Source organism: Heterodontus francisci, chromosome 23 (genome assembly GCF_036365525.1).
Source record: "Heterodontus francisci isolate sHetFra1 chromosome 23, sHetFra1.hap1, whole genome shotgun sequence".
In the NCBI taxonomy this organism is placed as follows: domain Eukaryota; kingdom Metazoa; phylum Chordata; class Chondrichthyes; order Heterodontiformes; family Heterodontidae; genus Heterodontus; species Heterodontus francisci.
In genome coordinates this window covers 26,903,228-26,975,316 of record NC_090393.1, presented here as the reverse complement: position 1 = coordinate 26,975,316, position 72,089 = coordinate 26,903,228, and the positions used below count along the sequence as shown (strand labels likewise).

The window sequence follows — 72,089 nt, the reverse complement described above, 5'->3', positions numbered from 1 at the left end:
AAACAGGGCCGTGTTCTCACACCTACAGTGTTTGGGATCTTCTTCTCACTGCTGCTCTCACATGCGTTCAAGTCTTCAGAAGAAGTAATTTTCCTCCACACAAGATCAGATGGCAGGTTGTTCAACCTTGCCCGTCTTAGGGTGAAGACCAAAGTACGGAAAGTCCTCATCAGGGAACTCCTCTTTGCTGACGATGCTGCATAAACATCCCACACAGAGTGTCTGCAGAGACTCATCGACAGGATTGTGGCTGTCTGCAATGAATTTGGCCTAACTATCAGCCTCAAGAAAACGAACATCATGGGACAGGACATCAGAAATGCTCCATCCATCAATATCGGTGACCACGCTCTGGAAGTGGTTCAAGAGTTCACCTACCTAGGCTCAACTATCACCAGTAACCTGTCTCGCGATGCAGAAATCAACAAGCGCATGGGAAAGGCGTCCACTGCTATGTCCAGACTGGCCAAGAGTGTGTGGGAAAATGGCACACTGACATGGTACACAAAAGTCCGAGTGTATCAAGCCTATGTCCTCAGTACCGTGCTCTACAGCAGCGTGGTCTGGACAACGTATGTCAGCCAAGAGCGACGTCTCAACTCATTCCATCTTCGCTGCCTCCGGAGAATCCTTGGCATTAGGTGGCAGGACTGTATCTCCAACGCAGAAGTCCTTGAGGAGGCTAACATCCCCAGCATATACACCCTACTGAACCAGCAGTGCTTGAGATGGCTTGGCCATGTCAGCCACATGAAAAATGGCAGTATCCCCTAGGACGCATTGTACAGCGAGCTCGTCACTGGTATCAGGCCCACCGGCCGTCCATGTCTCCGCTTTAAAGACGTCTGCAAATGCGACATGAAGTCCTGTGACATAGACCACAAGTCATGAGAGTCAGTTGCCAGTGATCGCCAGAGCTGGCAGACAGCCATAAAGGCAGGGCTAAAGAGTGGCGAGTCGAAGAGACTTAGCAGTTGGCAGGAAAAAAGACAGAAGCGCAAGGAGAGAGCCAACTGTGCAACAGCCCTGACAACCAATTTTATCTGCAGCACCTGTGGAAGAGTCTGTCACTCTAGAATTAGCCTTTATAATCACTCCAGCCACTGCTTCACAAATAAATGACCACCTCTAGGCGCTTACCCATTGTCTCTTGAGACAAGGAGGCCAAAGAAGATAACAATGTGGTATGACCAGGTGAGAAAGGGGGCTAGGGGTTCCCGTTCAGTCTTTGCCTGGTTTGGCCATAACAGGCTTTACCTTTTAAAACACCGTGTTTTAAGCTTCCCCTCATTGAATCCTGGTTCACTGTTCTCTAATTGTAATGGCAAAGTAATCAACCAGACAGGTTTTCTTAGATTTAAACAAGAAAGATGTAAGTTTATTTACCTTAAAACTCAAATTCACTTAAAACTATTAGAAATACGCGATGCAACCACGCTAGCATGCATACGCGATAAACACACATGCAAATAGAAACAGAGGAGGAGAAAGAAGGAGAGAGGGTTAAAGTAATAGTTGGAGTTCAGTTACTAGCTTTTGGGTTTGATGTAAAGTCTTGGATTGCAGTTGGCTTGCAATTCTCGTTGGGGCCCAGTGCACACTTTCAAACTTGTTTCATTGCAGGAGTCTTCTCTCTTGAGGCTTGAGTGGCTTCAGTGGATCCCCCTAGAACTTTGAGAGAGAGAGAGAGAGAGAGAGGGAGAGACATTCCTTCTTTGTTGTCTTCAAATTGCAGTCTGTCTTCAAACTGTTCTGTGAGCACATTTCAAAACTCCAAGTTGGCCAGCAGGTTAATCATGTGACCAACTCCTTATTTGGAACAACCGCTCCTGTGGTTACTGGATTTCAAAGCTCTCAGTGTTGTCTCTTACACAGACAAGATGTGGATCACTGTTGCCCAGACCAATCTCTGTTAATTGAATCAGTGAGCAGTTCCCATTGTCTTTTTTTTTGACTGTCTTTTAGAATGCAAAACAAGCAGTCACGTTTCAGTGGTCTTTTGAAGAAAGCTATTTTTCCAGTCCAGTAACAGTTTAAAATTAATGTAAATTAAAACTAATATGTCTCATTTTGGCAGGTGTGGTTTTCATGACAAAGCTTGCAAATATTTCCAAAACAGAATTAATAATCACAGTGTGAAAACAGTATTGCTCAAGATTACACGCAATACAAACAACAAACGTGGCATTATATGGTATGAGTTTGATGGATTGTGTTCACCAATTTGAGATGCAGGCTACAAATAGAAGCAAATTCAGATTAATACTGCAGAGTTTTTGTAATAATGACAGGATCTGAAATGGCCCAGAAAATCGATGAGCATCCACTGAATCAGATTGCACACAGGGCCTTTTATGACCTAGTTACTCACCATATTTTTTCATTCATTTATGGGATGTGGGCATTGCTGGCAAGGCCAACATTTATTGCCATCCCTAATTGCCCTTGAGAAGTTAGTGGTCAGCAGCCTTATTGAACCATTGCAGTTTGCATGATTAAAGTACTTCCGAATTAGGTAGGGAGTGCCAGGATTTTGACCCGGCAACGATGAAGGAACAGCGAAATATTTTCAAGTCAGGTGTGTGACTTGGGGCGGGGCGGGGTGGTGGTGGTGGTGGGGCGCAATTTGGAGATGGTAGTGTTCTCGTGCATCTGCTGCTCTTGTCATTTTGGGTGGTACAGGTTACAGGTTTGAGAGGTGCTGTGGAAAATGCCTTGGTCATTTGTAGATGCTACACACTGCAGCCACAGTGCACCAGTGGTGGAAGAAGTGAATTTTTAAGGTGGTGGATGGCATGTCAATCAAGGGGGTTGCTTTGTCCTGAATAATGTTGAGCTGTTTGAGTGTTGTTGGAGCTGTACTCATTCAGGCAAGTGGAGAATATTCCATCACACTTCTGATTTGTGCCTTGCAGCTGGTGAACAGCCTTTGGGGAGTCAGGAGGTGAGTTACTCACTGTAGAATTTCCAGCCTCTGACCTGCTCTTGTAGTCACAGTAATTATGTGGCTGGTCCAGTTAAGTTTCTGGTCAATGGTGAGCCCAGGATGTTGATGGTGAGGGATTCAGCAATAGTAATGCTGTTGCATGTCAAGGGGAGTTGGTTAGATTCTCTCTTGTTGGAGATGGGCATTACCTGACACTTATCCAAGGAGTTGTGAATGGAACTGAACACTGTGCAATCATCAGTGAAGATCCGCATTTTGACCTTATGATGGAGGGAAGGCCATTGATGAAATGCTGGAAATGGTTGGGCTAGGACACTGCTCTGAGGAACTCCTGCAGAGACATCCTAGGGCTGAGATGCTTGGCCTCCAACAACCACAACCATCTTCCTCTTTTTTTCCACAACTGAGGATTCTCACCCACTCACCTCCACCATAGTTGAACCATGTCCATTCCATTTACCCACTACTTCTCTCACCCTTTCCACTCCCTCCCAGAACCATGGTAGTTTTCCCCTTGTCTTCACCTTACATCTCAACAACCTGCAAACTCAATGGATCATTCTCCACCTCTTCCACCACCTCCAGTGTGATGCCAGAACTCAGCTTTTAGTATTTCGAAGGGACTGTTCCCTCTGTGACACCCTGATCCACTCCTCAATCATCCCCATCACCCCTTTCCCTATCCCACGTCACGTTTCCTTGCAAGCGCGACTGGTGTAGCACTTGCCCTTTCAAGTCTTCCCTTCCCACCATCCAGGGATCCAGGTGAAACAACAACTTACTTGTACCTCTTTCAATTTAGTGTACTGCATTCACTGCTCATGGAGCAGTCTTCTCTTTATTGGGGACACCAAACACAGAATGGGTGACCACTTTGCGGAACACCTCCATTCAGTTCGCAAGCATGCCCTCGAGCTACCAGTTGCCTGTTATTTTAATTCTCCATCCCGATCCCACATTGACCTGTTTGTCCTCAACCTCCTACAGTGTTCCAATGAAACTCGACATAAGCTTGAGGAACTGTACTTCATCTTTTGATTAGGAACTTTACAGCCTTCTGGATTCAACACTGAGTTCAACAAATTAAGATGATATCCTTGGCTCCCACGTTTTCAGATAGCAGCTGTTGGTAATGATTCTGCTATTCCCATTTACACCTCTCCTAGACCCATGTGTTGTTTCTTGTTCCATTACCATCGAATTTTGCCTTGCACCATTACTCCTTTTGCCATTTAATCTCTCCTGTTTCCCACACTATCACAGATCTTTAGCTGTTGTTCTTACCCTCCTCTTCCCTTTTTTTGCCTCTGTACTGTTTAAAACCTGTTACATCTCTAATTTTTTCCAGTTCTGATGAAAGGTCATCGACCTGAAATGTTCACTTTGTTTCTCTCTCCACGGATGCTGCCAGACCTGCTGAGTATTTCCAGCATTTTCTGTTTTCATTCCATCTTCCTTTGTGTGAGGTATGACTATAGCCAGGAGAGACCTTTCCCAATTTCCATTGATTCCAATTTTACTGGTCTCCTTGATGCCACACTTGGGCAAATGCTGCCTTGATGTCAAGGGCAATCACTCTCACCTCACTGCTTGAGTTCAGCTCTTTTGTCCATGGTTGAACCAAGGCTGTAATGAGGTCAGAAGCCGAGTGATCCGGGCAGAATCCAAACTGAGTGGCAGTGAGTAAATGCCACTTGATAGCAGACTGATGGGGTGGCAATTGGCTGGACTGGATTTGTGCTGCTTTTTGTGAAGAGGACATACCTGGGTAATTTTCCACATTGTCGGGTATATGTCAGTGTTGTAGCTGTACTGGAACAGCTTGGCTAGGGGTGCGGCTTGTCCTGGAGCACAAGTCTTCAGTACTACACCGAGATGTAATTGGGGCCCCTATACTTTGCTGTATCCAATGTGCTCAGCCACTTCTTGATATCACATGGAGTGAATCAAATTGGCTGAAGACTGGCTTCTGTGATGATGGGAACCACTAGAGGAGGCCAAGAGGGATCATCCATGCAACACTTCTGGCTGAAGATGGTTAGAAACGCTTCAGCCTCGTCTTTTGTGGTAACGTTCTGGACTTCACCATTATTGCGTTCGGGGATGTTTATGAAGCTTCCTCCTCCCATTAGTTGTTCAAATGTCCACCACCATTTACGACTGGATGAGTAGGACTGCAGAAATTTGATTTGATCCGTTGGAGTGGAACCCCTTAGAACATGTCTGTAACATGTAGCTACTGCTGTTTAGCTGGCATATAGTCCTATGTTGAAGCTTCAACAGGTTGGCACTGCATCCTTAGGTATGCTGGTGCTGCTCCTGGCATGTTCTTCTACACTCATTAAATCAGTGTTTGTGCCCTGGCATGATGGTAATGGTAGAATGAAGGATATCCCAGGCTGTGAAGTTACAGATTGTGGTTGAATACAATTATGCTGCTGCTGATAGTCCATAGCCCCTCTTGGATGTCCAGTTTTGAGCTGCTGGATCTTTCCCGAATCTATCCCATTTAGCACAGTGATAGTGCTAAACAATCTGAAAGAGGGTGCCTTCAGTGTGAAGACATGACTTTGTCTTCAAAAGAACTGTGTGGTAGTCATCCCTCGGGCTGGCCTTATGGATGGGTGAAATGGGCAACAGTCCAGGGTGATGGTGGTGGTGGTGGGGTTTGTGGGAGGTGGTGCGAAAGATGACATGGCAGGAAACCTTCAAATGATGGTTAAGAAGAATGTTGATTCAGTAATTACTCTTTTTTACACAGATCATTAGCAGCAGTGTGAGTAGTGAATTGCTCTGCATTCAGGTTGGACAGAACATCCCTCGCTCACCACCCCCAAACCCTTCAATAGGGAGTGCCAAGAGTAGGCTATCAGTTTATTTGATGGACAGCCATGGGCGGAACAATCAGCATTGCCATGGGAATCGAACGAGTAAGCGAATGAGTGGCAGCCAGGGGCAGACTTGATGTAAGCCAGAAGGTGGGAGTGGAGTGCGGCCACCACATGTGCAGTGCAGAGGGCTGGCTGTCTTATGTAGGGGAACATGCAAGGAGGAGCGCTAAGAGCAGCATGAAGGTCACCAGATAGACCCGCAGTTGCTGAGGCTGGTGGTGGGCATCAGGCGAGTTCAGACAGATTCCTCAATCAATCGATCCATAAAATATACAAAAGAACCTCTGTGCTTAATGCATAGACTTTTGCTGAGCCTTGTTCAATAGAGGGGAGTACTTTTTAAAACATTTAATTATGTAGTAGTTGGTAAAGAATCATTCTGTTAGTCACAGGTGAAATTTTCTTAGAGATTGCAAACCTGTTGGCAGATTGACTTTGTTTCTAATGAAGGCAAGAGGGTTTAGATATTTAAAAGCATGGTTTCTTTTTGCTAATATTACATCAGTAAACTCAAAGAAATGGTACCAAAGTACAAGTTCACCCAGACTGACCCTGGTTGCTCCTACCAATATTGTCATGGACAGATGCATCAGCAACAGGTAGGTTGGTGAGGACTAGGTCAAGTAGGTTTCCCCCTCATGTTGCTTCTCTCACCACCTGTTGCAGGCCCAGTCTGGCAGCTATGTCCTTTAGGACTCAACAAGTGGTGGCTCTACTGAGCCACTTTTGGTGATTCACATTGAAGTTCCCCATCCAGAATATGTTCTGTGCCCTGGCTGCACTCAATGCTTCTTCCAAGTGATGTTCAATATGGAGCAGTACAGATTCAGCAGCTGAGGGAAGGCAGTAAGTGATAATCAACAGGAGATTTCCTTCCCTATGTTTGACCTGATGCCATGAGACTGCAACATTGGCTGAAATGTATGATTCTGAGAGTATGACTATGTCAGGCTGTTGCTTCACTAGTCTGTGGGACAGCTCTCCTAATTTTGGCACAGGTACCCAGATGTTAGTGAGGAGGACTTTGCAGGGTTGACAGGGTTGGTGGATCTGTATCATGTCAGAATCCAGTGCCTAGGTTGATGTCAGGTGCTCTGTCTACTTTTATTCATATAATTTTTCACAGCGGTTTGGTACAACTGTATGGCTTGCTAGGCCATTTCAAAGGGCAGTTAAGAATCAACCACATTGTTGTGCGTCTGGAGTCATAAATAGGCCAGACCGGGTGAGGATGGCAGATTGCCTTTCCACACACGAGTTGGCATAGAGTCAAGCAGATTACAGAATTAAATGGGAAGAAGGGGTTTTGATTCATGGGACACTGGCAGCAGTACGTGTTCAAGAGGGAGCTGTTCCATTGTCTTCTCTTTTGGGCCTCCTTATCTCGAGAGACAATGGATACGCGCCTGGAGGTGGTCAGTGGTTTGTGAAGCAGCGCCTGGAGTGGCTATAAAGGCCAATTCTGGAGTAACAGGCTCTTCCACAGGTGCTGCAGAGAAATTTGTTTGTTGGGGCTGTTGCACAGTTGGCTCTCCCCTTGCGCCTCTGTCTTTTTTCCTGCCAACTACTAAGTCTCTTCGACTCGCCACAATTTAGCCCTGTCTTTATGGCTGCCCGCCAGCTCTGGCGAATGCTGGCAACTGACTCCCACGACTTGTGATCAATGTCACACGATTTCATGTCGCGTTTGCAGACGTCTTTATAACGGAGACATGGACGGCCGGTGGGTCTGATACCAGTGGCGAGCTCGCTGTACAATGTGTCTTTGGGGATCCTGCCATCTTCCATGCGGCTCACATGGCCAAGCCATCTCAAGCGCCGCTGACTCAGTAGTGTGTATAAGCTGGGGATGTTGGCCGCTTCAAGGACTTCTGTGTTGGAGATATAGTCCTGCCACCTGATGCCAAGTATTCTCCGAAGGCAGCGAAGATGGAATGAATTGAGACGTCGCTCTTGGCTGGCATACGTTGTCCAGGCCTCGCTGCCGTAGAGCAAGGTACTGAGGACACAGGCCTGATACACTCGGACTTTTGTGTTCCGTGTCAGTGCGCCATTTTCCCACACTCTCTTGGCCAGTCTGAACATAGCAGTGGAAGCCTTACCCATGCGCTTGTTGATTTCTGCATCTAGAGACAGGTTACTGGTGATAGTTGAGCCTAGGTAGGTGAACTCTTGAACCACTTCCAGAGCGTGGTCGCCAATATTGATGGATGGAGCATTTCTGACATCCTGCCCCATGATGTTTGTTTTCTTGAGGCTGATGGTTAGGCCAAATTCATTGCAGGCAGACGCAAACCTGTCGATGAGACTCTGCAGGCATTCTTCAGTGTGAGATGTTAAAGCAGCATCGTCAGCAAAGAGGAGTTCTCTGATGAGGACTTTCCGTACTTTGGACTTCGCTCTTAGACGGGCAAGGTTGAACAACCTGCCCCCTGATCTTGTGTGGAGGAAAATTCCTTCTTCAGAGGATTTGAACGCATGTGAAAGCAGCAGGGAGAAGAAAATCCCAAAAAGTGTGGGTGCGAGAACACAGCCCTGTTTCACACCACTCAGGATAGGAAAGGGCTCTGATGAGGAGCCACCATGTTGAATTGTGCCTTTCATATTGTCATGGAATGAGGTGATGATACTTAGTAGCTTTGGTGGACATCCGATCTTTTCTAGTAGTCTGAAGAGACCACGTCTGCTGACGAGGTCAAAGGCTTTGGTGAGATCAATGAAAGCAATGTAGAGGGGCATCTGCTGTTCACGGCATTTCTCCTGTATCTGACGAAGGGAGAACAGCATGTCAATAGTCGATCTCTCTGCACGAAAGCCACACTGTGCCTCAGGGTAGACGCGCTCGGCCAGCTTCTGGAGCCTGTTCAGAGCGACTCGAGCAAAGACTTTCCCCACTATGCTGAGCAGGGAGATTCCACGGTAGTTGTTGCAGTCACCGCGGTCACCTTTGTTTTTATAGAGGGTGATGATGTGAGTACGTGTTCAAGAGGGAGCTGTTCCATTGTGATGGGCTGAATTTAAGCTGGGCTGGGACCAGTGTCCTGGCGAATCATATAACTAGGGCTGTGGATAGGGCTTTAAGCTAAAAGTGGAGGGGAGGGGGTGTTGATGGGTCAGGTGAAGGGAAATTTAGAAATCTAAAGAGAAAGGTCAGGCGATGGAGCGGTGTAGCGATTTGAGTAAACTCAAGCTGAGTGGGACAGGAAGGGACAGAGAGTTTAATAATAATAGTGCATCAGCAAATAAGGTCCATGCAATAGTGGTAAAAAATAAAATTAAAGGATCTTTATCAGAATGCGCAAAGCATTTGTAACCAGATGGATGAACGAGTGGCACAAATTAAGATAAATGGGTCTGATCTAATTGCCATTACAGAGACATGGTTGCAAGTTGGGAAATAAATATTCCAGGGTACTTAGCATTTATAAAAGACAGACAGAATGGAAAAGGAGGGGGAGTATCTCTGATAATAAAGGATGACATAAGGACAGTACTCAGAAAGGATCTTGCCTCAGAACATCAGGAAGTAGAATCAGCATAGATGGAGATTAGGAATAACAAGGATCAGAAAATGCTAGTGGGAGTAATTTATAGGCCTGTCATTTTAATTCTCCACCTTGATCTCACCTCTGTGGCCTTGGCCTAATGCAGTTTTCCAATGTAGCTCAACGCAAGCTTGAGGAACAGCATCTCAACTTTTGGCACTTAACAGCCTTCCAAACTCAACATTGAGTTCAACAATTTCAGACTGTAACTTCTGCCCCCATTTGTTTCCTTTATCTTTGCAGGTTTTGGTTTTACTGTCTTGTTTTGCCTCTTTCTTTGCTTTCAGGCAGCAGCTGTTCATCCTTCTGCCATTCACACCTCCTCTAGTTGTTTTTGTTTCCTTTGACCTTGCACCACCAACCCTTTTGTCATTTAATCTCTCCTGTCTTCCACCTTATCAAAGACCTTCCCTTTGGTTCTTTTCCAACTCTCCCTCTCCCTCCACCGCTCTGCATTACTAGTCTGCTAACAAAACCATGAGGTTGGCAAAGTTTACTTGGTAAAGGGGGGGCACTAAATTTTCATACTTGTTGACATTCTTCAATAGTCAAAAACAGCAAAGAAACAAATTAAGGAGATCCAAAACAAGGGGTACAATTTCTTGCAGCAGTATATTTTTGAACTTTTCTACATTTGTATGCCGATTTTCTTGGTCAATTTATGCCAAAATTAAATGTGCACCTAATTAGATTATGTCGCAAAGTAAACAAAAATTATTACATTGTGATGTAAAACTGTCCTCTGCTTCCATGATTTACCAGATGGTTCCAGCGTTATTCTGTAAAATCTTTCTACATCAAATTAACCACTCATCTAATTCTACCAAAACTCTTGCTAACCGGGTTGTTGTGAGAACACAATGTTTTGCATGCTCTTCTTAATCTATTTGTAAGAATGATATTTTCTTGACTTTGACACAAAGTATCACAGTAGTGTCTACCAAATAGGACACCCAGCTTACTCTCATCATTTTAAGAAACAATTTTAATTTCAACATCACTGAAAGTTCACAAAATTTCTTTTAATCTAAAGTTATGTATTTAGGGGCCTTATAAAGCAATATAATGCCACTACATTCTATCCCCTCTGTATTCTATGATTTGTGTCTTGCATGGGTCAAATGAGGCCTGGACAACGTATGTCAGCCAAGAGCGACGTCTCAATTCATTCCATCTTCGCTGCTTCTGGAAAATCCTTGGCATCAGGTGGCAGGACCGTATCTCCAACACAGAAGTCCTCGAGGCGGCCAACATCCCCAGCTTATACACACTACTGAGTCAGCAGCGCTTGAGATGGCTTGGCCATGTGAGCCGCATGGAAGATGGCAGGATCCCCAAGGACACATTGTACAGCGAGCTCATCACTGGTATCATGGCCATCCATGTCTCTGCTTTAAAGACGTCTGCAAACGCGACATGAAGTCCTGTGACATTGATCACAAGTCGTGGGAGTCAGTTGCCAGTGATCGCCAGAGCTGGCGGGCAGCCGTAAAGGCGGGGCTAAAGTGTGGCGAATCGAAGAGACTTAGCAGTTGGCAGGAAAAAAGACAGAAGCGCAAGGGGAGAGCCAACTGTGTAACAGCCCCGACAACCAATTTTATCTGCAGCGCCTGTGGAAGAGTCTGTCACTCTAGTATTGGCCTTTATAGCCACTCCAGGCACTGCTCCACAAACCACTGACCACCTCCAGGCGCTTACCCATTGTCTCTTGAGACAAGGAGGCCAAAGAAGAAGAAGGGTCAAATGGATTAAATTTGAAGACACTAATTAAAAGACCTTTTTACCTGTTTGTTGCACAATGTACTGGTTGCACTCCAGGAGTAGTTAAAGGTGGCTTCCAGTCTTTCATTGTGAAAAGATACTCACTGATTTATTCATCCACATTTTACAGCTTGATGAATTAAATTATACCAAACACATGGTCTGAAAAGGATTGATTGTCCTCAGCTGGTACATTGATAATGCTAGTCTACTAATCAGTCAATTCTTAATTATGGCATAAACCATTGGGCAATAGAACATATTCACATCTGTTTAACTGTCAGGTTACATCACAAAGTCTCAAAAAAGATGTTAAGTGTTATGGAGTTGATGTAAACATTTTACTGTATCAAGTTTTTGTTTTGCTTGATTTCAAAGAATAACATTTAGTGATAGACTGCTTGGATGTACATCAGTGCTGTTATTAATGCTGACACTAGCAGAAAGAAATTGGCTATAGCTCGTGTTATGACCAGGTGAGAAAGAGGTCTAGGGTTCCCTCTCAGCCTTCACCTGGTCTTACTGTAACGGTTTAATTTTAAACACAGTGTTTTCAGCTCCCCCTTGGTGAATCCTTGTTTACCGCTTTCCAATTATAAGGAAAAGAAACCAGCACATAGAGGGTTTCTTAGGTTTAAAGAAAAGTTGAAATTTATTTAAACTTAAAACTCTAATTTGGTTAACGCCTATGGATACATGACACGCTCATGCTAGCATGCACACACGATACACACATGCAGATAGAGACAGAAAGAGAACAGAAGAAATAAAGTGGAAAAGGTTTGAGGCAATATCTGAAGTTATTGTTACCGTTCTTTGAGCTCACTGTAGAGTTCTTGATTGTTAGTAGATCTCGCTTTTCGTTGGGGCCCAGTATTCTTCTTAAACCTTGGTCGCTGTAGGAGTCTTTTCTCTCTTGGGGTTCATGTGTCTTCATGAAGTTTGTGAGAAAGAGATGGGAGCGGACAGGAGAGAGATCTTCTCAGTCCAGGAGCAAACAGACTTTCTGCCCACACTGTTTGTACAAATTCAAAAAACTCAGATTGTCCAGCAGGTTAGTCATGTGACTAGCTGGTTTGACCATGTCCATTTGTGTATTTGGCCATCTTAGCAGTCAACCTGGAATATGAGCTCCCCCACTTTCAACGCCTGGTGATCAAGGTCCATTGTGGGTTGAATGTGTCAGGGAATGGCTGCTTTGTCCTTCCAAACACTGTCTGTTAATATGCAAATGTCTTTTCCAGCCATGGCTGATCTACTTAACAAGCCCTTTCTTCACTCCAGTAACAGTTTAAAATTAATGTTCATGACAAAATTAATGTGCCTCATTCTTGGCAGGTGGAGGCCTAGCATGACTCCCTGCTCATTGTAGCTCCATCCCTGAAAATTGCATATAGACTGATCTAACATGACAGACTAACAGAAACATTCACTGAGATAAAAGCAAAATACTGCAGATGCTGGAAATCTGAAACAAAAACAAGAAATGCTGGAAATACTCAACAGGTCTGGCAGCAGCTGTGGAGAGAGAAGCAGAGTTAATGTTTCAAGTCAGTGATCCTTCATTAGAACTGGTAGAAATGATAGAAATGTAGTAGGTTTTAAGTAAATAAAGTGGGCAGGGTGGTGGGGAAGAGATAACAAAAGGCAAGGTGTTGATAGGACAGAGTCACTGAGAATAACTGTGCTCTATGACCTTCTGGTCAGTTATTCTCTGTGACCCTGTGTACTATCAACACCTTGCCTTTTGTTATCTCTTGCCCCACCCCCACTCTATTTACTTAAAACCTATTACATTTCTAACATTTGCCAGTTCTGATGAAGGGTCACTGACCTGAAACGTTAACTCTGCTTCTCTCTCCACAGATGCTGCCAGACCTGCTGAGTATTTCCAACATTTCTTGTTTTTATTATTAAACATTCATTGAGCCTTGTTTTGGTGGATTATAAAGTTTACACCAAACCTGTTATTACCCTTTTTATGTATGCGTGCCTGACACAGTATGGCTAATAGCACTGCATTAATTAGAATGCATGTCAGAGAGGAAACTTTAATATTGATATGATTGATAAATAAAAGCTCTGTTTAATGTTATACCACGTTTGTAGTTATTGCTGTCCATGAAAAACTTTTAACTTAGCTTGAAGGCGCTGTATGTCATATTTTGTCATGACTGATTAAAAACAATTCAACCACAAATGTTGATCATGTCCACATTTGTACAAACCTATCTTTAAAAAAAGCCACCAGAGGATCCCAGCAAAAAGAATCATTTCAGTGGGTAAATATAGCACAGGGTGTAGCATTAAGTTATATGGACCAAGGTTTGAGTGCCAGGTTTGTGTTAAATTAGCCGTCCTTACCTGGGGTAGTGAGAATACACTTGAACTCGGTGTTCCTAGACAAAGGAAGAAAAAAAATCAGTTGAATACCCTTTCTTGACTATGCATACAGGACTTTATTGCATCTCCCACTGCTGCTATGGGACTGGACTATTTTGCAGGTCCATGGGCTAAAAACACAAAAGCAACATAGAGTCATAGAGTTATACAGCACAGAAACAGGCCTTCGGCCCATCGTGTCCATGCTGACTATCAAGCACCTATCTATTCTAATCCCATTTTCCAGCACTTGGCCAGTAGCCTTGTATGCTATGGCATTTCAAGTGCTCATTTAGATACTTCTGAAATGTTGTGAGGGTTCCTGCCTCTACCACCCCTTCAGGCAGTTCCAGATTCCAACCACCCTCTGGGTGAATTTTTTTCCCTCAAATCCCCTCTAAACCTCCTGCCCTTTACCGTAAATCTATGCCTCCTGGTTATTGAGCCCTCCGCTAAGGGAAAAAGTTTCTTCCTATTTATGCCCTTCATAATTTTTCAGAAACTGAATTGGAGTAGCCATATAAATACCGTGGCTACAAGAGCAGGTCAGAGGTTAGGAATTCTGTGGCGAGTAGCTCACCTCCTGACTCCCCAAAGCCTGTCCACCATCTACAAGGCACAAGTCAGGAGTGTGATGGAATACTCTCCACTTGCCTGCATGGATGCAGCTCCAACAACACTCAAGAAACACGACACCATCCAGGACAAAGCAGCCTGCTTGATTGGCACCCCATCTACAAATATTCACTTCCTCCACCACCGACACACAGTGGCAGCAGTGTGTACCATCTACAAGATGCACTACAGCAACGCACCAAGGCTCCTTAGACAGCACCTTCCAAACCCGCGACCTCTACCAACTAGAAGGACAAGGGCAGCAAATGCATGGGAACACCATCACCTGAAAGTTCCCCTCCAAGTTACACACCATCCTGACTTGGAACCATATCGCCGTTCCTTCACTGTCGCTGAGTCAAAATCCTGGAACTCCCTTCCTAACAGCACTGTGGGTGTACCTACCCCACATGGACTGCAGCGGTTCAAGAAGGCAGCTCACCACCACCTTCTCAAGGGCAATTACGGATGGGCAATAAATGCTGGCCTGGCCAGCCATGCCCACATCCCATGAAGGAATAAAAAAAAAATCAGGTCCCCCCTGAGCCTTCACTGCTCTAAGTAAAACAACCCTAGCCTTTTCAGTCTCTCTTCATAGCTGAAATGCTCCAGCCCAGGCAACATCCTGGTGAATCGCCTCTGCACTTCCTCCAATACAATCACATCCTTCATATAGTGTGGCGACCAGAACTGTACACAGTACTCCAGCTGTGGCCTAACTAGCATTTTGTACAGCTCCATCATAACCTCCCTGCTCTTATATTCTAAGCCTCGGTTAATAAAGGCAAGTATCTCATATGCCTCCACATATTATTGCTTATTTGCAGCAGGACCCTATTTCTTGTTCTGATGAAGGGTCACTGGCCTGAAACGTTAACTCTGCTTTTCTCTCCACAGATGCTGCCAGACCTAAGTATTTCCAGCATTTATTGTTTTTATCCCTATTTCTTGCAGTGGGTTAGCTGATTTTAGAAATTTATTATTCCAATATTAACAGTTGAAAAGTTAGCAAAAGAAAATTAAGATGCCATGATGATGCAAACAGGGTTGAAACTGAGGATGGATTAAAAATAGTTAACATATCAAAGTACTTCCAAAAGTGTTCAGCGGCGATACTAAACTTACAACTTTGGCATCACTTGCAAAGGAGGCCTTTACCAGGTCAAGTACAACTGAATGATTGATGAAAGCAGACTGTATTAAAAAAAAAGTGACAGAAGTAAAAAAAAAAGTTTGTACAAATCTGGACATGATCAACGTTTGTGGTTGAATTGTTTTGAAACAGTCATGACAGAATATGACTTCAAGCTAAGTTACAAGTTTTTCATGGGCAGGAACAACTACAAACTTGGTATAACATTATACAGAATTTTTAAAGTAACTACATTACTCTTATATCAGTTAATGAGCAAAATATTGGAACTAATTAGGAACAAACTTGAGGGTTACCTACATAAAAATGATTCCAGGGATGAGGGGTTTGCCTTATGAAGAGAGATTGAGCAGTTTAGGCCTTTACTCTCTAGAGTTTAGAAGAATGAGAGATCTAATCGAGGTACATAAGATGATTAAGGGGTTTGACAAAGTAGACGTAGAGAGGATGTTTCCTCTTGTGGGGCAATCTAGGTCATAGTTTTAGGATAAGGGGTAGCAGATTTAAAACAGAGATGAGGAGAAATTACTTCTCTCAAAGGGTCGTGAGTCTGTGGAATTCACTATCCCAGAGTGCGGTGGATGCTGGGACATTGAGTAAATTTGAGGACTCAGACAGATTTTTAATTAGTAAAGGGTTATGGAGAACAGGAAGGAAAGTAGAGTTGAGGCCGAAATGAGATCAGCCATGATCGCATTGAATGGCGGAGCAGGCTCAAGGGGCTGAATTGCCTACTCTTGCTCCTAGTTCTTATGACCCTATGAACCTAGTAAGCGGCAGCTTTTAGTTTTACACAATGCAGCTGCTACTTCACCAACTACCTTTCTGCCCCCCTCCGTGCCCCCCCCCACCCCCCCGAGTAGCATCTCAAAGACACTGTAAAGTTCTACAATGCAGTGCAGCTAGAAAGCCTTTGAGAAAGTTCTACAAGGCATTGAATTTTCTACCTAAGACTTGGAGGTGGTTAAAGAATTAACAGAGGTGAAGCAGAGGTACGAGTTAAGGCAATGATGTTGGACTGTGGAGATATATTGAGTGGAATTGCATAGGGACTAATACTGTTTCTAATCTAAATAAATTATCAGGATTCAGAAACACAACGAAAGTTGGTCAAATTTGTAAATAATACCAAATTTGGATGGGCAATAAGAGCATTGACGTGGGGCTTATAAACAAATCTGCAAGTGGACAGAACTATAGTAGATGTATTTCAATAAAGTGCAAGGTGCTACAAAGTGGACTAGTCAAGAAAGGGGTTGAAAGATAAACAACACTTATATCTGCCTAAGCTAGAGCTAAATTCCCATTGCCATTATTTGGAAACTTACAGATTTAGAGAAGTTGCCAGATGTAATGAAACAATCTTTCAGTCAGAGGACTAAGAATGAAGACATCGCAAGACTTAGAGATCTGGGAGAATCGAGCTGTTGCAGCTTATACTGATGAAATTATTTGTGAGAAGACAACACAAGGGATGGAACTTCAACAAAATCAAAAAGCATAAATGTATGAAATGATTACACCAAGCCTATGGCCAACCATGCTTCTTAAACAATACAATTCTGAGCAGTTTTAGCTTTAACGCCAGTTAAAACACTGTTAAGTCAATATTTACCTTGTCCATGCAACAACAGCCATGGCAGACCACACACCATACAAACTTATTAGAAACAGTAACACAGATTTCTGGTGTTTGTCTCATCGAATACGCCAGAATAAAATGATATCGCAAAATCCTTGGAAAAGACTAAAAGGTAGGTTATACAAAGACATTCATTGAACCAAGTTTGCAGATAACAGGTGACTAATTATAGAAACCTGATAATATTCTGTGCTGAGGAGTCAATGACAGTGGCAGATGTGAAAGTTCAAAGATGTACCTTTACAGAGATGACTAAAACAATGAGAGTTGGGCGAGAAAGGGAAAAGTGATCACAACCACCTATGGCTGTTTCAGTTTTGATTTTTGCAACTTTGGGAGTTAGCTACTTCCCCCATTTTTGTCCTTTTCTCCCTTTCCCCTCCATTTTGGCGCTATTTTCTTTTACATCATCTCCCTGTCTTTTCACCTCACTTAGCTCTTTTATTGGGAAATGTATGTATTATGATGCAAAAGGCATCATAGCTATATAGAAGAGCCTGATGGACCAGTAGGCCTTTTCCATCCATCATTTTCATATGTTGTTAACACATTTCATTGCCTCACTGCCGTCTTTGTACGTCATTCCAGGTTTAAAAAAAAAAATCATGTTTGCCGTTTCCCTGTGACAGAAGTCAACAGTCTTGAGTCTTGTCCCTTTGCTTTTTTCATTTTGTGTACCCCTACAAAGCACTTGTCTATCTTGCCCCATTCCAGAGACTTCAGCACATATCCTGGGCTGACACTACACTGGAGTACGGAGGGAGTGCTGCACTGCCAGAGATGTTATCTTTTAGATGACAGATTAACCAAGTCCCCGTCTGCCCTCTCAGATGAATATAAAATATCAAATGACACGATTTGAAGACCAGAGTTTTCTCAGCGTGCTAGTAAATAATTACCAGCATCACTAAAGATGATTATTGGTTCTTGTATTTCATTGCTATTTGTAGGACCGTGCTGCTGCTTTGTCCTACAACAGTGACTGCACTTTTAAGAGTATTTCATTGGCTGTGAAGTGCTTTGGGATGTTCTGAGGATGTGAAAGGGGATATACAAGGGCAAGTTGTTTCTTTTGGCCATTCCTACAGGGTCTACACCCACAATGTTAACTTGTCTTTTCTTCTCAGATGCCCATGGGCCTATTGTGTACTTCCTGTATTTGTTTATATTTCAGGCTTTCAGTATTTCCATTTTCTTTCTTATTTGTGATCAGTTCTTTGGAGCAGGGGAAGTGCAAAGTTGATTGGTAGTGTCAGAGAGTGTTCAAGAAAAGTTAGAAAAACTTTGTCTCTTTCCAGAAGTGAAAAGTATTATATGATTTGACCTACAAAATACCAAGTGGGATAGAAAAGAGCAACCTGAACAAATGAAAATTAACCTACATCCACATTGGAAATAAAGTTACTGCATTAATGATTCCTGAAGACAATTTTTGTCTTTTCTTAAATAAATTGGTTTTCAGTCTGCAAATGAAGATTTTAAATCCATGGAGTGTGTGATTTTAGTTCATAACATTGCAGTTCTATAATATACACAGCATATGAGCTTTAATTCTGAGCAGAGTTTAACTGTCATTTTGAAACAAATGAGACTGCTTTAAATCCAAGTACACTATTAAAATAATTTTCTCACTGCACTCAATAGTGGGGAATATAATCATTTTACTAAAACTCTTCAGCTCTAAATTACAATACAAATACTAACTGGTTTGTTGCTAGTCATGTGACCAAGCTATACAGACCTTTACTCTTCAATGATAAAAGTCCACATTAAAAAATCAGTTCAAACAGTTATTTGCAATTTAGACTCAAACATGTTGACTTGAATTCAGTTTCAATGACAATTGAAACAGATATTGTATAACAAATACCAACATATCCTCAAAAATAGCACATACCAAAATTAAGTTGCAAATATATTCAATCTTGGGAGACAAAAAACAGATCCCGCAACAAAATATGGTATACTTAATTTTATTCACCAATGAACAAACCCCAGAGCTGCAATACTGATGCTTGTAGTTTTCTTTCTTCCACATCTAAATTCTAACCCAAATTGCTGTGAAAGATCCATCAAACAGTTAACAGGTGCACCAGACTACCACATGCAGAGGCTTTATTCAATTACTGCTGCTGATTCACCGGTGTGTGAAGAATCCCTGTGGATGATTATATCTGAAAGGCTTGATTCGATTAGGACCTCTAAAAGGGGGAAAAGAAGGAAAGAGTCAAAACATGAGGGTTTCAGAGCACTTGGGATTACAGCAACTGACAAAAATAGATTCAGTTTGAAGTAAAATGGATAAATTAAACATAATCGCTTCCACATTACAGCGCTTCTCCATCCTTCACGAACGATTAAATGCTTTTGGTATTCCTAAAGGCTTTTCTTTCTTCCCGCCTCTTCAATCTTTCCCCCTTTTTTCTGAAGATCCAAGGTTTGCGACAGTCATCTGTTTCCTCATTCAAGTGGCCACATTATTTCTTATGTGATCTTAGAACATGCGCCGGAAGATTATTTAATAGTGGAGAACATCACAGCAAAGCCTGTCCCCCATGTACCTTGCAGCAGTCGTCAATACTTACTCATGAGGAGTGGAAACACATGTTTACCTCACGAGCCCAGGGGGCTGAGGTCAACTGAGTCCTAAATATTTCTTCAGCTGAGATTAGCAAAACTTGACTGCAAGTCAAATCTAGGTCTTTCAAGGGTTACGGTAACATAGTGGCTATGTCACTGGACTAATGATCCAGGAGACAAGAGTTCAAATCCCACCACAGCAGCTGGGGAACTTAAGTTCAATTTATTAAAAATAAATCTGGAATTAAAAAACCAGTATCAGTAACGGTGACCACAAAATTACTGGAATGCCATAAAAACCCATCTGGTTCACTAATGTCATTTAGGGAAGGAAATCTATTATTCTTATCCGGTCTGGCCTACATGTGACTCCTGACCCACAGCAATGTGGTTGACTCTTAACTGCCCTCAGAAACTGCCTAGCAAGCCACTCAATTGTATTCACCACCACCTTCTCTAAGACAATTAAGGATGGACAATAAATCCCATGAATTAATAAATGTCTATATTGTTTAGTATCACCTGTGAAGCATTTATCCAATAAGCAAACACTTTAGTTTTTCCTGAAGGCTCAGGTTTGATACTGCAAATTTTGCATAAATACACTGCAACACATTAATTTTAACAAGCTATGACACATGAGGAAAACAAATATGCTACAGCAAAACAAACAGTATTCTACACCAAGTGCAACAAAAAAGTGCAAAATACAATGAAAAATTCTGTCACGTTATTTAAATGTTGCTTTGCAAGCTACTGCAATACTGACTTGTTCTTGTAACACCATTAATTTATGTTTATTGAGTTCACACAGTGATTTGATCAGCCATACAGACGAGGAAGGGTGCAGATTGAAACTTCAGTCTGTGCTGAGTGAGTTAACCTCAGCTGCGGCAACAGTCAGAGGCTAGAACTGCCCTCAGCGACTCTGGGTTAAGGAGGCAAGAATCAGCTAAGTTTTCTGCTCCTGACTGTTATCCAATGACCGTACTGGAAGCGTGTACAGGTGGTGCAGGAGAGGACAAAAAATAAACTTGGCTGTGGTGCACCCAGTGGTTAAGCAGACTGTCGACAGCGATGATTTGGGCTCGCACATATTGGCCACTTGGGTGTGGTAACAGAGGCTGACAAGCACTCGTAATATTGTGCTCTAAGTGGAAGTCATGACTGTATAAGAGATGGGGAGAAAATTGGTAGTTTTTTTGAATGACGTTCTAAACTGATGTGCTAGCTGAATATCTGTCAGAGGATATTCTTTCACATAGGATACTTCAAAAAAAATTACCTAACAAGGCGCAGACACATCTTCTCTCGTGGGAATTCCTTAGGCCCCTCCACACTGTTATCATGAGTCTCTGTTTCCAGATACACATCTAGACACATGCATAAACGCTGGATTTGATTTGTCAGCAACTGATGGCCTGGTTTGGGACCCAGCAATTCCTTGAAACATACATTAACCTCACCTTCTATAGCCTGAAAGAAATAATCCACATAGAAATGGTCAAAGTATATATAATCAAAGTCACCCTGAACAAGTTTTAGATAGTGATCACAAACACAAATATGAACATTTTTCACTGGGCAAGGCACAATGCTTTAATTCATCCCATTTAGTAAATCTTCTTAAATAGGGTGATCTCATAAGAGGCAGTTTCTTGTTCTAATAAACATCAACACCCAGAGTATTTTCTTCTCTTCAGATGCTGACAGAAATACCATGTATTTGCATCCCTTGCTGTTTTCACTACTGTGACTGGCTGGCCTCATCATCACCCCTACCCACTGCCTACTACATCTGCTGCCAGCAGTGTACCTTGCACTGTATTAATGGGTCAGTAAAAATAGGCACACCTCAACTATGGTGCAATCTTTCCCCTCTCCTCCATCTCACAGAAATACAGTGAAGACTAAAAGTATGATTTTTTTCCTGAGTTATTCGTCAACAGCGGAGCACACTTTCAGAAATGTGCAGTTGCCACAAATTTTAAGGTTGATGGTGAATTTTAGTTCTAGGAAACTGTCCAGTCTGCAGAGTCCACTCAAAGCAGCAGTAACACTTCGCTATCAAAATTATATTTTTTTCCTTCATAATATTTGCCAAAAGAGACTTCAAAAATTTTCAGTTTTGAACAGAAAGGCCTATGCTTTTTGAAAACAGCAAGAAGGATAAATAGAACAAAATATCAGATTTCCTGTGGTGCTGCTCAAGGTAGCTTGGAAGGATATGCTGTTTTATAATAATGTGAACAATTCATCATGAATTGTACAATGCATTCATATGTATAAAACATAATTGTAAATCCTTTGTGCTGCTCATTAACAATTGGAAGAATATCATGTCTTTTGGAAACAGATTCTCTACTTACTCCCATATTCTAATTCTTTCAGTTGCCCTCACCGTCTTTACTTCACTCCGAACTTCTCTCCCTCCTCCTTTTCTGTACACTGTTTTTGCTTTGTCTTTCTCCATGTTTTGATTTGGGGCATTCTACGTGTCTCGCATGGTTTTGCAATTATATAGCATCTTTTACATAGAAAAATGTCTCCAGGTACTTTACATTGGAGCAATCAGACAAAAAATGGACACCTAACCAAAGAGTGACATTAGCAGAGGTTGGTCAAAAAGATGTGTTCAAGGAGGAGGGGGAGGTGGAGAGGCGAAGGAATTTAAGGGAGGGAACTGCAGTGCATGGGAACTAGATCGCTGAAGTCATGAACGCCAATAGTAGGACAAGGGGGTGGGGTGTATAGGTGGTCAGAGTTGGACGAATGGAGAGTGACGGGGGGGTGGGGGGGGGGGGAAGAGAGCGGGGGGGTGTTGTAGGGCTGGAGGACATTACAGAGATAGGGAGGAGGGGGGCCATGGAAAATTTGAACTCAAGGATGCGAGCTTTAAAATTGAGGTGCTGGTGGACAGGGAGCTAATTAAGTTTGGCGAGCACAGGGGTGATGAGTGAGTGGGTTAGGATATGAGTACTAGAGTTTGGGATAAGCTGAAGTTTGTAGAGGGTGGAAGATAGCTAGGAGAGGATTGAAATAGTTAAATCTTGACGTGAAAAAGGTATGGACAAGAGTTGCAGTAGCAGATGCGCTGATGTAGGGGTGGAAGCAGGCAAAGTTAATGAGATGGAAGTAGGTGGTGAAGAGATTATCGGGTGCTCAGCTCCGATTGAAAGGTAGCTGAGATTGTGAACAGTTTGGTTCAACCTGTGACAGTGGCCAGGGAAAGAGACAGAACTAATCAGCAAACTTAATAAGGAGAGGTTATGTGTGCAAATCTTTTGTCCCTCGTAATACTTTAGAGGTATGAACATAATAAATGCAAGGTAAGACATAAGACTGATATGACTACTCTGATAACTAAATTACTGCATATTCATGTACAAATTATTTTCCAGACAGCTATGTGTGGTACCAATTCACATAGTCCTTGACCACTGAACAATAAAGTTTTGAAAATGTACAATGACTTTGTAGAACATAACCAACGTGGACTATATAAATTACATAAAACATATAAAACAATTAACTTTAATTGGAATTTTAAAGCTTTAAGTGCGTAGCAGCAACAGGACAAGAAATCAACTGATTTCAGGAACACTGGGGGAAAGAAATAAAGAAATATGCATTCAGATTTTTAATTGGTACAGTATTCAAGTGTCAGAGAAACTCCATATAGTGTACGCTATTAAGACTTTGACAGTCTGCTATATCGTTAAAATAACAGTTAGCAGTTTAACACTTTACCTTTAGATTATCATCATTACGGCTTGATTTCTCTCCCTTCCAACTTAAACAGATGCTGAAGATAGGGGGGATGGTAGAATAACCAGGATTCAACACTATCGCCACATGGAGCTTAGCTAAGCGCAAAGAATGAACACTTAAATTAAGTAAACACAGACGTTGTTTTAATCAAAGGCAAACTCACTTGCTACTGTAATTTAAAATTGTTTACTCTTGCACTTTACAGTGCTAGTGCTACATGTGTTATAATTTGCAGTTATTAATAGAATAATTTTCTCCTGCAATACTTTACCAGTGGTTCTTGTATTGGCCCATGCCTTTTATGAACCAGAGGCTGCAACTTTCTGATATTCTGGTCTTAACAAAGGTGAGTAACTTAAGCACTAATAAGTACTCATAAGAACATAAACAGGAGCAGGAGTAGATCATACGGCCTGTCGAGCCTGCTCCGTCATTCAATTCGATCTTGGCTGATCTTCAGCTTCAACTCCACTTCCCGCCTGCTCCCCGTATCCCTTGATTCCCCAAGACCAAAAATCTGTCTATCTCAGCCTTAAATATATTCAACGATGCAGTATCCACAACCCTCTGGGGTAGAGAATTCCAAAGATTCACAACCCTTTGAGTGAAGTAATTTTTGATCATCTCAGTCCTAAACGATCAGCCCTTTATCCTGAGACTGTGCCCCTGTGTTCTATACTCCACAGCCAGGGGAAACAACCTCTCAGTTTCTACTCTGTCAAGCCCCTTCAGAATCTTGTATGTTTGCAGCCATTTCAATTAGCAGTATTTTTGCTGTATGTTACAAATTTTTTGAGTTGTTAGATATTTAACACAGGCTGTAATTTATCCAGGCTAAAGCAGGATATTTATTTACAATTAAATAGTCATAGGGAGTACTAGCATTTGACAAAGCTAAGCGACCAATACATTTGAGCTCACACAATGCTCAAAATATCCACAATGCGTCAATTAGGAATGATTTCTGAAGAAATAAGTTTCTTCTTTCAGGGAAAAAAATGAAACAGATTAAAATATTAATTATTCCAAGTAAGGAGGGGTCACTGAGGATGAATGCTAGCTCCTGTTGGCATCATGCATTGTAAAGACAGCTGTATTTCTGACTAAACAATTCCTTCTCTGCAGAATTGTTTGTTTGATTAAACCTAGAGCTCTCAGATTTATTTTTGACCCAAAAAAGTGCACATTTGCTTGTGTTAAATTAAATGTAGCGGTACAGTTCAATGTAGGGCTGGAGGTTCCTTGAAAACTGCGAAGCAATTGTCAGGTTACTCCAAAGTAACAAGATCACTACAATATACCCTGTAAGAGATTACTTTGGAATTTCAAAGCAAGAATTATTGGAAAATTGCAAATTATACTAGATTATTTAAATCATAACTTCATTTATATAAGTGCAAAAATGCTCATTGTGTCAATCGTTTATAAGGTGGTTATGCTACAATAAAGACTTATAACTGCAGCTGTAACCAGTTTTAAAGGGACTTGGCTCCTACCTGTTCCTCGTTCTATCAAAGCTGAAAAGAAGAGGTCTGTCTCTTGAGCCATGTCTGCTTCTATGACATGCTTGGTAAAAGGCAGAGCCTAAGACAGCAATCAAGAGATTAATTCTTCAGCTTCTAAACTTAAAAGAACAGATTCAATAAGACCATACACAACACTTATGTAAAACCTGACTTCTTAAATTGTCTGAACAGTAACAATAAAAGAATTACAAAGAGATTACAGCACAGGAACAGGTCACTTAGCCCAACTGGTCTTTGCCAATGTTTATACTCCATACGAGCTTCCTCCAATCTTTCTTCATCTCACTCGAGATGCTGAAATCAAGGCAGCATTTGACTGAATGTGGCATCAATGAACCCAACTAAAATTGAAGTCAACTGGGGGAAAACTCCTTATTGGCTGAAGTCATACCTAGAACAAAGGAAGATTGTTGTGGTTGTTGAAGGCCAATCATCTCAGTCTCTGGATATTGCTACAGGAGTTCCTCAAGGCAGTGTCCTAGGCCCAACCATCGTCAAATCCTTCATCAATGACCTTCCTCCATCATAAGGCCAGAGATTAAGATGTCTGCTGATGATTGCACAGTGCTCAGTTCCACATGCAACTCCTCAGATAATGAAGCTGTCCATGTTCGCGTGCATCAAGCCCTGGACAACATCCGTGCTTGGGCTGATAAGTGGCAAGTAACATTTGTGCCACACAAGTGCTAAGCAATGACCAATTCCAACCAGAGAGAGAGGGTGTATTTATTTATTTTTTTATTTAGAGATACAGCACTGAAACAGGCCCTTTGGCCCACTGAGTCTGTGCCTACCAACAACCACCCACTTATACTAATCCTACATTAACCCCATATTCTCTACCACATCCCCACCATTCTCCTACCACCTACCTACACGAGGGGCAATTTACAATGGCCAATTTACCTATCAATCTGTAAGTTTTTGGCTGTGGGAGGAAACCGGAGCACCCAGCGGAAACCCACGCAGACACAGGGAGAACTTGCAAACTCCGCACAGGCAGTACCCAGAACTGACCCCAGGTCGCTGCAGCTGTGAGGCTGCAGTGATAACCACTGCGCCGCCCCTTGGGAGAATCTGTAATCACCTCCCCTTGACATTCAATTACATTACCATCACTGAATCACCCATCTTCAACATCCTGGGAGTTACCATTGACCAGAAACGGAACTGGACCAGACACATTAATATTGTGGTTACAAGAGCAGGTCAGAGGCTAGTTATTCTGCAGCGAGTGACTCACCTCCTGACTTTATATCATCTGCAATGCACAAGTCAGAAGTGTGATGGAATACTCCCCATTTGTCTTGATGAGTGCAGCTCCGTTAACAGCCAAGAAGCTCAACATCATCCAAAATCAAAACAGCCATTTGACTGGCACCCCATCCACCACCATAAACATCTACTCCCTCCAACACTCGTGCACTTTGGCTGCAGTGGACATCATCTACAAGATGCACTGCAGCAACTTACCAAGGCTTCTTCGACAGCACCTTCCAAACCCACAACCTTCACTGCCTAGATGGATAAAGGCAGTAGACGCACGGGAACACCACCATTTGCAAGTTCCCCTCCAAGCCACACAGCATCCTGACTTGGAACTATAATTCTGTTCCTTCATCTTCACTAGGTCAAAATCCTGGAACTCCCTCCCCAACAGCATGTGGGATTACCTTCACCACATAGACTGCAGCGCTTCAATAAGGGGACTCACCACCACCTTCCAGAGGGCAAATAGGGATGGGTAATAAATGCTGGCTTTGCCAGCGATGCCCAAATCCCAAGAATGAACTAAAAAAAGTGAGTAAAGTTTCTCCTGCTTTCATTAGTGGATTTATTAATGACTTTCATTTTAAGAGAGAATTTTCTCTCTTTTTGCCTGTCCTTTCAGATTCTCCCAATGTCCTCTTCTGTTTCTCTCTTTCTTGGTTTTCTTTTCTAATTCTTTTGCTAATCCAATCTTCTCTCAGTAACAGTAATTAGCCACTAATTTAGCTCAGTAATGTTGGAATGTAGTAAAAGGAGTAGGTCATTCAGCACCTTCAGTCTGTTTCGCTATTCAATTAGATCATGGCTGATTTGCATCTTAACTCCATCTATCATCTTAGTTTTGTAAACTGTAATATGCTTACCTGCAATTAGCCTCTAATTTAGACTGGCATATGCCAAACATTATTTTCTTAAAAGCACAGGCCGGGACGAACATAGCTCTCACTGAGCAGCAGAATAATACATTGTATACTACATGACATACCGATTCAGTCCTTAGGTCACATTTTGGGGTTTCTGGCTGTATCACGATGGAAGGGCCTTGGCACTGTTTATTAATTATGTAGAACAACATGAATGAAAAACATTGATTGAATATAAACTAAAATTTAATGCTTTGAAAACTACAGTACAAACCAGATTTTGTGTCATTATATCTGGCTGTTTTCTCCCTTGGCCTTTAAACTCTAGATTCACCACACTAAAGATGAGGAATATAAGTTTTGTTCCTAGACCTCTGCTTATGCCACCCTTAGGACAACTGTTCGGAGGTACTCAGTTGTCAGCTGTCAAAAAAGCATGAAAGTCAATGTGACAGGTCACACTGTAGTATGACTATTGCAACTGAGGAGCTAGTCACTCTGAGGGAAGAGCATTACACTCGATGATGATACTGATCAGTTAAGTCTAGAGCAAAGCACACTGACCCTCACAGCTACACCAGGAAGTGCAGTCATCACAGAAAGAATAAGAATATTAAGAGGAAGAGATGGCAGAAATAATGTAGGAAAAAAACACACACATACCACATAGTCTTCATATGAAATGGCACACCATTTTATCAATCTAGATATGATCTTCACTGGGAAAAGATGTTGACATTCACTGGATATTGGCACAATACTGTGTTCTATAAAAGAATAATTTATCAGCACTTGAAGATCCAAAATAGGAAAATCTTGCCTCTGAATCACAAATTTATCAATGAAATAAAACAAAACCAGGAAAGCATTGAACCGTATTAGCAAAGTTTTCAGATTTTCTCAAACTCCTCAATAAGCACCAACACAGTTGACTTTTCGATATTTGGATTCCAGTAAGAAAACAGCAGCAATGCATTTCATATTTATTAATCTTAACATTCATAGAGTCATAGAGGCGTAAAAAGACACACAAATTGAAGGATGGGTATAAAAGATTTTCTAATCTTTTACATCTTCTCCAGTTATGAGCCAGTCAATTTAGAAAAATGTAGTAAATGATTCAAACATCGGCTCTAGCTCATTTTTTATGTTCTGCAATTAGTATGTCCATCGAAAACAGTTCATGACAAATGTTCTAAGTGGACATGGGACGTGTAAAAGGAACATGACACACACCCACCCAGGTTGGTTAACAAGATTCCCAATTTACCAGGTGTCATGGAAATGCATTTTTTTCTCCTTTGTTTGAAACAGTGTGCCTTTAAGACTCTGTTTAAAAACAGTGTGCTGCATTTGTTACCCAGGCAACAGCAGGAGAATGAGGAGGTCACATGGCATAATGGTTCAATTTAACTGTGTGGAAAAAAAACAGCTACAACAGTTTTTGAGAGACACCAGCGAAGTGTGCTTACTGAAGGAAAGAGCTGTCTTTTTCTCTCAGCAGAAATTCTACAATGAGCTACAGGCCATGTTAATTGCCTAAGGAGGAAAAATCCCTTTGAAGAGACCATTTGCATCGGAGGTAGCAAAATTTCCTTTCTTTACTTCCAATCTAAGAGTCCTTGCGTCAAGATTGACTCTCTCTTGACTGATTGTGGTTTCTGGAATTCGCAGTAAAGTTTTTATCAAAAGACTGCCGATTTTTAAAAACGCAAGCAGACATATCGCTGTGCTCATCGTTGAAAGAACTGTGTGACCCCTGCTGGAGCCGAAGTGTTTTGAATGCCTATCTATTGAAGGACTATTTCATCAAATCGGTGTGAAGACTTCGAGTGGCATTTGATTATTTTTACACTAGGACAGCTCACCCATCAGGAACGTAACTCACAAAGACTAACAACCCAGTTATTTATTCTTAAGAAACAGCTTATTTTTAAAACATCAATCTTTTTAAAAACCGGTTAACTGTCGATTTTTGTGTGTGTGAGAATGGGGGAGTTAGCTTAAAATAAGTTAAAAGGTCTTTAGACATAAGTTTATCCTAATCGTGTTTAAGATTTAGTTTTGATAAATAGTTAATTTGTTGTTGTCTAAAGATACCTGGTTTGGGTCTATTTTATTCTGGGGGTTACTAGAGTCTTAATTTGGCTGTTTTCTGGTTGGGTGGGAAAACTTTAATAATATGCTGCAACCTGTGGAGTGATGGGACTGAATTGACAGTGCATTGCTCCCACCTCGGTTGAAACACAGGAAATCAAAAATACAATTACTACCAAGTAAAAGCAGAGAAAAGTCCAGTGAAGGCAGTAATAGGAAGTGGAATCTGAACGCAAGATCCTAGCTAAGGAAAACTTCCGAGATAACAAGAACAAGCTATAGCTGCATAGCACATGGGTGAGAGCCATGTTACCCTTGGTGAAATGCTGAACAGATGCACAGAACAGTACAACTCAACAATAAAACAACCAATCAAGGAACAATGAAGAAAACAATGCCCTGTGTTCACGTCTCATACAGGCTATCCCAGAATGGCACTGTGAGCGGGACACCCTCTCAGTTAGAATGCAGGATATGTGCAGTCAGAAAACTAGGTAAAAAATAAAATTTCTACCCTCACAAAAATGACAAGCTAGAAAACTACATAATCAATAGTTGCCCCAGCCTTTGCTGTGGCACTACTCTACCTGATCAGTACGAGGACCTCATATTATATCACGGTCCCTAAGAGCTTGGAAAAGGAAACTAATTACTGATACTCACCAAGTGAAGCGAACTGCTTCTGCAGAGCCAGTCGGGACTGCAACCTCACACGCAGCAGTTTTATTGTAGTTTCCATGTGACTGGCACTCAAAGAATTGTCAGCCATCACAAATTTCTGTCAGAAGGGCAGAAACAAAAAAAGTACAAAAACTCAATGCAGAACAATCTTGGAGTATATTCCAAAAACATAATTTTGTAGAATAATTTACAACATTCTCAAAATTTATAATGGCGTACATTGTCATGCAGAAAACTCACTGAATTCCATAAACACAATTGTTCACTAATGACCTTCAGTGAAAGAAACCTGCTATCTCTACTCAGATCTGCCCTACACATGACCAGTCCTCGTTAATGCCCTCAAAACGATGAGGGATTAGCAATAAAGACGACCCTGCCAGTAGAAAATATAGGAGCAGGAGTAGGTCACTCAACATGTTAAACCTATGCCAACATTTAATCAGATCATGGCTGTACCTCAACTCCATGGACCTGGCTTTGTATCCTTGGATATCCCTTCCTACCAAAAATCTTTCGATCTAAGTCTTGAAAATTTCAATTGATCGAGTATCCACAGCCTTTTAGAGAAAGGTATTCCAAATTACCACTACCTACCCTTGTGTGACAAAGTACTTTGTGATTTCATTCCTAAATGGCCTTGTTCTGAGAATAAGATTGCACACTTTTGTTCTGGATTCCCCACCAGAGGAAATAGTTTCTCTGTATCTATCCTATCAAATCCCTTCATCAAGACCTCAATTTGATCACTCCTCAATTCTCAAACTCAAGGGAATACAGGTCAAATTTATGCAGCTTGTCTTCATAACTTAACTTTTTAAGCCCTAGTATCATTCTGGCAAATCTAATGTGTACCCTCCAAGGACAATATAGCCTTCCTAAGAGGCGATGCCCAAAACTGAATGCAGTACTCCAGATGGGGTCTCTGAAAAAGGCACTTTATAACTGAAGCATAACTTCCTCCCCTTTTTATTCCAGTCCCCTTGAGATAAAGGCCATTATTCCATTATGTACTTGCGCTTCAGGTACTAGCTTTTAATGTTTTGTTTATGTAGACACCCAAATCTCTCTGCTCCTCCATAGTTCCTAGTCTCACCCCATTAAGAAAATATTATGATTTGCCTTTGTCAGATCCAAACGTCACAGTTAACTTCAACTGCCATAGTTTTGCATTTACTTAATCTATGTCCCTTTGCAACTTCCTGCTCTCATCTGCACAACTTACTGTGCCTCCGAACTAGGTGTTATCTGCAAACATGGATATAGAACTCTCTAATCCTTCATGCAAGTCATTGATATCTATGGTGAAAAGCTGAGGCCTCAGTTCAGATCCCTGGGAACACCACTTGTTACATACCTCCAGTCACAGTACATTTCCTTTACCCCTAATTCTATTTCCAACGTCTCAACTAATCACCATACCCCAGGAAGAAATAAGAAAGGCACTATATACAAATGACTTTCTCCAACAAAATCATTTGCTGGATGAGAAGTGGAAGTTTTACTATATGTAAGACGATTTCACAGTAGTGTGGTCACTCTTTACTACAAAGTTTCAATCATACAAGTCATCCTGAGAATAGCTGCTTGCTATTACAACATAATTTATGTTGACAAATAAATCTTGATCACTAACAATTATACCGCCCTCCCTCATATAGCAGTCATGTATTTTGCTCATTGTGTTACAGAATTCGCTATAATTAGTCTCCCATATCAAACAGTAAAATAAAAAGTCAAAAGCCAAGATCCACTGTAGCTGATAGTAGAGGTGGTGGCCCAGCGTTTATTATCTAATGGAGCTGGTACAACACCCTATCTGCCATGACTAAAGGAGGTTTAATATAAAATTGCTCAATGGCAGATGGACAAACCATGGCCACTTAAAGAACACAGGTTGTTTACTGTTTCTTAAGTGAATCCATACAGAAAAAACAATCTCTTCACAATAATTTGAACGTTAGATAGAACATGGTCTTTCTGCTTGGTGCCTCTTCCCTCCCACATCAAAAAAACTCCTCTCCATGTTTTAACTTAAGGCAAACAAAATCTTGGCATTAAGTGAGCAACATTCCACCAACATTTTAATGAACACCTCTCTAAATTGCAAAACATCACCTGTGGCTGATCCTTTGGAAAATGCAGTCCTCCAAGCTTTTGAACCCAAACATAGGGGTGCCCCAGCTCTCCAATGTAGTCACTGAAAGTTAAGATTCTAGGGGGAAAAAAAGATCAATATATAGATATATAATATCAGAATATCTGGACTCTAATTTATGTTCTTAGGTCAGATTTTCCTTGCTAAAACACAGATTTTGGAAACTAGAGGCAAAGGCTTAGCATACGATCATTTCATCTCTGGAATCTGACTTTAATCCAGTGCAAGCTGATAGGATAAATACCTACCTCTGCTAGCTAACTAGACACAAACTAGACAGATGAGGAAGGCCATTCAGCCTATTTTTGCTCATCCACCTAGAGAAACCTATGAATGAATCCTGCCACAGCATCGCTAACACAGTCACCAAGCAAAGTAATTCAGAAAGAATACTTCAATGAGTACTACACATTTCCAACAAATTTGTGATATTGAGATGCTGTTTAATTGACATACTTTAGCTTATGGTAGCGAAAGGTAAAGAAAGAAAATACTTACCCAACTTTATCAAACTGATAGTGATTAGCAGGATTTGGAGTCTTCTTGCCATGGTCTCCAGGGTACAGGCAACTCAGTAATGAGGCTGGAGACAATAGATCTCTGCATTTGCAAAAGATTAAAAAAAAATAAACAGAGCATGAAGCCATTACTAAGTTGTTTAGAAAAAATGAACAGTAATTAATATGTTTTAAATAAAATATAATTTCTTTTGTAATTAGGACTTAGATCCAAGGCAAGCCAGATATTCCTGTGCATCATAAAAGCCTCTTAAAATTAAATGAGAAGAATGGTCATAGTGCCCTCACATTTTATGAATTTTGCTATTTGTCTCTTAAATGCTCAAACCCATAATTATCTAATGATCAGTGACAATTGTCCTCGAAGGGGTGGTAAGTAGGGTCTGTTTCAGGTCAGGTTAGGTCCAAGATAACATGCCTGACAACAGAAATGTGATAGACTCTGCAATCTGGGTGTACAGTTTTCGTTTGTTTACGCCAATAATATCAAGGCAATTTGGGCAGAATTGGCTGAACCAGCGTAAAAAATTGGGGAGTTTTAAACGCGGGTTACACCCAAAATCACCCATGTTCATCTTTTCCGTGATCTTTTATGCTGGTTTAAGATTCAGTTCGCTCGGATCAGGCCCCAACCACAATACTGGTCACTACCCCAGGCCAAAATTGAGAGATTCTGCTGATTTAGTTTAGTTTAGTTTAGAGATACAGCACTGAAACAGGCCCTTCGGCCCACCGAGTCTGTGCTGGTTAGGGAAGGCTCTTCAAATTGAGGGGTGAGAGAGAGAGACAAAGAAAGAGAGAGAGAGAGAGGGGAGAGAGATAGATGCAGAGAGGGGAGGGAGAGAGAGAGCGGGGAGAGTAAGAGATCAAGATCACTCCTAACAGTATCCAGAATACTCCGCATCGCTACATCAAGTGTGTGGGTAGAGATTGAGTACTTATGCAAGCAAAAACACTGCCAGATGTGTCACTAAATCAGTGTTCAACATAGTGATGAGAGAGTAAGTCAATAAATCAGTCTTCTCATTTAAAGCTTCTTCACAAAAATGCATGTTTGTTATTGTTTTGATTAATATCAAGATAAATTTTTAATTTCTTTATCTTTCTGAAATTCTCTCCCCGGCCCCCTATGTAGGCCAAAAATTGTAACGTGGCCCGCCCCATGCGAAAAGGTTGGACAGCCCCATTGTAATGGTAAGAAACGACGTTATATTATGCCGCCCGATTGTGCTGGTTCATAGAAGATTTTACATTTCTGATTATGCAAATAATTTTTTTATATCAGAAATGTGAACTGCAACCAAACCAGTGCAATTTCCATCCCATTTTGGTTGCAATTTGTCTAAGGCAGGTAGGTCTGTAGAGTATTGCTAATTATAGACCAACTAAGCTTTGCTCATAGATGAGTAGTAGTCCCTGGGAGCTGGAATTCTTAGCACTCAACTCTATTTATGCAAGCCAATGCTATAACCAAAAGGACTTAAATAAACACAGGCACAATATTTAGGTTTTGCTCTCCTCAGCCCTTACCCTGCACTGATAGCTATGGACATTTCAGTAGCTGTGGTCACTTTAGTCTTGACAGTCATTATATTGAGGTTCATCAAATAGTAGAAGTAAAGATGAAGGACACTGCCATCTACCAAAAGAGGAAGATAACTCAAAATTAGAAACAAACTATAAATCTGATCAATGGGTACTTCAGCATACACTTGATGAAAGCAGGAATGCTTGAAAAAATATTAAAGAACACAAGTAGGGTTGTAATATTATCATCTGAAAGTATCCAATATCACAAGTGTTCAGTAATACGTGATGTTTCACTGAAGACTTCAATTCCTGCAATAGGAAATAACTAGGCATGCATTAAGATGCTAAACTACAAAGAATTACAAATTCCACAAATAATGCAAAACTTAAAGATTTTAAAAAAAATCTTTGGTTTGCTATATATTGTGTCAATTTCAATATAATACCAGAGGAATCCAAATTTTTGAAATAGATGTGAGCTACAGGTCTTTAAAATTTTCAGCACAGTATTTATCTAGCACATAAAACTTTGATGCAGTTCCATTCTTACACACACAGGCACCAACTCCTGTTTGAAGATAATAGCACACCAAAAAGCTATAGAGATAGTACATTAAGGACAAACAGCAGTTTTGATTTCACATAACCTGTTTTGCCTTTGGTATTTGCACAACTGGTTTCTGTGACTTTAGATAATGTGAAGGGAAAGCAGCAGGCCTTGTTGTCAGTAATATTGTTTGATGATTGCGGGGGGGGGGCGGGGTGGTAGACAAGTCAATTCTAACCTTTGTATTTCAGGTCTAAAGTAACAGACAGAGGGTGCCGTTTTAACATTTCTCTGCGTTTATCATCCAGCTGTAGGCCAAGAGTTGGACGACGACGTTTCTGGAAAACAGATCAATAGTTCAGCCAATGATTCATTTAAGAAATATAAATACCAGCTGCGATTATGGAGTTTGTGCACTTGCTGCAGGAGCAACTGAAGACTTAAGGAAATGTCATAATACTACAATAAAACTTATAACTTGGCATGAGAAAAGGGACCAATCATATTTTAATACCTTCTCCCAGTTATTATTCATTATACTAGATGAACCTTTACCCCTTCCCTTCATGAGATGCTTGTCATAACATGTTCCTTAATAATTAAACAACACATTAATAAGCACTGAACAATTTTTATCAGAGATCATTTTGGTGTCATCAGTGGCTCAGTTGGTAGCATTCGTGTCTCTGGGCCAGAAGGTCGTGGGTTCAAGTCCCACTCCAGAGACTTGAGTATAAAAAATGAGGCTGACGCTCCACTGCAGTTCTAAGGGAGTGCTGCACTGTCAGAGATGCTGTCTTTCAGATGAGACATTAAACCCTGTCTGCTCTCAGAGGGACGTAAAAGATCCCATGGCATTATTTCAAAGAGCAGGCGGGTTTATCCCTGGTGCCCTGGCCAATACTTATGCCTCAACCAACATCACTAAAGCAGATTATCTGGTCATTATCAAACTGCTGTCTGCAGGAGCTTGCTGCGTGCAAATTGGTTGCCGAGTTTCCTGCATTACAGCAGTGACTACACTTCAGAAGTACGTCACTGGCTGTAAAGCTCTTTGGGACCTCCTGAGTACATGTCAGGCACTATATAAATGCAAGTCTGTCTTTTAGAAATATGTGTCAGTGTGCAAACCTTTTGCTTTAGAAAATCTTCACATCTCTTCCGTTTACAAATCAGTCACAAAGAAATACATTAATTTTAAAATTACTTTTGGAATATTTTTACTTATACATAGTGAATGCTGATGATGACATGAGTACAACATGCTTGGTGGAGCTGTCAAATCTGATTGTCTGATGGAGGCGAGTTATCAGTCGAGACAGTCAACCTAGACTGATTTAGCAATTTTTTTTTTTAAGCGCACAGTAACTCAGCTCCCTCACAGTGCCAGGTTCAGCAATTCTCCTGGGTAGTATTGTTCATTGACATAATTAGCAAATTCTGAACAAAAATATTTTAACAAACACAAAATATATTAAAACTGCAATGAAATTTGTTTTTCAAGGTCATTCACGAACAATATAATATGCACTTGGGTAAAGAAAGTACACAGAGTAACTGCTTTATATACAGTTTTACATAAAACAGACATGTCATTTCTAAAGTATTTCATGGCAGGAGTGAAAAAGATCACAATTACAGATGACTATAAAAACAATACCAATAGCAAGACACACACTTTAACCTTCCTTCCATCAGCATATAGCCTCCGATCCCTACTTAAATTATATAAATACATAAAGCAAAACTTAAAAGAAATTTAGGCTGGAATTTATCACTTACTGGACGGGAGCCGTCTGAAAAGTTGGTGACGATCCCGCCTCCGCCAGGCCTGGGGATACAGATTGAACCTTACAGTCCCCAGGCCCATAACTGGTCTTCGGCGAGACTTCCACCTCATTGAGGTAGTAGGCCCCGTCTAATGGAATTGCTGGCCAATCAGCGGGCCGGCTGCTCTTAGTCCCAGCAGCGCCACTGGGAGCGTTGGCCACTGCCGGGACTACACCCAGCTTCAAATGAAGAGGAAGGTCGGCCCTGGAAAAGAGGCGAGTTTTTGGGGCCTCGCTGGGGGTGATTGGTCGGGCCCTGGTGAGGCAAGGGAAAACGACTGGCGTTGCAGGAGGCGTGTTGGGCATTAGGGGTTGTCATGCAGGGCCCCACCGGCCAAGAATGAGGCTCATTAATTTCGCCACATGAACATTGGTTTTTAAACTGTTACTGGAGTAAAGAAAGATCTTGTTTTATTAAAGAAAGCAACACCAGACCCTTGACTGAAAGGACATTTGCATATTTACAGATGGTGCTTAAAGGGGACAAAGGACCATTCCCTGCTCCAATTTAATCCACAATGGACTTTTGATTCCAGACGTTGAGGGTGGAGGAGCTTGCATTCCAGGTTAACTGCTAAGATTGCCGAATACACAAACAGACATGGTCAGACCAGTTTAGTCACATGACTAACTGGCTGTTGGAGCTTTTTGAATTTGAACGTGCCACAGAGTTTTAAATTGACAGAAAGTAGATTGCTCCTGGACTGACAAGACCTCTCGTGGCTGGCTTGCCACAGCCCCTCCTGCCTGCTCTCATCTCTTTCTCACGGAACTGAAGACCAATTGAAGACACATGAACTCCAAGACAGAAAAGCCTCCTACAGTGAACAAGGTTTAAGAAGAATACTGAGCCCCAATGACAAGCAAGACTACCTACAATCAAGGACTCTACAGCAAGCTCGAAGCACAGTAACAAACCCCCTTCAGAGATTGCCTCAAACATTTTCACTGTACTTCTCTTCTGCTCTTTTCTGTCTCTATTTGCCCGTGCGTATCACATATGCATGCTGGCGCTGGGCGTGGTGTGCATCTGTAGGTGTTAACCGAATTAGAGTTTTTAGTTTAAGTTTTAATAAATTTCACTTTTCTTCTTTAAACCTAAGAAAGCCTGTTTGTGCTAATTTCTTTGCCTTATAATTGGAAAGTGGTGAACAAGGATTCACCAAGAGGGAGCTCAAAACACAGTGTGTTTAAAAACAAAACCCTGTTACACTAAAACCAGGTGAAGGCTTAAAGGGAACCCCTAGACATGGTAGTAACAGTGTTGTAGGGGCCTCTGGGGCACAAGATGCCCAATCAGGAGAGCCTCCCCAGGCTGTAGTAAGGCCCCCTACTTCTATCAGGCGGCTTTTGTCAGGGCTGGGTCGCCTGCCTACCAACGGTAAAATCCCCGTAGTGGCGGGGGGAGGCCCTTAAGTGGCCGTTAATTGCCATTTCTCGCTGCTGCCGTGTGTAAAATGGCAGCGGAGGCGGCTGCGCATCAGGAAGGGAACACCAAGCCTCCCACTCCATTTTACGTCTTCCCACTCAATTTTACGCCTCCCCACACCCCGCCATCAGCCCACATGTCTAGGTGGCGGGGGGAGGTGTAAAATTCTGGACATATATATAACACACACACTGAAAACTCATGATAAGCCATCCAATGAAGCAAATAAATTCATTATAATTTGTAGTAAAACTTGTTCTGAATCATATGGCCAGGATCTCAGTTTACTTGTTGAAGAAAGTGTGGCAAAACACACTTGGATACATCCACTGCATCTAAGCAGAGTATTTTTGAGCATATAACAAATAAAGTTTGTATTTTTAAAGTTCCAGTTCCTAATGCAGAATAAAGGGTACCTTAAAACACTGCCTTCTCTTTTCTCTTTAAAACGCCAACAAACTTACTTTGCATTTCCAATATTGTCTGGATTAACGATTGCTGGCCATTGGAGCAGGGTTTTAGATTTTGTTTAAGAATGTACCAACACCACAAAATATACACTGAACAGAATCAATTTCAGTTAAAATGGTAGTTACTTACAGTTGTTGTCTGCTCTTCCTCTGCATCGGAGTCACTTTCATCATCTGCACATAAAGGCAAAGAAACTAAGAACCAAGGAAAAAGAAAACTGACTATCTTACAGAGTCAACTGAAATAACAGACAATGGATATGGACCCTGCCAGATTCCCCACCCACCCTGCAATCTGGGACACTGAGGCCAATTATAGTCTCAATATAACAGCCACTGACTGAGATCAGACTGGGAATTGTACCTGGGACATTCCTGGTCAGTATGGACTAGTTAATTACCAGATAACCTTGCTCAGTCATTCGGAAAAAAACATTTGATTGCCAATTAAAGCAAAAATTAATTTTCAAGTATAATTCCAAATAGTTCCAATTTCCACCCACAACATGGTTACCTTGAGAATCCTCTGGTGGTCTAGCAAGTGCCTTGGCTTCTTCGACATCCCCATCAATAGCTACTGTAAGATTCTTATCTGGCAAAAAAAAAATTATTTGATCTATATAATCACATAAGGTTGATGCTAGAAAATAAAGATGGCTAAAAATCTTTTACCACTTTCTTGGAATGGCCACCTTCATTGATAGTACAATAGTTCAAGGTAGTTGGAAAGAAATATGACTCATATTTTCCTTGACAGTATTTTACAGGCAGCACTCTTTATGCAAGGAGCTGCTGTGTCAGATTTCTATGCAAAATTTAATCCATATTTAGCAGAGCACCAGGAAATTGTCTTCTACAAGTAGTTCTGATATCGAATTTTCAGTACCCATATAATTCTATCTTGTGGCATAAATGTGTTTCTACAAATATCTTGTAGTCTGGAGCTATCAACATCAATAAGTCATATTCATTGATAGGATGACTCTGATGTAAATTGATCATTTCTGTTTAGATACAACACCAGCTTATTACTTCTTCAACCTCTCGCTTGAGATAATGGTCAGAACTGTCAGCGTACTTCTGGGGCACGAAAACAGCACAAGTGCAGCAATTTAGTGGTGATACAGTAATACTGTGACATGCTTTTACTGAAGGCAAAGGATTCAAAATCTACACTGGCAATGTGACAATAAACAGCTTTAGCCAGACTTAGTCAGGTAATGGTTGAATGGTTGTATTGGCAATATCTCAAAGTCAGTGTATCTAAGTACTCTTTTGAAACTTTATTGCTCCATTCCCTAGAATAATAGTGTTTATGGCCTATACAGATTAAATTCATTGTATGAACAAGCAGAAAACTTCACCTCTCCCATCACATTACAGAATACAACCCCAAGTAGAAAGTCTACTCTAATAGGTTCCCCCACTAATTAAAATCTCTACAGTGCAACGAAGGAGAGACCAGTGCACCATCAACTTTCGAAAGCGCTGGTCAATTACTGTATATTATTTCTAGATTTTTTGAAAATTCCTAAATTGCAAGAATATAAATAAAACTTGTATGGATGTTAAAAGTTAATTAGCTCCCTGAATTATATGGAAGTAGAACATATAAAACAAAAAAAGGGCAAATTATTTAACACTGAACTGATTCACAGCAAATATTATACTGTGATCAGTGTTACTTCTTATTCCAGGAGCGTATTATTCTACAAATTTTATCAATTAGATTAATAGATACACAGTTAGTTGTGAGTTCAATCAAGGGTGTGGGGGAATTGCACAGAAAAAAAAGAAACTTTAGGATGTTAGAAAATATGTAAAAACAGAGTGCGCAATGCATCTGCATATGTTGTTTAGGGGTGTAATGACTTATTGGTCAGAGAAGGTTGCAGCATTTAAAGTAAACAAAATTAATATCTGTTAAATTCTTTACTGATATCATGAAGTAATCCAATTTAAGAGACCGGGCTTTGAATGAATGACAGTGAAACTGTCAGCCTTCGCCCTCATTACTCCACTGAAACTGACAGCAACTTTGGGAGTCCACACGTGTGCAAAATAACGCTGACATGCAGAAGCTGCTGCCAGTGATTCAGCGGTCCTTTAGATGTGCTGTTAAGGGCTCCCCAGATTGCAGTCCCTAAGCAACCTGTAAACTGATGAAATCTTCCAGCTTTACGCTACTAGTGTCACTATAAAAACTCTTGAAAAAGTTACAGCTTGTTAAATGAGGTGTAACTGGGGTTTTAACTGCATACCTACTTCATAATTACTGCTAAACTTGCCTAATATTGACCTTGAAAAGCTGATTTAATATTTGTGTAATGTCCAATTTCTTCATTATGATATAAAATTCCATGTTTTTTTAAAAGTTTGTTTATAATCTTTTAGCTTCTACCTTAACCAATAATCATAATTACTCTATCTGAAAATTTAAAATAAAAATGAAGGCATTTACAGAATCATACAGTGCAGAAGAGGCCCTTCGGCCCATTGAGTCTGCACCGATGCATTAAAGACACCTGACCTGTCTACCTAATCCCATTTGCATGCTATGCTCATCATTTGTACTAAAGGGTAACTGATAGGGACTGTGCAATATAGAGCAGTGCGAGGAGGAAAAGAAATACCAAACAAAAAAATGACTAACTTGTTAGCTGTGCAATAGTGTTGCAAATTTATGAAATTATGTTTTAGTGTCTGCTATAAATTTAATTAAACAACACAATCCTCAAACTTTTTTCAAATGATGAGTTGCTGATAATAGCCTGGTTATCAGGTGCAACACCAAATGATGACAGAGTCCAATTATCAGGAAGACAAAACACATCTCCAGCTTGTATCTGAGCTCAGCATACTTCAAATGGTACTAAAGTCAGAAATTGGGCAGTCTGTGAGCATCTAGCGACATTCAAAAAAAAAAATGAACCAATAAAAAATGATTTCAGATTCCTATATTTACAAAAAAAACTCAAGAAAACATTAACTTGAATTTCTATGCTAGCTGTCTATATAATAGTTCAAATGCTACAGAACACAAAGATGGCAGAAATATAGTCCATTGATGCTCATCAATCCTACATATTAATCTCTGGTTGGGTGTCCCAAGCCAAAAAATACAAAGTGAATGTATAGATGGGTTTGATATTTTCTTTCCAGGAATGGGGCAGCCGGTTCATATTTTCAATATGATAATTACATAGGTATTGATTTAAGATTTTGTATATTTTCTTCTTTCATTTTGAGACTGTATATACATTTGAAACTTATTCTGATTTTGCTTAAAACCTGTATCAACTGTTCCAGAAAAATTATAAAACTCAGTTATACAAAACTAGATCCAATTCACATCTTAGCAAAAGTACTTTCTAGTTGTTCAATCCACCACTACAAGAATTACTGCATTAGGATATTAGCAGCAAAACAGTAGACTGAAAATCAGAATTAGTATATTTAAGAAAAAAGTTAATACAATCATTGAGTTAGGTCAAATTCTGTTTGGGTGAGATACGCAAGCCTTTCACTCTGATAACTAGGAATAAACTTTAAAATACAAGTACACGGTCTCAGTTAAAATACAAGTGTTATATTTATGGATGCAGTCTATAATCGATATGTGCACAGAGAAATTACCACAGTCTAAGTGAAACATTGCAACCTCTTTCCTATTGAAATGTATCTACATCAGTTATGCAATTCTCATATAATTTAGTCAATGTATTTTCCCAAGATAGGCTAATGTGAAGCATATGAACACATATTACAAATCACAAACTATGAATGAATGAAAGACAAATTGCATTAATTCCACTGGATACCAGTCTTAATCAAATTTTCTAGTAATTAAGGCTGATCACTGAAGAGATTCTCTTCATTTTTTTAAAATAATATATTCAAAATTTGAAAGCAAACATCTTTTTTATTACACCCTGAGTAAGAATTGGCCAAGTCCTCATCTGTAATTTGTTTTCTCAAAAATCTTAATCAAGAATCTTACTCTGGATTTAACCTGTCACTGCTTTATAAGTGATACTGTCTGTTGAAAGTTATAATATACAAATAGCACAGTTCTAAATGTAAAAAAATTCAAAGCTTAATAAGCAATATTCAAGTCCCAATACTCACCCCGCCCATAGGGCTGGGAGGCCTTGTTCATCTGAGCTAATGGGGCATCCACCACCACAGCCAGAAGAGGGTTACAAAAAAGGATTGCGAAAGAGAGACATGGTGTCAGTAAAAGAAAACAGATCAGCAACAAAGCTGAACTCAATTCAGTAATTTATCTTGTATGCTAAATTAAAAGCTAAACAGAAGTAACTACTTGTCAATTGGCAGATTAGGAAACCAACAGTAAAACTATCAAAGCTACTACAGCAGTTAGTGTGTGTGACATTTTTCTGCCTCACAAATGCCACCCACAGTAAACACTATTAAATTATACAAGAGATTTTGTAGGAAGGCACAAAAATTTGGCTAATTTGCCAAACTGTTTATTTGAAATAGTTTATCAAAATCTGGCAACAAAAGTGCAGCACAGAAATAAAAAGATAGAAAATATCAACACCGGCAAAAAATATTATGAAGAAAAATTGAAGATTAATACTGCGAAATGTTTCAAAAATCAAAGACAAAAATTAGATTTTTAATATATACATTTACTAATGCAACAGCTGTATTAAGAGCAAAATGTTTAACATTTTCGACTCATAAATTTGGATTAATTTTGTATGCAATAATTTTAGTGGATTATAGAAACAATGACAGAAACAAACAAATGCTTCGCTATAGTGAATTTTATACATGCTAAGGCACTCAGTCATTATACATTTGACTTACCACAAGCTTGACCATAAGAATTTGCCTGTACGTACAGGACATATAATGGAGGAGGCAGGTGCCTAGCAATTTCGTACTGTTTATGAGCTTGGTCAAAGGGCATAGAAAGATACTCCTGGACTGGTAAAGATGCCTAATAAAGCAGTAAAATGAATAGTCAATAGTCAGGATAAAACCAAACACTCGTCGTTTATTCATAGCATTAGTTACAACAACATTTCAAACTGAACTTGCTTTAAACTCACTCTGAAGATAGGGAACATACATTCGAATTACGCACACCCCCAATGATTCAGTGGTGTAAATGCAGTGTAGTAATGCACTGATCCATACAGAACAGGATGGCTACTTTTGTGATCATTGATCTGTGCCAATTTCTGTTGCAGCATGAGAGCTAGCCTTCACGCCCAGACTCAGAGAAAGGAAACAAAAACTCTGTGGACACGAGTTAGAGAGAGGATCTGAAGCCCAACCCCAGCCCCACCACTTGAAAAAAAGTACTGTTGACTATTTCATTCTTTCTGCATACCTGAGGGAGAAGAGAATAGGAGAGGAGATAGGGTGAAAAAAGGCATTCAAAGTAAGATGAGGCTCATGTGGAGTATTTCTGATCAGAACAGACCAAATGACCGGTTTCTGTGCTGTAGCTTCTGTGTAATTCTATGTTCCTATAAAACTGGTTAGCATTTTTTTTGTCACATGCCTGGGTGATATTGTTGAGCCTTGGCTGAAGGCTGTTCAAATATTCCTCTCCGTTTTTCATCTTCCCTTGGTTAGCTAGCAATTCTTAAAATATCCTGCTGAATTTCACTGTCTAGACTTACACATAAGCAACGGTCAGCTGAATGAGGGACTAGAGGGCAGCACACCTCAGCGGAACCAAAATCCTGCATAAGTTACTATGTTCAGGGGAGAGAGATAATTTTAGAACACAATTCTGTTAGCAAAACATGTATAATAGGCTACAAGAGTAATTGGGATAAGTTGCAACATTATGTGAATAAAGTGGATGAAAGCCCTCTGCTGGAAGGCTAGCTGTATTATAGTACACGTTGCTCTATGCAAGTTTCAGCAAAGAAGATGCAGAATATATATGACTATATATATGAATATATATGATGCATGAACATTCAAATAATATAAATGATTAAAGAAATGGTGATATACATTTTTGGATATTCTAACACTATTAATATTCAAATAAATGATAAAAGGGCTAACAGAATTGATAAAGGGGAGTCGATGGACGTGGTAGACTTGGATTTTCAGAAGGCTTTTGATAAAGACCCCACAGGAGATTGGTTAGCAAAATTACAGCACTTGGGATAGGAGGTAATATACTGGCGTGGATTAATGATTGGTTAACAGGCAGAAAGCAGACAGTAGGAATAAATGGGTCATTCTCGCGTTGGCAGGCTGTGACTAGTGGGGTAGCGCAGGGATCAGTGCTTGGACCCCAGCTGTTCACAATAGATATATCAATGATTTGGATGTGGGGACCAAATGAGTATTTCCAAGGTCGCAGACGACACAAAACTAAGTGGGAATGTGTATTGTGAGGAAGATGCAAAGCGGCTTCAAGGGGATTTGGACAGACTTAGTGAATGGGCAAGAACTTGGCAGATGGAATATAATGGGGAAAAATGTGAGGTTATCCACTTTGGTAGGAGGAACAGATGTGCAGAGTATTTCTTAAATGGTAAGAGATTAGAAAGTGCAGATGTACAAAGTGACCTGGGTGTCCTTGTCAATAAGTCACTGAAAGCTAACATGCAAGTGCAGCAAGCAATTTAGAAGGCTAATAGTATGTTGGCCTTTATCGCAAGAGGATTTGAGTACAGGATTAGTGAAGTCTTGCTTCAATTGTATAGAACCTTGGTTAGACCGCACCAGGAATACTGTGTGCAGTTTTGGTCCCTTTACCTTAGGAAGGATATTATTGCCAGAGATGGAGTGCAACGAAGATTCACCAGACTTGTTCCCGGGATGGCGGGACTGTCCAATGGAGAGAGATTGGGGAAACTGGGCTGTATTCTCTAGAGTTTCGAAGAATGAGAGGTGATCTCATTGAAACCTACAAAATACTTAAAGGGATAGACAGGGTAGATGCAGCTAAGATCTTTCCCCTGGTTGGGGAGTCTAGAACCAGGGGCCAAAATTTCAAAATAAGGGGGAAACCTTTAGGACACAGATAAGGAGACATTTCTTTACTCAGAGGGTTGTGAATCTTTGGAATTCTCTACCCCAGAGGGCTGAGTCATTGAGTATGTTTAAAGCAGAGATTGACAGATTTCTAAAGACAAATGACATAAGGGGATATGCTGCAAGGCTATGGACCAGGTTGCAGGGCTCTGGACCAAGTTCTGGAAGATGGGATTAGTTTGCACGGCTAGTTTTTTCAGCCGGTGCAGACACGATGGGCACGATGTGCCGTACTTTTTCTATGGTTCTATATGAGGATAGTGTGGGAAAAAGGCATTGAAGTGGAAGATGAGCCATGATCATACTGAATGGCAGGGCATGTTTGATGGGCTGAATAGCCTACTCTTGCTCCTATGTTCCTATAAGAGAATGGCTGAGAAATCTAGAAGATATTCTCAACCAGAATTTCCCAAAGCTTGCTTAATTCGATGGGGAGTTTAGTCAGCTTTGGCCAGAGCACAGAATGGAACACTAATAGGAGATGGGAAGGAGAGAGGGGATAAAGTAGCTTCTTCCTTAGATGATAGGAGGGAGGAAGTGGGAGAAAAGATAGAGACAGACGGATACAATTATCTGGGCAGATTTGTGTTAACGCCAAATAAACTTTAGCATAAGCAAGGCTCTACTTTATTCTGAACATATAACGGCAAGTTTTGGTAAACATATTTCAGTTTGATAAGGATGACTCCAGTTGCCAACACTGGATTTAACAGTCAGTCTGTCTAGAGCCTGTGATATAATCAAATTTGTGCCGGAATTTCAGTGAGACTGGTTGATAGTTTATTAGCACTCTGTGCTGTCTATTTGGGACCCTAACTTGAATCCAAGCCTAGACTGATAGCATAAAAGTCTCTTCTGGTAGGTATAAAGGTTATATGTGAAATAACATTACATAGTGTTCGTCTTAGTGGGCATGTGTTCGTTGTACAAAACCACCTACAATTTGACATGATATGCAATCTCACTCAAATTAGGAAGCCCCTGGCGTGGGAATTGGAAAGGTGTAGTTGAGGTTTGCTTTTCTGTGGTTGTGATCAAGGTACATTACTGGGAATAGAGAATTATAGTTCACATATGCTCTATGCAAGTTTCAGCAAAGAAGATGCAGAATATATATATATCTTGCCATGTTGTATCTGATCTAGAACCATTTGATGCAGACACTGGGTAACGAAAGTATAAATGTTCCATTCTCTTCCCATCATTCTTGACTTCAATGAGTACAAAAATGCCCCCAAGATGTCTTAAACTCCAAAAGTTATGAACTTACATACCATTCAGCTATTTGGATTTCAGACTGGATGGTGCTTGCAATGATCATATCAATAACACTGGAGATGCCATGATTCATAACAAGCGATCTTTCCCCATTAGTATTAAACAGGTTTTAATAGACTGAATGCAGCATTTTGTCTCATTATGGGTAAAGATGCTACATGAAGTGAACCATGCATGTCTGCATCTTGATCCAAAAAATGTACTTTTTAACAATTACCGTACAGTCAAAAAAAAAATTAAGATTTTATTAAGTTGAAATGCATTTTTCCACATACCTGCATAATAGTGTTCAGCCTTGGCTGAAGGCTACTTAAATATTCTTTTTTGATTTCAATGTCTTTTAGAATTTTCTCTTTGTTTGCTAGTGATTCCTTATATTTTTCAGCCAACCTACAAATCAAAATGAATGGGTTTCAGAAGATTTTTTTGTGCACCGAGACAGAAAATATTACAACATAAGTATAGGGAAGAACTGAAAAGAAATGAGGGGCAAAGAGCACTTGTGAAAACAGATTAGCAGGTAACACAAAAGGTCTTTATATAGACATATAAATAGTAAAAACGTAGGGATGATCAGGGATCAAAAAGGAGATCTTCTTATGGAGGCAGAGGGCAGGGCTGAGGTATGAAATTAGTACTTTTCATCTGTCTTTATTAAAGAAGGTGCTGCCAATGTCACAGGAAAGGAGGCAGTAGAGAAATTGGATTAAATAAAAATAGATAACGAGGTACTTAAAAAGTTGGCGGGGTTCAAGTAGAAAAGTCACCTGGTTCGGATGGGATGCACCTAACTTGCTGAGGGAAGTAATGATGGAAACTGTGGAGGTCCTGGCCACAATCTTTCAACTCTCCCTAGATACAGGGGTGGTGCCAGAATACTGGAGGATTGCAAATGTTACACTCTTGTTCAAAAAAGGGGAGAGGGATGAACCTGGCAATTTCAGGCCAATCAGCCCAAAGTTGGTAATGGGGAAACTTTTGAGGGGCAATAATTCGGGACAAAATTAGTTGACACTTGGAAAAATATGGATTGATAATCGAAAACCATCACAGATTTATTAAAGGTCAATTGTGTTTGAGTAACTTGATTGAGTTCTTAGATAAGCTAACAGATGAGCGTAGTGCGGTTGATGGGCTTTCAAAAAGCATTTGATAAATTACCACAATATAGACATTAACAAAATTGAAGCCCACCGATACAAAATTGGCTGAGGGTCAGAAAGCAGTGAGCAGTGGTGTACCATTGTTTTCAGACTGGAGTGAAGTGTCAGCCAGGGTTGTTGTTGGGACCACTGTTCTCTTTGATCTGGATGAGACAAAGTATTGTGAACTGTGAGGAGGATAGTGATAGACTTCAAGAGGACATAGGTAGGCTAGAGGAGTGGGCAGACACGTGGCAAATAAAATTTAATTCAGAGAAGTGTGAAGTGATACATTTTGGTAGCAAGAACGAAGAGAGGCAATATAAAATAAAGAATACAATTCTAAAGGGGGTCCAGAAGCAGAGAGATCTGGGGATTTATGGATAAAAAGGCATATGGGATCGCACTTTAGGATGGATATGAGGGCGTTAGAGAGGGTGCAGAAAAGGTTTATGAGGATGGTTCAGTTACGAGGACAGATGGGAGAAGCTGAGGTTTTTCTCAGAGAAAGTTGAGAGGAGATTTGATAGAGGTGTCAAAATCATATGGGATTCAGACAGAGTAGGGAGGGAGAAACTGTTTCCATTAGCAGAAAGGACCAGAGGACACCGATTTAAAGTGATTGGCAAAAGAAGCAACGGTGACATGAAAAAAACTTTTTTATGCAGCAAGTGGTTAGGATCTCAAATGTACTCTCTTAGAACGTGGTGGAAGCAGATTCAATTGTAGCTTTTAAAAAGGAATTCAATAAGTACCCGGAGAAAGAAACTGCTGGGCTACAAGGAAAAGGTGGGGGAATGGAATTAGTAGAGTTGCTCTTTGCAGAGAGCCAGCATGGACACGACCGCCAGCATAACCTCCTTCTGTGCTCTAACTGTTCTATGATTCTATACAGCACATCATTTCAAAGTTTGCAGATGACACAAAACTTGGAAATGTAGCAAACAGCAAGGAGGTTACAGGCTGATGAAATGGGAAGACCCATGGCAGATGAAATTTAACTCAGAGGAATGTGAAGTGATTCATTTAGTAGGAAGAATGGAGGGAGGCAATATAAACTAAATGTTACACTTTTAAAGGGGTGCAGGAACAGAGTGATCTGGGGAGTGGTAGGACAATTTTAGAAGGCTATTAAAAAAAGCAGATAAATCCGTGGCTTTATAAAGAGGCATAGAATACAAAAGCAAGAGAGTTATGCTAAACCTTTAGAAAATACTTTATAAAATATTGTTTAGGCCCCAGGTGGAGTATTGTGTTCGATTCTGGGCACCACACTTTAGGAAGGATGTCAAGGACTGGGAGAGTGCAGAAGCATTTACTAGCATGGCACCAGGGAGTTATGTGGAGAGACTGGAGAAACTGGGATTACTCTCCCTAGAGCAGAGGTTATGAGGAAATTTGATAGAGGTGTTCAAAGACTTGAAAGGTTTTGGCAGAAAGGTCAGTAATCAGAGGACAGATGCTTAAGGTAATTGGCAAAAGAATGACATGAGGAAAAACATTGTTACTCAGTGAGTTATGATCGAGAATGCACTGCATGAAAGGGTGGAAGAAGCAGTTTTAATAACAGCTTTCAAAAGGGAATTAGATAAATCCTAGAAAAGGAAAACCTTGCTTGGTTAGGGGGGAAAAAAGCAGGGGAGTGGAACTAACTAGATTGCTCTTTCAAAGAGCTGGCACAGACATGATGAGCTGAATGGCCTCCTTCTGTATTGCATCATTCTATGATAACTGCTCCCTACCTTTTACGCTGTTCAAGTTCCCAGTCTAAACGAGACAGTGTCTGTTGGTGTGGATCATTCAAGGTGAAACCAGGCTTGCTAATGTCCAATGGGGCCTCTTTATAGAACTCCTCCACATTCACCAAGTCAATCTCTTCATGTTTAGATCTAAAAGGCAGCACAGAAGGTGAGAAATTAGAAACATCCATTTGACCTCATATCAAGATAGCACATTTGTAGACCTGCATTTTTACTAAAGTTAAAGAATTGGAGTGAGTTCAGGAACATGAAGCGTCAAGTGCAGTCCAGTATGTGAGTTGAGGTGCCCATGTGACATGATATACAAGGGTGAAGGTAAAATGGCTTGTGCAGCTCATCTACATCTTCAGATTACTATATATCCATTCCCTCCACATCAGCGTACCGTGACTGCTGTGTGTACTATCTACAGGATGCACTGAGGCAAATTACCAAGGTTTAATCAGCAGCACCTATCAAACCCGTGACCTCTACCACCTAGAAGAGTGATTGCAGCAAGCACAAGGGAACATCACCACCTGTAAACTCCCCTCCAAGTCATATATCATCGTGACTTGGAAATATATCACTGCTTCCCTATCACTGGGTCAAAATCCTGGAATTACCCCTCCCCCACCCACCACTAGCAGCACTGCAGGTGAACTTACATCACAAGTACTGCAGTGGTTCAAAAAGAATGCTCACAACCACCTTAAGGGCAAGTTGGGATGGACAATAAATGCCAGTCATGCCAGTGACATCGGGAATGAATTAAAACACAGTGACATGCTTTTTTGAGTGACTGCTAATACACAATACCAAGTTGTACAAACATACATTCTGTCTTTCCAAACCTAAGGAGCATTTTAAATTATCCAATGTTATGAAGAAGTATTGGTGGAGAAATTCGAGACGATGAACAGCATGAAATAAGAAGCGTATTACAACACTGAAGAGATTTGACAAGCGACACTTAAACAGATCACGTGGTAGCAATAAAACCAAAGATGAGATCAAGAAACTATTAGAAAACCTCTCCTTTTGAAAAGAGAAACTTACTTGAATTCTAAGCACTTTGTGATTTCCTTTTGAAGATGCATCACCTCATACAGAAGATTTTGAAGTTGAAGATGAAGAGCATCCACCTTCTGCTTGGCCTGAAAATAACAGCTAGAGTCTCTCATATCTAAAGCATACAAATCGAATCAATTTATTTACGCTACTTCATAAAAACAGCAAATCAATTCCAAATGAACAATGCACAAAGTTGGATTGGCATTCCAGAACTAATTCATGCCAATTAGAAAAATCCAACAGTCACAATAGACTGGAATGCAATAACAATTGTTGTAATTACTTTGATTTGTTACAGGCAAATCTATTGGATTAATATTCCAGTTTGAACTAATTATTACTGGAGAAAAAAAAATCATTGTTTCTATATAGTTATGCAATGACCCCACAAAAGACAAAATTTCCCAGGTCAATAATGTAGCTGGGCAAATTTAAATACATTAATAAAAGCAAAACATTAGTTTGGTTGAGAAAATCAAAGAAATAGATCCTATTTTAATTTTATTTCTTTTGGAGTTGGCAGTGATGGAGAAAACATTCATTTTTATTTTTCTCTGCACCCAGTAATCTCCCAAAGTGAAAATGGGTTGCAAAACCTCCCCACTTTTAATGCATATCGTATTTACCTCATGAGTTTGATCTCGACCCTTTTTTAACCTGATATGAGCCAAACGGTTTAATTTCTTTAGAGTCATGAAGTGAATACAGCTTTGGATCCGCCGCTCATCAATCTCTGCTGACTGTGAGGAGGGAAAGGAGAATTAGAAGCACTGTAAAGCATGTACTTAGCACCTGGAAATGGGGAAATGTTATACCTACGCATCTCCTGCTCTACACAGACCAGGGTCCACCTTGGTTTTTAGGTCGCACTCTTGTCTGTGTCAGAAGGTTGCATGTTCAAGAACCACCCCAGAGACTTGAGCACGTAATCGAGGCTGACACTTCAGTGCAGTACCGAGGGAGTACTGCACTGTCGGAGGTGCTCTTTTTCAGATTAGGCGTTAAACCAAGGCTGTATTTGCAATCAAGTGGACATAAAAGATTTCATAGCATTATTCAAAGAGTCATATGGAAATTCTCCCCCTAGTCCTAGGCAATCCCCCAACCAACATCACTGAACAGTTTATCTGTCCATTATTTCATTGCTGTTTGTGGGACTTTGCTGTGCACTTAACAGCTGTGGCGTTTCTTAGATTACAACAGTGACTACACTTCAAAAGTACATAGCTGACTGTGGCGGTCCTGAGGTTGTGAAAGCTATTATATATGTTAACGTAATTTCTTAGTTTTTCTTTCACTTAATGTGTCTTAAAAGAGGAAAAGCACCAATATGGCTGAACTGCCTTTGTAAAACAATATCTGCACATCAACTTTTCCATTGTACATTTATACAACTGTTGCACATAAATTTAACTTACAATGATCTATGCTTAAAGCACAACAATGTTCAACACTGAGTTCAGAACACACACTCTCCTCCTTTGTTTTATCTGCTACTCAGAAGAGACAAATTTTAGGTGAAGGCTTTCAATTACTGCTCAGAAAGATCGTAGCTTTTTTTGGCCAGGTCTTATAGAGCCTTCTACTGGCATTATTACAAATTAAGTACATAATGGCAAGGGCAATTCACTTTGCCAATTTCAGTTTCCCTATGAGATTTAACATTCATTATCATGTGTATAAACTACAAAGCATCATCAACAGATAGCAATAAACCCCAAAAACAATGCCTCTCTTAAAAGACTGAAGAAAAGTTAAGGATGAAATATGACCACTTGGTCCACTTAAGCTCATCCCTCTCCCATCATGGCACCCAATGACATTCTGAACCACCCTAATTTGTTTGTCTCTACTAACCTGCCCAACACAAATGTATACTGATTTTAAATTATATTTGATTAGTTTTCATTTACATCCTCTAGTGACAGTTCCTGAAGGCCTGAGCTTGGCACAGTTGGCTGCACTTTTGCCTCCAAATCACAAGGTTGTAGGTTCAAACCCCACTCTGGGGCTGAAGTACATAATCAAGGCTGCCCCCCAGGGCAGCACTGAGGGTTTCTGCATTGTTGGAGGTGCCATTCTTTGGATAAGATGTCAAACCAAGGCCTAGTCTTCCCATATCAGTGGCTCAGGTTAAAGAACCTATGGCACTATTTGAAGAGCAGGGTGTTCTCCTTGTGTCTTGGCCAACATTTCTTCCTTTCATCAAGCAAAACCTGCACTGTTACTTTCTGTTGTGTTTGGGTTAGTGCAAGCCAGGTCTAACAATTAGCCACGAGAAAATACTGAAGATGTTTACTATATTTTCCTATCTCTCAGATTGCAGAACACATCACCCTGCTAAATCATTACCTGAGATTTGTTTACAGATAAAATACACAGAGGCAAACTACGATACAGTATCATATTCATACTTATTACATTACAAACACAACTGTTTTATATTGAGTCCACAGTCCTTCCTTCAGTTTCAGGATGCTGTTTCCAGCACCGGCAATGTTGACCAGGGCGGGGAGAGGGCAGGACAGGGATCCTTCTCTCCTCTCTACTGAGGCCAATCAAATTAGTTAAAAAAGTTCGTTAAGGGCTTGTTGGAGGGGGAGGGTGGAGTTTTGAAGGGGGTACACGAGTTTCAGGAGCTGTCAATTTCAGATCAGCTGAAGGGAGGCGGGTACAGAGTGGGGAGCCAGTCATGGCTGCCCCAGGGCATCACCCCAGCCCCTTAATAGGGTCAGCAGGGCAAAGGGGGACTTGGAATTTGGTATGGAGGTGCCCTTGGCGCAGTGCAGGTGGCAGATAGTGGGCACTCAGCACTCGGGCATTGAATGGGGTCACCATGCCCCCGGCATCATGGGGACAGACAACCAGGGGAAAGGGTGCCAAGGACAATTAGGCAGCCACTTGTCCAAAAGGAAGGCTGGCAATGGGGGCATGACTGTCAGATTTTGGTCCAGTGGTAATGAGAGGCAACACCCTCTGCAGGAAAGGCGGAACTGTGAGCAGCAGGAGGGCATGGGAGAGGACTGAAGGGCAGGAAATCAACAAAGGCCAAACCTTCAACACAGGAGCCACCGCCAAAAATGGTGCTACCAGGAGATGACTGAGACACAGTGCCAAAGACATCTGTGACCTTGTCAACAAAGACCTCCCACCATTGCTTGCCATGCCCTGCCAGTGGCCATCCAAGTCACTGTGGCCTTGAACTTCTTGGATGACTCCTTCCAAGGATCAACTGTGGACCTAGTGGCATCTCACAAATGGCAGCACACCACTGCATCTCAGTCAATGATGCCCTCTTAGCCAGAGCTGGACAGTACAATCATGTCTCGACATTTATGGTCTCGCAAGCATAAAGGGCATTGGGATTTGCCGCCATTGCTGGATTTCCCCAGGTGCAGGGCATCATCGATTGCACCCATGTGGCCATCAAGGCAGCCTGTGACTGCCCACTCAGATTCATCAAGAGGTAGGGCTTCCACTCCCTCAATATCCAACTGGTCTGCAACCACAACAAGAGCTTCCTTCATGTGTGCGCTCGCTTTCCCAGCAGCTGCCACGACTCCTTCATCCTCCGGGAGTCCAGGCTGCACTCCAACCCCCAAGGTGCATGGATGGATAAGGGATATCCCTTGAAGTGATGGCTGCTGACGCAGACAGAGGCGAAATAACCAATGCCACCTGCTCACCAATGAGCAGGCCATCATGCTTCTGAAGATGTGATTCTGGTGCCTGAACCAGTCAGGTGGAGCCCTCCAATACCCTCCTACAAGGGTCTCTGTCATTGTGGTAGTCTGCTGCGCCCTCTATATCATGGCGCTCCAGAGAGTTGTGGACCTTGAGGATGGCGAGGTCCTTGAGGAAGACACCTCATTAGGGAGATGCAAGCACAGGAGGTGAGAGAAGAGGAGGCTGCACAGAGAGGTGCCCTGCTGCACGATGCGGCTTCCTCCTCCTGCCACCCTCCACGAAGAGGACCTCCCTGCTCTCCCTCACGCTCGTGAGCTTTATATCCAGGCCAGCAGCAATGAAGTGAGGGTCCGCCCTGCCCCGGGTGCCAATCCTCCGGCTCTCCTGTGACATCTTGCTTCCCTCTGGTGCTGTGAAAGGCTTTGGTACAATCAGCAGATTTCTCCCTTAGAGGACAGCCAGCAGCCTCAGTAATGGCTGCCATGGGAGTCTAAATGAGTCCCACACTTCATCTGACCCACCTCCGTTTCTGCCCTCAATGGCTCTAATTGGACAGGAAACCCGATTCCATACCAATTAAGGGCTTACCCACAGGAAAATCTTAACTTTAATCAGTTTCCCACCGGAGGCGGGTTTCACCCCCAGGACTCAAACACAACTAAGCTAGTCAAGGGTCCATGGCTATACAGCTACAGGTGTAGGCACACATCTCCAGGGATCTTGAAATTTCTCATGCTTTAAAAAAAAGCAACCTTATATTAATGTAAATAGAAACAGAAAATGCTGAAAATACTCAGCAGGTCTGGCAGCATCTGTGTCGAGAGAAACAAAGTTAACATTTTAGGTCAATGTCCTATCATCAGTTCTGATGAAAGCCTGTCGACCTGAAAAGTTAACTCTGTTTCTCCCTCCACAGATTCTGCCTGACCTGCTGAGTAAATGTAGTTCTACTTACTGCATCTTTTCCTGCTTTACTCTTCAGTTCATGAATCTCAGCCATCAGCCTTTGAAGATCCTCACATGTTTTCTTGTACAGATCATAATCTTTGGCAGTGTCTCGTGTTTCCACTTCCACTTCTTCACTGTAAGATTTACTCTCCTAAAATAAATATGTATTTTACTATTTCAAGAACGCAAGATATAGGAGTAGAAGAGAACATAATGCCCATTGAGCCTTATACAATCATAGCAGAACATGGGCTTCAATTCCACTTTCCCGCCCGCTGCCCATATCCCTTGATTTCCTGCGAGAACAAAAATCTATCTATCCCAGCCTTAAATGTATTCAACCATGGAGTATCCACAACCCTCTGGGGTGGAGAATTCCAAAGAGTCACAACCCTTTGAGAGAAGTAATTGCTCCTCATCTCAGTCCTGAACGACTGACCCCTTATCCTGAGATTGTGTCCCTGTGTTCTAGATTCCCTGACCAGTGGGAACAATCTCTCAGCTTCTACCCTATCAACCCCTTTCAGAATCTTGTATGTCTCAATGAGATCACCTCTCATTCTTCTAAACTCCAGAGAATATAGGCCCAATTTACTCAGCCTCTCATCAGAGGTCAACCCCCTCATCCCAGGGTCCAATTTAATAAATCTTCACTGCATTGCCTCCAGTACAAGTATATCTCTTTCTTAAATGTGAAGACCAAAACTGCACACAGTATTCCAGGTGTGGTCTCACCAAAGCCCTGTACAATTTTAGTAAGACTTCTTTATTCCTGTACTCCAATTCCCTTGCAATGAAGGCCAACATTTCAAACAAATTTAAAAATATTAATAGTGACTGATAAAGTGGTGCAGATGAACTTAGAAGTGGCTACGCAGACTGAGATTGACTTACAGGAATTTCTAAATGTGAAGGAGCTAGACTTAGATCAGTTTTTTTTTTGGGGGGGGGGGGGGAGTAATTTCTCAATCATTACCAACTCTGGGTGCTTCAGATCAATCACTGATCCAACTTAGAGCCAGTTCATTTGATGAGGCCAGCACTTTGGAGCCTGAAATTATACTTAAAATTCTAGATGCGGAGGGAATTTATCTTTAACTTCATCTCTTAAAGAGGAATGGATGCTGAAATTCGCTCTTTAAGTGGCTCAGCTATATTCAGTTTCAAGAGCAATTTCCAGACAAAACGCCAATAAATTAAAATATTGCCTCTCTTGAATATTCTGCTAGACTTTAACTTGGGGAGGAATGAGGCTCCTGCTGTGCCTGTGGTTTGTTTGCTGAGATGCAGCTCAGTGTGAAGCCCAGGCCTCGCCGCCCTCCCCGGATTCAGTCACCCACCTGGTCGCCATCCCCCCGACCCTTTCTGGGCTCCTTCTCCACGGCCCCGCCATCACTCCGAATCACTTTGGTTTTTCTCTTCTTCGCCGAATCTGTGGCCATTGCAACTTCCCAGCGCCAGCAACTGTAGCAATGACCCGGAGACACTTACCGATCGGCCGGAAGGAGGGAAAGAACTCCTCCCCAACTGCGGGGGGCGCTGTTTCTGCAGGGTGCGTGGAGCTCGCTCCTCCCCACCTGGGGGGGGCGCTGCTTCTGCAGGGAGTTCGCTCCTCCCCGACTGCGGGGGGCGCTGTTACTAAAGGAGGTTTGCTCTTCCCCCGCAGGGGGGCGCTGTTACTGCAGGGTGGATGGGGGTTGTTCCTCCCCACTTGCGGGAGGCGCTGTTACTGCAGGGAGTTAGCTCCTCCCCCCTGTGGGGGGCGCTGTTTCTGCAGAGTGGATGGAGTCCTCCCTGCCTATTGGGGGCGCTTGAGGTTAAGAAACAAGTGAATTTTAATGAACTGATTTTTTTTTGTGATTATGGACAGTTTTAGCAAGTGTATGTCGTTCTTGCCCTGGTACACTAATGGTTTTGATACTGAAAATTGGATTTGTGTAGTTACGGTCTTTGGATCTCGCTCACTGAGAGCAGGAGTTACTTTTTAGCTACAAGTTCCAAAAGCTCGGCAGCATGAAGTGTGTTGAAAATAACCACTGGAATTAACTGCGTTAATTTTTACATTGGGACATTTTTCCAATAGCAGCCCAAACTTGGCAACTAGAATCTGCATGCTATTTATTTGCAAACATAATAACTACATAGACATCTTCCTGCTGATTTGAGCAATTTTGATGCTAAATGAGTTAAAAGCCTTGAGATGACATACTTTTCTACTTTCCAAACATGTCTTCCCTCCAGGTTTCTTGACGTTACTCATACAGGAAGGCTGGAAAGAAAGGGACTGTTGGATTCCAAATGCCCATGCTTTTTGTGATTATTTATTAAGTAGGATGAAATAGATAATGTTAATTGTTTTACCTCCGCTGAGACTGACTCCATATACATGTTTCATGGTACAAAGCCAAGTAAAGAAACAAAAGATGTGTCTGGATGAGGTGTAGGTGGCAGTATAGCAGCTGTCTGAATACAAAGTAAAAGGATTTAGAAAGAAACAAGGAGGGGCTGGGTGGGTGGTGGTTGCATGGGTGAAGAAAACAAACCAGCAAAAAAACATGAGAAAAGGAAAAAAAAGGGCGGCAGAGGTTATGATCTAAAATGATTGAACTCAACGTTGAGTCCAGAAGGCTGTAATGTGTCCAGTCGAAAGATGAGGCCTTGTTCCTCGTGCTTGCGTTGAGCTTCATTAGAGCACTGTAGCAGGCTAAGAACAGAAAGGTTAGAGTGTGAGCAAGGTGGAGAATTAAAATGGCAGGAAGCTGGGGTCATGCTTGCAGACGGAAATGAGGTGTTCCGTAAAGCAGTCACCTAGTCCGTGTTCAATCTCCCCAATGTAGAGGAGACCACATTGCGAGCAGTGAACTGAGTATACTAAATTGAAAGAAGTACAAGTAGATTACTGTTTCATTTGGAAGGAGTGTGTGGGGCCCTGGATGGTGGGAAGGGAGAAGGTAAAAGGGCAGGTGTTGCATCTCCTGTGCTTGCATGGAAAGGTGCTGTAGGAAAGGGGGGAGGTGTTGGGGGTGACTGAGGAGTGGACCAGGGTATCGCAGAGGCAACAGTTGCTTCGGAGTGCTAGAAGGGGAGAGGAAGATGTGTTTGGTGGTGGCATCACACTGAAGGTGGTGCAAATGGCCGAGGATGATCTGTTGAATACAGAGACTGGTGGGGTGGAAGGTGAGGACAAGGGGATCCCTATCATGGTTCTGGGAGGGTGGGCAATGGTGAGACCAGAAGTGCGTGAAAGAGATCGAACACGGTTGAGGGCCCTGTCAACTATGGTAGGGGAAAATCCTCGGTTGAGGAAAAAGGAAGACATATTGGAAGTGCTAGTATGGAAGGTTGCATCGTCCGAACAGATGTGACTGAGACAGAGAGACTTGGAGAATGGAATTGGGTCCTTGCAGGAAGTGGGGTGTGAGGAATGTCGTCCAGGTAGCTGTGGAAGTCTGAGAGCTTATAGTGAATGTTGGTTGATAGCCTAGCCCCAGAAATGGAAACAGAGAAGTTGAGGAAGGGAAGGGAAGAGTTGTAGATGGACCATGCGAAGGTGAGAGAGGGTGGAAATTGGAAACAAAGTCAATGAAATTTTCCAGTTCAGGGCGAGAACAGGAAGCGACACCGATACAGTTATCAATGTAACGGAAGAAGAGTTGAGGGAGAGGGCCTGAGTAGGACTGGAACAAGGAATGTTCCACATATCCCACAAAAAGGCAGTCATAGATTTGGAGGAAGTGAGTGGAGGTGAAGGAGAAGTTGTTTAATGTGAAAACAAGGTCATTTGGGTGGAGGAAGGTGGTGGTGGATGGGGACTGGTTGGACCTCCGTTCTAGGAAGAAGCAGAGAGCTCTCAGACCATCCTGCTGGGGGATGGACGTATAGTGAGTTTGCACATCCAACGTGAATAGGAGACAGTGAGGGCTGGGAAACTGGAAACTGTTGATGTGGTGGAGGGCATCAGAAGAGTCACGAATATAGGTGGGAAGAGACTGGAGAAGGGGAGTAAAATAGAGTTGAGGTAGTAAGAAATCAGTTCAGTGGGGCAGCAACAGGCTGAAACAGTGGGTCTTAGAGGGCAGCCTTGTTTGTGGATTTTGGGAAGGAGGTAGAAGCGGGCTGTACGTGGTTGGGGAACTATGAGATTGGAGGCTGTGGATGGAAGATCTCCCAGAGGAGATGAGGTCAGTGACAGTCATTAATACAATGGCTTGATGTTCAGGGGCGGGGTCATGGTCCAGGGGGAGGTAGGAGGAAGAGTCAGAGCATGGGTGTTCAGCCTCTGCTAGGTGGAGGTTGGCACCCCAGACAACAGCAGCATCACCCTTGTAAGTTGGCTTAATGACAATGTTAATGACCTGAGAGAACGGAGTGCTGCAAGTTCAGAGGGAGATAGGTTAGAGTGAGTGAGGGTAGCGGAGAAATTGAGTTGGCTGATGTCACACCGGGAGGGTAAGAGGTCAGAAGGAGGGGTCCAGGTGGAGGGAGACTATTGGAGATGAATAAAATGGTCTGCTGAGCGGGGGACTCCTGGAAAGGAAGTGAGCATGGAGGTGGAGGCAACGGAAGAAGAGCTCAGCGTTATGCTGAGCTCGAAATTCATTTAGGACAGCTGTTATTTGGCCATCTACACCTCATCCAGACATATCTTTTGTTTCTTTACTTGCCAGTTCTGATGAAAGGCAAACGGCCCGAAACGTTAACTCTGCTTTTCTCTTCACAGATGATGCCTGACCTGCTGAGTATTTCCTGCATTTTCTGTTTTTGTTTCAGATTTCCAGCATCCACAATATTTTGTTTTTGTTGCCTTATACATGTTTAGATGAATTATGTGATGAAAACCCCACATGCCAAATTAATTTCATCATGTGGAACTCAGCCTGAGACTTTTACTGGAAATTGTTACAAATAACTTTTAAAACAGAACAGCTAGCAGCCAAGATGGCCACGCATAATTTGCATATGAAAAAAACAAAGGATTAGGCTGGAGACAGATCTGATTAACTCAGCTTAGCTAGAACAATGGGGTGCTCTCTGATTCGCTTATCTGAGATAGCCTTGTCAATATGTGATCATCAAAAGCCATCGACACCCATTGACTTTGAAAGAGCCAACTCCCCACTCCCCCACCAAGTATGTCTGGGCAGCCTGAGGGGAGAACCTTGAATTTCAAAGGAAATTCCAGATGAACTGCATTAAAACACGAAGAGGTGGTCATGTCATGTGACCGCTTGTGCAACTCTGGGAGATTGTGAATTGTGATCCAGAAGACAGACTGTAACTGAAATCCAGCAAGGGAACATCTCTCTCCTCTCTGTCTCTCTCCAGTAAAGTCCCAGAGAAGCCTCCGCTGCAACTACTAAGCCTCAAACCTACAGCCCGGCACAGCCAGCAGCTAGGGGACATGGATAATGCCCCTCTTCTGCCTTCCGGAACCTGAGAAGCAAGCCCGGCCCATGCACGTGGCCCAGCGAGGACGTCAGGACTACAATTTCAACTAAGAACTCTGGAACAGAGATTCAGTATTTAAATTTCATTTATTACAGACTCTACTCCAACATCCCAACTTAATTTTTCCTTCTGTAATCTATTTGTGTGTGTATGTATGGCTCTTGTGTGAATGTGGGGCATGGATGCGTAGCATATTTTAGTAATTTTAATCGGTTTATAGTGATAAGGTTAATAAACTTACATCTTCCTTGTTTAAACTCAAGAAAACCTGTCTGATTTGTTCATTTGCCAATATATTAGAGGAACAGGAGCAAGTGCCCACTGAGGTGGTAAGCTAAATCACTGTGTTAAAAAAGATAAACCCTGTTGTGGTCAAACCAGAGAAGGGGCGAAAGGGGAGCCTGTGACCCCTTCCTCACCTGGTCATAACAATATTGTAACTTAAGCTGTGAATTGACAGAGAATTTGCTCCGAACTAGTTTGAGTGATGGGTAGGCCTGAGCAAACTTGATTCAACAACAATTATCTATACTTACATAGCACTTTAACTTAATAAAATGTCCCAAGGTGCTTTACAAGAGCATTATAAAACAAAATATGATACCGAGCCACAGAGGAGATGTTAGGTCAAAGGCTTGGTCAAAGAGGTAGGTTATAAGCAGTGTTTTAAAGGAGAAAAGTGAGGTAGAGAGGTGCAGAGGTTTAGGGAGGGAATTCCAGCTTAGGTCATAGGCAACTAAAGACACAGCCTGCAATGGTGGAGCCATTAAAATTGGGGATGCTCCAGAGGCCAGAATTAAGTGAGCACAGATATCTTGGAAGGTTGTGGTGCTGGAGGAGATTACAGAAATAGGGAGGGGCAAGACCATGGAGGGATTTGGAACAAAGATGAGAATTTTAAAATCAAGATGTTGCTTGACCATAAGCCAACGTAAGTCAGTGAGTATGGGTTGATGGGTGAACAGGACTTGGTGTGAGTTAAGTCACGGGCAGCAGAGTTTTGGATGACCTCAGGTTTATGGAGGGTAGAATGTGGGAGACCAGCCAGTAGTACGTTGGAGTAATCAAGTCTAGAGGTAACAAAGGCATGAATGAGGGTTTCAGCAGCAGATGAGACGAGCAAGATGGGGCGAAGTCAACAAGAATCCAACTCAAAGCATGAACAACTGACTAACGTAAATGCTTAACCAACAATCTGCTTTTTACTAAAATAAAAACCATAGATTGACCTTTTTCAATAACCATGAATGGTATTAAATATTATGGGGAATTGTGGATAAATTTTTACTACTGGAAATGGGGTTTGAATGTGTTGAAATGAAAGAAAGAAAGAATTATAGCACCATTCATGACTGCAGGGTGACCCCCCCAAACACTTTATTGCCAATTAAATAGTCATTATTCTAAAGTTGGATATGTGGCAGCCAATTTGTGCCCAGCAAGGTGTCACAAACAGCAATGATAATGAACAGATTTTGCTGTAGCAAGGCATCTAACTACATGTGCTGTGGTTAGACTTGCCCCTGCACCCTTCAGCTCAAATACCTTTTGCCCACTAAGTTGCTGATAGTGTGAGTGGATATGGTGCAGCAAGGGAAACAGGGCAACTAACAGGGGATCTCCTTAACCAATGAGAATTAACTGTTGGGAAATAAACAGCAGAAGATTTGAGGAATGCCAAATCAAGTACAGAAAGAAATAAAGAGAGCGAGAGAAAGAAAGAAAAATAAAAAAACCTAAAATTTGACTTTTAAAAATCTCCAAAAACAATTCACAAGCTGAAGGAATGAAACGGTTTCATTACCAGAGAGGTTGAATGGCAGTCTATAACATTTATCACACCATTAAAAGGGTGTCTACACTTGTAATTGCTAGCCCTAAATATCTGAGGCAGGTTCAGTTCATACCTACCATGCAAATACCCAACTTCATGACATTCAATGCAGGTGAGGCAAAATGCCATTTTCGCAAAGCTAATGACAGAGTGGTGCAACACGGACAGCAATGTTTGGATATTCACATTTAACTGCACATCTGTCTCTCGCCTGAAGTTGCTGTACTCATAAATAAATAGCCTGATTGTTATTTTGACAGTAAAATCTGGCCCATTCTGTTTTTAGTGATGTCAGTTGAGGGATAAAAATTGGCCTTTGATAATAAAGTGTGCAAAATGAAATTTATTTGGGTAGTTTCAGCGGAGCTTCTAATAGTGACAACTCCACAGTGTGAAATTACCCTAATTGGAGAATGTTGTTCAAAGAGGCCACACAAGGATTGCTGAAATGGGAAAAATACATCTCTTGCTGCTGTTTAAGGTGTATTGCTGACTGTGGAAGGCTGAAGAGAGTTTGAAATTTATTTATCATGTGCGGTTACTGTCTGACCTGAGAGTACATAGTGTTGATACAAGGTGCATGAGAAACGTTTCACTCCCAGTACATATCCTCTTTATCTTGAAGACCACAATATACATTTAAAATAAAATGTTATTGTTCTTGGAAAATCCTGATATTGATCTGGCTTACTGACACACAAATATAAGTGTTGAAAACCTAACATGTTAATCTATTTGTCAGGTACTTTGGAAGGAAGTTTGAGGATTAATCTGGGAGAACAGGTCTGGCTTTGTATCACAGCTGAAGACTCCAAATTTCTGCACGTCAGTGGAGCTCAAGGGACTTCAAGCAGAGTAGATGTGGGCTGCACCACCTTAGAAAATGAGACTGTGCCCTAGCCATCAAAATGGCCCCGGGATTAGGGAGGAAATCGTTGACCTGGGGCTGAAGCTCGGATGGGAGTTCTACTTTGCCTCACTTGTGCCAGCAGAGTGTGATCCTCAGTATTTCAAGGCAACATAATGTATTTAGTCTGAGCAATGCAACGGGGAATCAACTAGTAGCAATTCTTGTAAAAGTATTACAAAAACATAGGAATTCATTCAAAGTGGCTTTAAAAGGGAAGTATATTTTTGGTGTTTGGCTTCAGAATTAATTGAAAGCAGAAAAAGATATAAAAATGTGTCAAATACAGCAAAACTGTTCGGTTCTGGGTACTGCCTGTGCGGAGTTTGCAAGTTCTCCCTGTGACTGTGTGGGTTTCCTCTGGGTGCTCCGGTTTCCTCCCACATGCCAAAGACTTGCGGGTTGATAGGTAAATTGGCCATTGTAAAAAGAAATTCGCCCCTAGTGTAGGTAGGTGATAGGAGAATTGAGGGAAGGTGGGGATGTGAGAGGGAAAATGGGATTAACGTAGGATTAGTATAAATGGGTGGTTGATGGTCGGTGCGGACTCGGTGGGCCGAAGGGCTTGTTTCGGTGCTGTGTCTCTCTATGACTCTAAAACAATAAACCACACCACCCCCCCCGCCCCACTCAAAACTCACGCTGAAAGAAAAAATTTAACCTGGATGTTAACTAGTCAACTTGTAGCTGCATTATTTAGTCACCTATAAATACATTTAGCTTACATGAGTATTGAGATACACTAATGTTATAAATTGCAAAAACAAAGCATCAATAGTTTATAAAGGCACCAGATGGGTCAGTGGAGTTCTGGAGCAAAAGTTAAAAGTGGATATCGTTCTCCAATATGCAAGTGTGTTTTTACATCAATGAACTTCACGTGTACATGGGAGAATTAAAATAAACTAGATCAGTGTGTTCTGGAAATGACTAGTCTGGTCCATAATGAATGAGACTCAGTATACAATTTTATTGCCGAGGTCTGCAAAGTGCGACAACAGTCACATGCTGTATTTCACTCATTGAGAACAGAATAGTTCAACAGCCAATAAGACAAAATATTTTGGCCTGGACTTTTCATATTCCCCCCTACTTTGGCTGCGTGGGTGGGACATCTGATGCTCTGCTGACCCTGGTCACATTTCCAAGCCTTAGAACTATTTACCTATAGGTAATGGCGTCCCTGCACGCCAAAGGGGAGTTGGGGCTGAAGACTTGCTGCAGCAAGCTGGAGAAAGAGATCTGTGGAAAAAAAACTTTTAAAAAGTCCTAATTTTATCAATAGAGCTTGTACATAGGAGTTCTCTGCAAGTTGCTTCTCTTCAATTTTTGACACGGGCCAGTCTGCAGATCTCTTAACATTGGAACCTGGGGCTCAATATGCAGCTGCAATGTTCAACAATCCAATGAAACAAGCACATTAGACTTGCTGTAGGTGGGCAAAAAATGGTCTTGGGTTCCATTATGAACAATGCTTTTCTGTCCCGGCTAGTTAGTTGCAGAAAGGTCAGGGTATGGAAACATTTGTGACGATCTGCTTGTCCTTTCAGCCAGAGCACATCATATACCACTCAACAGTCTTTGAAGAGAAGAAAATGGACATTGAATACATTTAAAAATGGTGAAAATTTGCAACAATCAATTTTTGTGAATATTATGATACTAAACATTTGTATTTTGAAACTAGAAAACATTCAGTACTCATAGGAGTCCATGAAATGAATATAGCAACTTCAAAGGATTTTAAGTAATTTTGTTTGTCATTGCAATCTGTCTATGTGGGCTTTGAAATAAAAAAAAAATGTCTATTTCACTGTACATGTTTGAGAAATGACATTACCATAATAAAAAATCTCAGGAGCTGTAACACCATTTGTGTGGTAAATATATTGTTACACCAACAGTAAACATCCACATACAAGACTTGTTTTTGAAGAAACCAAGCGATTGAATTTTAAATACTGTGGACATGCAATTTTTGGCAAAGAACAAACATACAAGACACTACTTTCTGTGAGTCATTTCTCAGTTGAAAACCATAGGAACTGAGCCACAACTGGAGGACATCAGCATGCTGGGGCTAAGGTTATTAGAAATGCAGTTTGGGTAATAGTCACATCATGTAGCAGGTACCAACCATCTTAGGTTCTATAAGGTAACTGTCTGAATTTTCTGTTTTATTAATGCACGATTATCAAGGAGTGATGCTCATTAAGATGGGGTAAGGGAATTCACAGCTATCTTATACAGTACGGACTTATTGTTACTTAAATCAGTTTAAACAAACTTCTTTAAAATGGATCTTGGTAATTGTGATTGATCGGATCAAAGTCCTTGGAGGGACAATCCATTTTGTACATCTGCTGATACTCTGTAAGATCTCTTAGCACTATTCTTTGGTAGCTATCAACTGTAGATACAATAATGTTCATCATATTCAAAAATGTTCTACCAGTGTTCCATCCCAGTTTCCACCTCATCCCTTTCCCTGAAGTCTGTGCCCTGAGTGAGAGACTACAAGAGGGGGAAAATGGGAACATTCTTTTTAAAAACATTAATGGAATCATGAAGTAATAGCAAGTTATTAAAAAGATTATATTAGGTCATTACTGACCTGGTCTTCCTCCTCTTTATGGCCTATTTATGGCTGAAATCTCAGCCATTCCCTAGTCTGTGTTTCTCCCCTGTTCATGCATAACAGAGGTGTTGCAGGTTGTTTCTAGATGCCTCTGCCTACTTAAATGAGCTCACCTCACAACTTACAGCAGGGTCAGTTCCAGGTGGTTGGAAGTTCCATTACATCTTCAATCTAACTGTGCAAGGCTTAAACCCCATGTTTCCAAAGCAGCACCTTAACATATTATCCTTAAAGCTTTATATAAAAATTGACCCTGAAGAACATACTTTGAAACTTGTGCTGGTGAGAGAGGAGTGAGGGTTGATGACTGTGGCTTGAGGTCCTTAGGAAAGAGATCTCCTCTAATGCTTTTTTGGTGTAATGTACTCTTTATAGACATTGCTTCATTAGGGTCCTCATATGTCCTGTGTTGCCTGTATATATTTTGGAGAGGGTGTAATATCTCATGGGGTCCATCTTCCTTTAAAGCTGCCTGACTTTTCTTTACTCCACTGTGTGCTGCTGCTTCTTCTTCTCCCTCATAATAATGGCATACAAAGGTCTGTCTATTAGGATACTATACCTGCTTCTAAGAAGGTCTTGTTGTGAGTGACAACCAAATTCTGCCAGGGGTGTCACACTTCAGGAATCAATCAGAAGCAAGTGCAGATCTGGAATAACAAAACAAGAATCACTCCAAAGTGTTGTTTCCAGCAGAAATTGCTTTTGAAACTCTCCAGAGTCTTCTGGTTCACAAACTCCTCACTTCTGCCTCCCTCAACTGACAATGGCAACAACTGTGCTGTATCATTTTCAGTCTAACGTACTCTGAGTGCATTGCAAGTGTAAGGCAGAAAACGTGGGGCTCCAGTGCTACTGGCCCTCATGTAATGAGCTCACTTGGGACTTGGCAAGCTGATCGCAGGAAGGGCTAAAAAGTATGAGGGAATTCAGAGGGATTGATTTTGCGATATAACACTGGCAGGAATGGCTTCCACATCATTTATCTGCCAAAAGAATGACTTTATCCTGATTATACACTAAAACTAGGCCAACAAAAGTGTGGAACTTCAATGCCATTATGTTCAATTAAAGCATTTTTAAAAATCCAAAACTGCTAAGGCTTAGCACAGTTAATAAGTGGACTGAGTGTACAGATTAAATAGAGTCACTGATATCATGAATTATTTAACAATCAAAATTAAAAGGCAGAAAGGAAATAAATGTAGAATTGAAAGAAAATGTGGCCAGAAGCCTCACTTGTTAAAGAGACCCAGGGTCAGGGATAATAGAGAAACAACTCTCGCAGCTAATGAGAATCTAAGAGCTTCTAAGATCTAATTGGCATTAACGAGCTTGTTTCCCTGATCAGTGCCAGATAGAACCTCAGCCAGCACTAGTGGTCTAGCAGCCATGTGCTTTGCATGAGGATGCTGTTCCTCAAGATAAGATAATATGTGTGCTCTCCCACCAGATGCTTGTACATTCGGGAGTAAGAAGTCAGGCTGAGTGTGACCTTCAGCAGTGCAGGACATGCACCTTTCAGCAGGTATCTTCAAAGCCTCCGCTATTCCAAGATGAGGCCTACCTCAGGCTCTCAAGGCTCTGATGCCACGGACCACTCATAGACCTTTGAATCTCTGGCCTTTGAGATAGCACCACAGAGTATTGGGAGGCTTGATTTAAAGGAATATACAAATGTAGGCACTGTGGGGATCAGTGATAGAAATAGCTCTGTTCACATGATAATGTACATTAAACACTTACTGACATCAAAGATACTGACAGAGATTGATTTGTTGCAAATGGGATGCCATAGTTGTTTACCTGGAAGTTTGGCATATGAAGGGTTTGGAAGAGCATCTCATGTGATTACATAGAAATACGTAGAAGTTGCAAGATGAAAACAGGCCATTCAGCACAACCAGTCCATGTCGGCATTTAACCTCCACATGATCAAATAATTCTAATTATATTTATTCACTTTATTCCTATATCCCTTCAAACTATTTTCCTTCATCCACCTATCTAATCCAATCTTGAATCTTCACATAATTTCTGCCTCAGCACTTTATTGGTTGGAGGCAGTTGTAATGTATGACACTCATAGCAAGAGTGAGGATGCTATAGGCACGGATCCATTTAATCTGAAGTTGCCCCTTATAAGTTGGTCTGACATCTGGCTGGAATCTGGCAATCCTGATTGTGCTTTTCCTCTTGCAAGACCTCACACTGCTGATCTTGTTGCTGGGGCCACATTCCTCATCTCCTTCTAGGCCCATTAGATTCATTCCTTTGCTAATCGCAAAACTGCATGAAGCAGGGCACAATGATCCTGGGGACTCAGGCAGGACAAAATTGGCGTGCAACTTCCACTTTGTCAAAACACCAGAAGCAAGCCTTGAGAATATGAATGGCCTGTGCTACAGAAATGCTTGCAGCTTCTCATTGTGTTGGCACTCTCTGGGGGTTCTTGGCTTCCCTAATGAGATCATGAGCTACTGCTATAGAGTGTATTTAAAAAAAAATTCATTTACAGGATATGGGTGTCACTGGCAAGGCTAGCATTTATTACCTATCACTAATTGCCCTTGAGAAGGCAACAAGAGGAGAAACCTTCTTGACAACTGAATGGCTTACGAGGGCGGTTAAGTGTCAGCCACATTGCTGTGGGTCTGGAGTCACATATAGACCAGACCAAGTAAGAATGGCAGGTTGCTTTCCCTAAAGGACATTAGTGAACCAAATGGGTTTTTACAACAAGCCCATAGTTTCATGGTCATCATTGCTGATACTAACATTTTAATTCCAGATTAATTTAATTTAAATTCCCAAGCTCCTAGCAAGGGTTTGATTTCATAATCTATGGATCATTAGTCCAGGGTTTAGGGATTACTAATCCAGTAACGTAATCACTATGCCCATAATACCCTCTTAGTAGTGGAATCAACCAGAACTCTGCCTTAGGCCTGTGCAGAGTCTTGGGATTCTTTGCTGTCTTGATATGAAGGATTCAGCATAGCTCCCTAGGTGTTCAACACCCTCATGCATAATGATGTGCTTGGTATTACCAGCTGCAGGGTCTCAGCTTGATGTACGTTTCAGGTCCATGGCAAATAGCTGGCATAATTCAGTTATGGTCAACATATTTTAGCAATCCACCCCCCTCACCTTAGCCTCCCAGATCGCTAACTCATTTTCCCCTTAGCTTCTTGAAGCTCTGTTTCCACCTTCCCTCGCTTGTTGGGAGATCTGGTGCCTCTTCTTCTCTGTCCTCAGCCTCTTGGATTTCCACCTTTACAGTCTGCTCACCTCTCCCCACCCCTCAAAACCTCAGATTATCAGATCTCCTGTTACCCCTTTATCCTTTCCCCTCAGTTCTTGGAACTTATAGTTTTCTCTTTCCCCTCCTGCCAGCCTCTTGGACCCCATTTTCCCCATTCCATCAGTTTCTCTAATCTCTAGTTTCTCCCTTTATTTAAACTCCCAGACCTCTCTAAAGGGGAGTTAGGACAAAATAAATTTACTTCCGACAATTTCGGAACTGTTATGTAGTCGCTAAATTGATCACCAGGGGGAGACAGCATCATTAGCTTCCAGTTGGTGCTTATGAATCTAAACATCCGGAATGAGAACCAACATGATTATGGAGAAGGTTGTAATCAAAATCAGAAAGGCTTGTATTGGAGTGGCTCTTCGGGTAAGGCATTGGCCCAGGATTCCCTGTAACATCAAGATCTGCAATCTGCAGGACATTTCGCTCTTTTGCTTGCTGATTTCTCCGTTGCTTGCGTACCCTCATATTTCCTGGATTTCTAATTAGAATAGAGCAGCAGTGAGTTTAGGTGCGAGTCAGAACTGGCAGAGCCAATGTTCCATGTTAGTTGTGTGAGTCCTGTGCATCAGGCGGCTGAGGTCTTATCCGACTGACCTTAATGTTCAGGGGAGCATGCTTCTACTGATTTATGTTTCATAAATGTGTAATTCGAACATGCATCAAAAATAGCTTTCCATCGGAAGAAAAATGGCACTGACATGGCTATTGTATAAAATATTCAACCTTGATGAAATATTGAACAGAACTGTGCTATTCCATCACATTTGGTGAGCTGTAGTGAGAATTACTGATACTTCGATATATTCTTGGCACCTCGATATGACTCGGAATGTTAAGTTTAACTTGCTCCTGCAAGTTAAAATAAGGCTGTTAAAATAAGGCACTATTGCAAAATAAATGTAACTAATGCATTAAAAAACTGTTAGCCTCACAGAAGAAAATGTACTCGGTATAACTGCTCCACATCTTGTCATGTTTTCACTGTTGATGAATGTTCCACCTTGTGCAAACTGTAGTTGAAAGGGTTAATATTTGGGGCCGTGTATCACCTCCCACTATGATGATGTAAGAAATCACATGAGAGAGAGAGGGCGAGAGAGAGACTTGAAGGAGAAGTAGCATGGCATAAGTGTTGTTAGGCATACTTATGTAAAACTGTATATAGTTCCTTAATATGTAATAAACTAGTTATCTTTAAAACTTTTTGAAGACTCATAATCTCTCCTAGCTAGATTAACCAAAGATACAAAAGATAAAAGTCTTCTAAAGCCTCTCCAATGCTTTCTCAAGGTAGGCGAATATCAGGTAATACCTTGATATGCACGTTACAGGGGAATGATTAGGATTTTGGCACTTGTTCAGGGTGTCCCCAAAAACTACCTTGGCCAGAACGATCCTGCCACAGACCACGACCCTCAACACCCTCCAAAATTTGACTTCTGCCTAGTTATGTCAGACTAAGGTGTAATAGCCATGGTTATAAACCCTGATCTCTTCTGTATTGCCTCATAGTTAGGAACATTCCTGGCCAACAGATTGCTGCTCTGGGAGTTTCCTCAATGGCATTCTGGTATGTTTTGACAGTCACTGAACTCTCCTTGAAGACCTGAGTGTCAGAAATTTGATCAGTTCACTGAGCTGGAAGTACTCAGCCTCTCTCAGCAGCCGTTCCTGTGGGAAATGGTCGAGGAGGACCAGCTGATTGTTTCTGATACAATCCAAGAGATACCTGAAGAGAAGCAAAATACTGCAGATGCTGGAAATCTGAAATAAAAACCAGAAATGCTGGAACCACTCAGCAGGTCTGGCAGCATCTGTGAAAAGAGAAGCAGAGTTAACGTTTCGGGACAGTGAAGGAACTCCGAAGAAGGGTCACTGACCCGAAACGTTAACTCTGCTTCTCTTTTCACAGATGCTGCCAGACCTGCTGAGTGGTTCCAGCATTTCTTGTTTTTATTTCAGATACCTGAAGAGCTTCATCTAACAGCTTCATGGTGACATTCACTGGTACCACCTTATCATTTCCAGTTTTTTCTCAGAATTCAAATTCTCAAACTGTTATGGTAGGATTTGAACTAATGTTCTCTGGACTTTTAGTCCAGGTTCTGGCTTGCAAGTTCAGTAACATAATCACCAAAATATCATAGCCACACTTATAATTTTAATTTGAGGTCTAGCAATAAACTATTGAATTTAGATCAGATCATCACATTTATAGGAAACTGATCTTGGCACAGCAACACCAAGGGCTCACAAATAAAATTATTGCACAGCCTAAATTACAGCAATGATAAATGTAGCTTTAATTCATGATTGTCCATTGTGAGGAGGGGGAGAAGCCATGATATTCAATTTCCTCAATGTTGCAGTGATGGTAATGAGGAAGTGGTGCAAAAAGCTAAGGAAATTATGATGTGGTTTACTAATGCTTATTTCACTAATGCCACAATATCCTGGGACATTTGTGCTGTAAAATGGGCCCCACAATCATTACAATGATGCAAGTCTCCAGACATTCTGGGCCGATTATATTTATCACAAATTTCTATTGCACTGTGTAACATGCAAACAAGTGGCTTTCTTATGTCAGCTGTGGCTCAGTTGGCAGCACTGTTGCCTTGGAGTCTGAAGGTTCTACGTTTAAGTCCAACTCGAGGACCTAAACGCAAAAATCAACGCTGACATTTCAGTGTAGTTCTGAGGGAATGTTGTACTATCGAAGGTGCTGTGAACCAGAGACCCTCTCGGCCCTCTGGGGTGGATGTAAAAGATCACATTACACTATTTCAAAGAAGAGCTGGGGAGTTTTTCCCAGTATCATGATCAATATTTA

At 41.5% G+C, this 72,089-nt stretch overlaps 1 protein-coding gene and 1 pseudogene across 2 annotated transcripts; both read right to left on the bottom strand.

The window, feature by feature from the left end:
• Nucleotides 1-18,580: 18,580 nt before the first annotated feature.
• On the bottom strand, nt 18,581-56,610 carry thoc5 (THO complex 5). Of its 2 annotated transcripts, XM_068054877.1 has the most exons (20): nt 56,454-56,610; nt 55,121-55,264; nt 51,105-51,218; nt 50,464-50,561; nt 49,408-49,554; nt 46,799-46,913; nt 43,044-43,176; nt 42,333-42,368; nt 38,719-38,796; nt 38,335-38,378; nt 34,715-34,814; nt 33,930-34,038; nt 32,380-32,481; nt 31,842-31,938; nt 29,706-29,820; nt 27,609-27,712; nt 24,784-24,871; nt 23,267-23,382; nt 20,802-20,992; nt 18,581-19,137 (listed from the first exon to the last, which is right to left on the bottom strand). In XM_068054877.1, the coding sequence occupies exons 1-20, from the start codon at nt 56,553-56,555 to the stop codon at nt 19,074-19,076; spliced, it is 2,097 nt and encodes a 698-aa protein (XP_067910978.1). In that variant the 5' UTR covers nt 56,556-56,610; the 3' UTR covers nt 18,581-19,073. The 2 variants fall into 2 exon arrangements, with proteins under 2 accessions (XP_067910978.1, XP_067910979.1); XM_068054878.1 differs by lacking the exon at nt 42,333-42,368.
• Nucleotides 56,611-70,519: 13,909 nt separating this feature from the next.
• LOC137383037 (BTB/POZ domain-containing protein KCTD8-like) overlaps nt 70,520-72,089 on the bottom strand; it is a 3,725-nt pseudogene continuing 2,155 nt past the window's right edge.

Excerpts from the sequence above, each read along its gene's own strand:
- thoc5 (XM_068054877.1), bottom strand. The coding sequence starts at position 56,555 with ATGGCCACAGATTCGGCGAAGAAGAGAAAAACCAAAGTGATTCGGAGT. Across the intron at positions 46,914-49,407 it reads GAACTTGAACAGCGTAAAAG|GTTGGCTGAAAAATATAAGG; the intron begins GTAGGGAGCAGT and ends TTTGATTTGTAG. Across the intron at positions 31,939-32,379 it reads TATCAGTTTGATAAAGTTGG|AATCTTAACTTTCAGTGACT; the intron begins GTAAGTATTTTC and ends TTTTCCCCCTAG.